Consider the following 72,089-nt stretch of genomic DNA (forward strand, 5'->3'; position numbering starts at 1 on the left):
TTTGGAGGAAACTCCTGCATGAAGGGACTCAATTCTTTAAGAACGCCAGTCAATAAGAGGAAGTATGGAAAAGGAATGGCTTCCTGTACCAATCTCAAGGTCACAATCCGCTTCCACCTCCTGGAAACACAAGGGTGAGGTCAGAGATGTGGCTCAAGGATCTGGTTCATCAGCCACACAAGAAGCCATCAAATCCATTACCAGTGACACAGAATTTCCTAGGTGGACAGTCATACTCATTAGTGAGTGTTTGCCAATGACATCTTTGCAAGGTTGTTCATCCAATCTCTTGTTTAGGTTAAAGACTTTGATAATTTCTTAGTAGTGAAGCTCACTCGAACACTAATCCCAGCATAGTTCAAACATAAGCCATACGACATACAGATCCCACAGCCCCCAGTACCATTTGCGATGCCCCATGAATGACATGCCTCTACTCCCATATCAGACTCAAAGCCACATGTTATTTTTTTTTGCCAAGTTGTATATGACTCTGGTAGTACTCCAGAGATTATTATCTTTGAAGTTCTGCTTACTATTTTACGGCCGAGCTTCTCATAGACCTTCACCAGAACCTTTTTTCTAGTTCATTCTCTGTTGTTGGAACTGACAGCAACTATAGAATCACTAGATTCTTCCCTCCTACTGCAGCTTCTTCTCAAGCCCAGAACAAATATCCTGACCCTGGTACTGGGCAGACAACACAACACCTGGAGTCATGCTCTTTGCTGCAAAGAACAGTGTCAACTATCCCCTATTACCAGTACATTCCTTGTTGCTCTCCCTGCTTGAATGGTTTCCTGAGGCACTGTGTTGGATGAGATGTTAAAACAAAACTCTGTTTACCTTCTTAAATGGATTTAGAAGGCTCCACATCCGTATTTGCAAAAGGACACAATACTTCTCATGTCTTAGCCAATATCTACCCCTCTAATCACACCCCTAAAACAGATTTTGTTAATCTCATTACTTCAGATTGACTTCATTGTATGAGTGTGTTGTACACAAATAGCCATCATGTTTCCATATATTACAATATTAAGTAGATTTCAACAAACATTCTATTGGCTGTGAAGCAATCTGCTATCCACTGAGGTTTTAACAATGCTGAGAATTGTAATTTATCTTTAGAATACCTTCCTCAAATGACATCACTTAATACTCATCGGAGTGAATGTATTGTTATTTCATCAGATGCCTGGAGCTTCCAACGCTCTTGCTGTATTCAGAATATTAGAAAGGTCTCTCCCCTGAATCACTGCTAGCCCACTCAAAAATGGGACAAAAAAATGAAGGATTTTTTCTCACACCCAGAACAATGAACCATTCAGTACCAATGTGAACATGTTAATACCTTTCCGAGTAGTAAGCCAAACTGAAACAACAAGAAAAACACTGGAAACACTCCAGTGATCAGAGAAAATTTAAGAGAAAAACAATTAACCTATCAGTTCAGTGAGAACTGAAAGTCAGGGATATATCTGATATTAAAACAACTTCAAAGGCAGGGATTGCTGAGAGGGAAAGACAGAGCAAGGGGAAAGGTTTATGACAGGGTTGAAAGCTAATGATGGTGGCAAGGCCAAATGCGATGATGATGGGACAATCAGCGAAAGATAAGATAGACCTCGGAGACCAGAAAATGATAAGAGCCTAGTCATAACCAGAAACATCTGACTAAAACCCTGGAAGCAGTCCTTATCTAATATTAATGAATCTAAAACATTGAGTTCATTAATTTCAGATCATGTGTGCAAAATGATCATTAACTGGAGAACGTGAAGGTAAGACACCTTTTTCAACACAACTAAATTGTTCACAAAGTTGTTTCAGAGGCAGTTAAGAGTCAAACACCTTTCTGAAGATGAGAATCACGTTGTCAGGACTGGATAAGGCCGGTCTATCTCCCTCTTTAAAGAACATTGGGAATCAGATGGATTTTTACAATAATGCAGCAGTTTAATCATAGCATTTATTCTTGACACATTGATGCATTTGTTTTAAATTCATCTGATCTCCTGATAGGATTTAGATTCATATTTTCAGACCATTGATTACATGGCCAGTATCATAATCACAATGCCAAACATAATCATGTTAAGTCCAGAAGGTGTAAAGTGCTTAACAGAAAGATAAGGTGTCGTCTTTACAATTCCATTGGATTTGAACATGTAGTGTAGGAGGCAAGGGACAGACAGTTACGATGGAATGGGGCAGGGAATTAAATGACCAGGTAATCAGATCATGTTTGCAGTCTGAACAGAGGTGTTCCACAAAACAATCATCTCACCTGCATTTGAATCCATAATACTTAGAGGAAATGCCATCGTGGACAGTTAGTACAATGTACTAAATTGAAACTGAGTCTTCCTTCAAACAAAAAGGTGGTAAGTATGGCTTCTCAATTATGTCTATACTCTTGTAGTAAGGGCAAAAAGCCTTGGATGGTTGATTGAGTCCTTTCTCCCCAACATCTTGTTCAAAAGTCAGTTGCTAATCTGGACCGCATCTCATCTGGTTGGACACAACCAAAAGTATGCTCTGTTTCTCATTGAACTGAACAAAGCAGCATTTATTTCACATTATCTGATTGGTTAAAGAAATAAATTCTGCAGAGAATAGCACAATTTATTTAATGTTTATCCCTAAAAGTACTTATTGTTTCATTTCAAAGTTTTGTGCAGCACTAACAAGATCAGCATTGATCACTTGGTTGGCTTGCTTGGCATTTTCAGAGGGCATTTAAGATTCAATCACATTGCCGTGGGTCTGGAGACATTTGTAGGCCAGATTTGGTAAGGTCAGCAGATTTCCAATCTCATACAGCATCAGTAAACTAGATTTGTATTTACTACCATCGACAATGGTTTTACAGTTGTCATTCAGTACCTGATTAGACTTTCTGCAACAATAGAGCAGCAGACTATTTTGTGGGTAAATATACCAACCCCTTTGATGGTACCAGGATTTGGTTATGTTCTATATTAATCCATCAGTGGGAAGATGCAAAGAGTAAGTCCTGTCATACAATCATAGAGTCATCAAGATTTACTGCACAGAAACCGACCCTTCGGTCTAACTCATCCATGCCAACCAACTTAATCTATCCCCATTTGCCACCACTTGGCCCATATCCCTCTAAACCCTTTCTATTCATTTACCCATCCAGGTGCCTTTTAAATGTTACAATTGGTTCAGCCTCCATCACTTCCTCTGGCAGCTTAATCCATACACGTACTACCCTCTGTGTGAAAAGGTTGCCCCTCAGATCCCTTTTATATCTTTCCCCTCTCACCCTAAACCTATGCCCTCTAGTTCTGGACTCTCCCACCCCAGGGCAAAGACTTTGTCTATTTATCTTATCCATGCCCCTCATGATTTTATAAACCTCTATAAGGTCACCCCTCAGCCTCTGATGCTCCAGGGAAAACAGCCCCAGCCTATTCAACCTCTCCCTGTAGCTCAAATCCTCCAACCCTGGCAACATCTTGGTAAATCTTTTTTGAGCCGTTTTAAGTTTCACAACATCCTTCCGATAGGAAGGAGACCAGAATTGCAAGCAGTATACCAAAAGTGGCCGAACCAATGTTCTGTACAGCTGCAACATGACTTTCAAACTCCAGTACTCAATACTCTGACCAATAAAAAAAAGCATACCAAACATTTGTTTCACTATCTTATTTATCTGTGACTCTACTTACAAGGAGCTATGAACCTGCACTCCAAAGTCTCTTTGTTCAGCAACACTCCCCAGGACCTTACCATTAAGAGTATAAGTCCTGCTCTGATTTGCTTTCCCAAAATGCAGCACATTGCACTTATCTAAATTAAACTCCATCTGGCACTCCTCAGCGCATTGGCTCATCTGATCAAGCTCCTGTTGTAATTTGAGGAAACCTTCTTCGCTGTCCACTACACTCCAATTTTGGTGTCATCTGCAAACTTACTAACTATACCTCCTATGTTCATGTCCAAATCATTTATATAAATGATGAAAAGTAGTGGACCCAGCACTGATCCTTGTGGCACTCCACTGGTCACAGTCCTCCAGTCTGAAAAACAACTCTCCACCACCACCCTCTGTCTTCTACCTTTGAGCCAGTTCTGTATCCAAATGGCTAGTTCTTCCTGTATTCCATGAGATTAAACCTTGCTAACCAGTCTCCAATGGGGAACCTTGTTGAACGCCTTATTGAAGTCTATATGCCCTCATCAATCCTCTTTTTTACTTCTTCAAAAAATTCAATCAAGTTTGTGAGACACAATTTCCCACGCACAAATCCATGTTGTCTATCCTTAATCAGTCCTTGCCTTTCCAAATACGTGTAAATTCCATCCTTCAGGATTCCCTCCAATCACTTGCCATCAGGCTCACTGGTTTATAGTTCCCTGGCTTGTCCTTACCAACTTTCTCACGTTAACCAACCTCCAGTTTTCTTGCACCTCACCTGTGACTACCAATGATACAAATATCTCAGCAATCACTTCCGTAGCTTCCCACAGAGTTTGAGGGTACACCTGATCAGGTCCTGGGGATTTATCCACCTTTATGCATTTGAAGACATCCAGCACTTCCTCCTCTGTATTATGGACATGTTTCAAGATGTCACCAACTATTTCCCCGCATTCTATATCTTCCATGTCCTTCTCCATAATAAACTCTGATGTAAAATATCCGTTTAGTATCTCCCCCATCTCCTGCGGCTCTACATAAAGGCCACCTTGCTGATCTTTGAGGGACCCTATTCACTCTCTTGTTACCCTTTTGTCCTTAACATATTTGTAAAAACCCCTTTGAATTCTCCTTAACCTTATTTGCCAAAACTATCTCATGTCCCTTTTTTGTCCTCCTGATTCCCTCTTAAGTATACTCCTACTGCCTTTATACTCTTCTAAGGATTCATTCGATCTCTCCTGTCTATACATGACATATGCTTCCTTCTTTTTTTTAACCAAACCCTCAATTTATTTAGTCATCCAGCATTCCCATTCCTACCAGCCTTTACTTTCACCATAACAGGAATATGCTGTCTCTGGACTCTCATTATGTCATTTCTGAAGGTTTCCCATTTTCCAGCTATCTCTTCACCTGCGAACATCTGCACCCAATCAGCTTTTGACAGTTCTTGCCTAATAATGTCAAAATTAGCCTTCCTCCAATTTAGAACTTCAACTGTCAGATATGTTCTATCTTTTTCCATCGCTATTTTGAACCTAATAGAATTATGGTCACTGGCCCCAAAGTGCTCCTCTACTAACACCTCAGTCATCTGCCCTGCCTTATTTCCCAAGAGTAGGTCAAGTAGGTACATTCACATACTGAATGAGATAATTCTCTTGTCCACTCTTGACAAATGCCTCTCCATCAAATCCCTTTACACTATGGCAGTCCCAGTCTATGTTTGGAAAGTTAAAATCCCCCATCATAACCACCCTATTATTCTTACAGATAACTGGGATCTTCTAACAAATTTGTTTCTCAATTTCCCGCTGGCTATTAGGGGGGTCTATAATACAATCCCAATAAGGTTTTCATCCCTTTCTTATTTCTCAGTTTCAACCAAATATCTTCCCTGGATATATTTCCGGGAATATCCTCCCTCGGTACAGCTGTAATGCTATCCCTTATCAAAAATGCCACTCCCCGTCCTCTCTTGCCTCCCTTTCTATCCTTCCTGTAGCATATGTATTCTGGAACATTCGGCTGCCAGTCCTGTCCATCCCTGAGCCACATTTGTATAATTGTATGATATCCTAGTCCCTTGTTCCTAACGATACCCTGAGTTCATCTGCCTTCCCTGTTAGGCCTCTTGCATTGAAATAAATACAGTTTAATTTATCAAACCTACCACGTTCTCTGCTTAGTTCCTGTCTGCCCTGACTGTTTGACTCACTTCTTTTCTCAACTGTACCAGTCTCAGACTGATCTCTTAACTCAGTATCTCACCCGCTCCAGGTCTCACCCACCTACTTCGCTAGTTTAAATTCTCCCAAGCAGCTCTAGCAAATCTCCCTGCCAGTATATTAGTCCCCTTCCAATTGAGATGCAATCCATCCTTCTTGTTCAAGTCACTTCTACCTCAGAAGAGATTCCAATGATCCAAAAATGTGAATCCTTCTCCCATACGCCAGCTCCTCAGCCATGCATTCATCTGCTCTATCCTCATATTCCTGCCCTCACTAGCTCGTAGCACTGGGAGTAATCCAGATATTACTACTCTGAAAGACCTCCTTTTTAAATTACTGCCTAACTTTCTATATTCTCCCTTCAGAATTTCATCCTTCTCCCTTCCTATGGTGTTGTTTCCAACGTATACAATGACTTTCTGCTGGGCTCTCTCCCCCTTGAGAACATTCTGCATCCTCTCTGAGATATTCTTGATCCTGGCACCAGGGAGGCAACACACCATTCTGATTTTTCGCTACTGGCCGCAGAAAAGTCTGCCTGTGTCTCGCACTAGAGGGTTCCTTAACACAATCAATCACGTGGAACCCGATCTCTGCCTCATTACATTAGAGCCAGTCTTGATACCAGAAACTTGCCTGTTCATGCTGCATTCCCTTGAGAATCCATCACCCCCTACATTTTCCTAATCAGCATACTTGCTTGAAATGGGGATAGCCACAGAAGACTCCTGTACTACCTGCCTATCTCCCTTACCTTTCCTGGAGTTAACCCATCTATGTGACTATATCTGCGGCTTTTCTCCCTTCCTATAACTGCCATCCATCATACCTCCTTGTTCTTGTAAATTCCTCATTTCCCCCAACTGTCGCTCCAACCTATCCATTCGATCTGGCAGGATCTGCAACCAACAATATTTATTGAAGATATAATCCTCAGTAACCCTTAAACTCTCCCGAAACTCCCACATCTGACAAGAAGAGTATATCACTTTACTAAAGACCATTTTGCTCCTTTCAATCTACAGACCCAGAAAATAGTACAGTCTTAATGCTCTACTGCTCCAGGCAAATTTAATTACAGCTTATATTTTTAAAATTTAATCAAGAGACAGATCCTAATAAAACATATAATCAAGGAAGAACCCACTCTACGCACTATTGTAGATTTACAGCAAGGCTATTCTTAAAAGTATTCACTTATCTGTTTCTGTGCTGTGACCTCTCCCAACCTCCAAGATCAGTTGTGAATTTCACTGTTTATGAATTTTTCCTCAACACACTCTGATGTCCAGCGATACATGAATTCAAACAGCAAAGACAGTAACTGCACAGATTCACTGTGGCAGTTAGCAGTGTGGGCTTCTTTCTCTCTCTTGCTTACAGACCATGTGCTTGCTGCCTTTGTCTGTCTTTCTCCTTTTTAAAAGTGCTGTTGTTTTGATTTTTCTCCAAAGTTCCAAAATATTTGCAACAGCATATAAAACAGTAATTGCTGCTCCTGGAATTCGAGGAAATCATCCCCAACACATTAAATACCTCAAAAAAGGAGCAGCCTGTTACATCCAGAAATTTTTCCTGTCCTCCATCTTGGATTCAGTTCCTCTCCTCTCAACATAAAAAAAAGAAAATGTTCGAATAATGTATATTCAGAGCTGAGGTAACTTGGAATGTGGCAAGTATGCACTCAAGCTGGGTAATTCAACCTAAAAATCATACAGGGCCACTGGTTTATCTTTAAGTAATTGTAATTATTTTACTGAAGTACTATGCATTAGCAAATTGATGTAATTGATTTAGCAGAAATGAGGTGAGCACAGATAACGATTTCTAAAAGAAACTGAGTCTAAACTTGACTCCAGAAAAGAGGCTCTCTATCAGTTGCCTATGAAGGCCAATTTTCTTTGAGGTTCTGTTCCTAGGGGGTAAACAGGGATAGCACTGAAGAGTACTGCATCTGTGCAGCCCTTGCATGCTTCTGTTTTCTGTTGTATCCCATTAAATGGCTTGGAGACAGCCTCAGCAGAGAGATGCCCACATAAATAAGGCAAACCTGAGAGGAAAGCCTGCATCTGCATTTTCAGACCTACCTCAGCTGAAGACAAAGGCGAGACTTTCTCTCCAGAGGTACATGGGTAAGGGAAATTGCATTTATAAAGTTTAAACCCATTTTATCTTCTTTGCAGATAGCTCATTCTGTTGATACTAACAGATTTTGGTGTTCCGATCTCATCACCAAAAATAGCCCTTTCCAACCTCACAGTGCTGCACAAACAAAATTCTGTTGCCTGGAAGGGAATTGACCCCGACCCACTTCTTGCATTTGAAAGTGAAAATGGGCAGGGGTTGGGTTAATTTTAATTGGGCAGGAGTTAAAAATGCAGCTTCCCCATAGCGTGTTACAGTTTTGGTATGAAGTTCTCAGAAGCTTTCGTAAGACCATAATACCCAGAAGCAGAAATTAGGCCATTCAGCCCATCAAGTCTGCTCTGTCATTCAATCATGGCTGATATGTTTCTCAATCCCATTCTCCCACTTTCTCCCCGTAACTCTTGATCCTCTTGACAATTAAGAACTTATCTAACACAGTCTTAAATATACTCAATGTCCTAGTCTCCACAGTTTTCTGTGACAATGAATTCCATAGATTCACCACTCTCTGGCTGGAGATGTTTCTCCTTATCTCTGTTCTAAAAGGTCTTCCCTTTACTCTAAAGCTGTGAGCTCGGGTCCTAGTCTCTCTTACCAATGGGAATATCTTGCCAACATCTACTCTCTCCAGGTCATTCAGTATTCTGTTAGTTTCAATTAGATGTCCCGTTATCCTTCTAAACTCCATTGAATACAGACCCAGAGTCCTCAAACGTTCCTCATATGTTAAGCTTTTCATTCCTGGGACCATTCTCGTGAACCTCCTCTGAACCTTCTCCACGGCCAGTACACCCTTCAGATTTTGGGCCCAAAACTGCGCACATTGTGGTCTGACCAGAGCCTTATAGAGCCTCAGAACTACATTCCTGCTTTAATATTCAAGTCCTCTCAAAGGCATTTGTGTCGGTTAGCTTTTTCCTTTCTCTTCATTAGCATACCATAAATACTCATTAGCAACACAAACCATGGGAATTACAATCACAAGGTGCAGTCTTGATCAGCATAAACAACACATATATTCCCTTCACTAATCCAAATATCTATATGAGACACTTATCTCATGGGGTATATTTCTATTTCCAAACTTCAGAGAGTACAAACTTCTTCAACTACTTACCTTCTTCATAACCAAGCCACTTATTTGTGCAAGCATTTGCAGTATAAGAGTGAAGTCTGACCAAGTCAACAGGCCTTTGAGAAGTCTCAGTTCTATACGGTCTTACTTGTTGTTAAGTGCTTACAATATAAGAGGTGAAGACTGATTGGGTCAACAAGCCTGCCCAAGTGAGGCAATCACACTGGCTGAGACCAGAAATCCTGACTACAGCAAGTGTGTGCGGCATAACACCAAAAGAGGCTGAAGTGAAGGTGTTCAGATAAAGGTCAGCTATGTACAAAGGAACAAGAGGGAAAGGATTGTAAGGGGGCTGGTTTCAAAGAGCACTGGAGGGATTCTGTGGAATGAAGAGAGGAAACTGGGGTGCAGATGGGAATATCATGATGATAGCAGCAAGGGGAACAAGGAAGGATGGAAGCTACATATTTAGAGTAAGGAACCCAGTGGAGGAACAACAGCCAAGTGAATTGAATACGGAATGGTGTTACACTTAGGTGAGTTGTAGGGATTTGTACGTGAGTGCTCACTTCTTCCAACAGGCTTCCATCCCCTGCCACACTGTCTGTAATGTTCCCACCAGACCTAGAACTCTGCCTCTGGTCTTTTACTGTACTCGATTATCGAGAGATGCTGACTTGTCTTTGGCCACCTTCATTTGTCTGGTCCCCTCACCCACTCTAACCTGTCTCCCTCTAAACTTGCTGTACTCTCTTTCCACAGGACCAATCCTGACTCCATTATTAAATCTGCCAGTTGGAAGGAGTAGTTGTTGTTTGGTTTGCTGACCTTTACCTGGCAGAGGCTGTGCCAACTTTGGTTAAACATCAGTCTGTGGTTCCCTGGACTGTCATAGAGCTCATCTCTTCTAGAGATTCCCCCTCCACAGCTTTGCACATAATTGCCCCCCAAGCCTGCACAGCTCACTTTAACCTCCTTTGCAAAATCCAAAAACAGGAACCACAGGAAGACCTGCGATTTCAGCCTGCTCCTGCCCCCTTGACAATATTTCCTTTTATTGTGACTCTATTTCTCCTCTACTGTTCGGTCTTACATGTTTTTTCTTCTTTTAATTCCATACACCAGTTCCACAATTTCTTGTTTTCTGGTCCTAGCCATCTCCTCTTCATGGATGTACAATCCCTTTTCACATTCATTCCCCACCAGGAATGGCCTAAAGGCTCTCCACTTCTTCCTTGAAAAGACGCCTATACGGTCTCCATCTACCATTCACCTTTACCTGGCTGTACTTGTTCTCAATTTGAACAACTTTCCCTTTAATGCATCTCATTTTCCCCAAGTCAAAGCAACTGCATGGTTCCCAACTATGCCTGTTACTTAGTGGGGAATGTGGAACACTCCTTGTTCCAGTCCAACTCAGGCAACCGTACAAACCTTTCTTTCTAATACATGAAAGATGTTATTGTTGTTGCTTGCTGCTCTTGGCCAGAATTGGAACAACTCATCAGTTTTGATTCCAATTTCCATCCTTCTCTCACCTTCACCTTGTCCAATTGTAGCTCTTAACCCTGCCCCCCCCCCCCCCCCCCCCCCCACCCCCGCCCCACCCCCCCTCCTGTGACTTCTCTATTTCAATTTTTGGGGATAGGCTTTCCACCAATATCCATTACAAGCCTACTAACTCCTTCAGACAATTTGACTACACTTCCTCACATCCTGCTTCTTGCAAGGATCCAGTTCCATTCTCCCAGTTTCTCCATCTATCACATCTGTTCTGGTGATGCATACACCATGACTTTCATTTTGTTCAACTGAGGATCCTCCCAATTGTGGTTGACAGAGCCTTGAGCCATTTCCAAACTGTCCCTCGCACTTGTTCCCTCATCCCTTTCCAGAGCAACAATAGGGTTTCATTTGTCTTCACATTACACCCCAATGTTCTCTGCATTCAAAGGATCATTCTCTGCCACTTCTGCCACCTCCAGAAGGATATCACCACAACACATCTTCACCTCCTCTCCAATATCAGTACTCCACAGGGGCTGTTTCCTCCATGACACCCTGGTCTACTTCTCTATCACTCCTAACACTTCCTCACCCTGCCCATTGCACCTTCCCATTTAATCACTGAAAATGTAACACTTGCCCATTCATCTGTCCAAGGCCCCAAACACACCTTCCAGGTGAAGCAGCAATTTTCTTTGTATTTCTTTCAAGTTAGTCTCCGGTGTTCGCTGCTCACATTGCAGTCTCCTTGACACTAGCACGGCCAAACACAGACTGGGTGACCACCTTGCAGAACATGTCCACCCTGGCCATAGGATGGATCCCAATCTTCTTGTTGCTTGCCACTTCAATAAGCCACCTTGCTGTCATGCTGATTATTCTGTCCTGTGCTTGCTGCACTCATCCAGTGCGACACAAAGTGTCAGCAATAAAAGCAGGAATATTAAAGGAAGGTAGTGAAAGGGCTGATAGTTAGGGAGATCGATAAAGGTTACAGGGAGAGCCAGAGGAAAGGAGAAGATCATCTACAGTAATGAGGAGAAATCTATAGTGTAGCGGAAGAGGGTAAAGGATCAACCAAACCAAAAAAGCATAAACAGTTCTCCCAAAGGCAAGCCTAGAAGAGAATGGACATTACAAATGGAAAGGGTCTGAGATCCACTTACACAATTCCCCACAAATATTCTTAACTGAGGCAAGCTAAATAAAAACTGAAATATACTGTTGTGTAAGTAATCAGTCAAAGCCCCCGTACTAAAGGTTGCACTGTATTGAATAACAATGAATAAGCTCTATCGAGGTGCATAGAATAATGAAGGTGTTTGGTAAGCTTTCGTTTATTGGTCAATGCATTGAGTACATGGATTGGAAAGTCATGTTGCGGCTATACAAGACATTGGTTAAGCCACTTTTGGAATATTGTGTGCAATTCTGGTCCCCAGCTATAGGAAGGATGTTGTGAAACTTGAAAGGGTTCAGAAAAGATTCAAAGGATATTGCCAGGGTTGGAGGGTTTGAGCTATAGGGAGAGTCTGAGCAGGCTGGGGCTATTTTCCCTGGAGTGTTGGAGGTCGAAGGGTGACCTTATAGAGGTTTATAAAATCATGAGGAGCATGGATAGGATAAATAAACAAGGTGTTTACCTTGGGGTGGGGGAGTCCAGAACTTGAGGGTATAGGTTTAAGTTGAGAGGGGAAATAATTTAAAAGTGACCTCTGGGACAACTATTTCACACAGAGGGTGATATGTGTATGGAATGAGCTGCCAGAGGAGATGGTAGAGGCTGATACAATTACAACATTTGAAAGGCATCTAGATGGGTATATGTATAGGACAGGTTTAGAGGGATAGGGGCCAAGTGCAGGCAAATGGGACTAGATTAAGTTCAGATATCTGTTCAGCTTGGACGAGTTGGACCGAAGGGTCTGTTTCTGTGCTGTACATCTCTATGACTCCTGACATCAGCATCCCAACCATGTCCTGGGATTCATTCAATGCTGAGGAGAAGGACACGTTGATTCAATTAGATTTATTTATTGTTAAGTGTATTAAAAATACAGTGAAAAGTGTTGTTGAGTGTCATCACTCTCCAGTGCTATCTTGAAACACAGAAAACAAGACAAGAAACAGAATATAAAATCAGAAAATAAAGCAAAAGAGTTCATCTTGACATTTCCTTCTTGTTACGGCTCACAACAATCAGCATCTCCAGCACCTGAGCCGGCATTCCGTGGGCTTTTCCACCCTGCCATGGGCCTGGACCTAACTGCTGCTGCCATGCATCCTGTGCCAAGCCCACCAAAATTGCCATCAACACCTCAGACTCCCCAGTGGCAGTGATTAGTCTACACTCAGTCACCATTCACCGACCTGTGTGTCTGCAAGTAAAATAGCAGGGCATGAACTGTTAACCAGGCTGGTGATTCAAGGCTGTTGGGCTGCATCGCGTGGAATAATAAAGGGGTCAAGACTCATATTGAGTTAATTGGAGCCTAGATGGAAAGGAATAGAGGCAATGCTAACTGTTTTGCTGGCTTGCCTCAGATGACTTTAGTGGGTATCCTCTGGTGATCTGTGACATGCTAAATGATAACTTAGTTCAGTTCCAGTTCTATGTAGAAGAGTCAGTTTAGATGTTCAAAAGGTGCATGAGTAGAGCTTATTATCATTTCAAATTCTCCACTAGTTCAACAACAATGCAAGTGAAATAATTGTGGAGTAAAAAAGTGATTCAGAATTATAACAGGTTTAACTTATTCCATTTTTCTTCCCCCAAAGTACCTTTCAGTCATACTACAACTGTGCTCTATTAGAGTTATATCACAGACAGGTGAAGCATAAACACCTACAAAATAGCTTGTAAAAAGTACTGCAGATGCTGGAAATCTGAGATAAAAGTAGGAAATGCTCAAGTCACAGTGTCAAGAGAAAAAGGGTGACTATTTCAGGATGACGATGTGGAGAAAAACAAAGTTAAGGATCAGAATCATCTGCTTTTTCCCTAATAGCCAGCTTGAATTCTTAAAAGGCATATCATTAAATTGGATAATGGATGCCTGCCTGCCTTTGTTAGAAATAAGGTCTGGTTGGGAAGGATGATGGTTGAATTTCCTGCTCCACAGCAATTCAGACTCTTAAGTGCCAATTAACGACATATCACCATCCTGCCACCCAGCGTTCCCTGAAAGCTGTGTGACCGCTCAGACATTGGGAAGTTTTGCACATGTCAACTGCTGTGCCCATTCAGAGCTTCCATTTGCAGAAGCTGCTTCCACACATGGATCACAGAGATCCATGCAGCACCAAGAGGAACTACAATGAACTGCAGGCTACCCACTTCCCACACCACTCCACACTTACCTCACAAACTTAACTTCTCACCCGTAGCTTGCAAAATGGCTACAGGATCTTTCAGTGACAAAGTAAATGGCACTTAGTGCTGAAAAGGGGTGTATAGTTTCCACACTGACCACCTCCGCTCCTGTTTTTCTGGATTCCAGGATTCATCTAACACTGCTTCAGAAGAGAAAGTTCTTAGGCAAGAAATTCCTGGGGAGGACTGATCTAAAGGGAAGTGGCATTTTTTTTTTCCCAATCAGGATCAGAAATAGGAGACTGCATTTTACTGAAAATTGGTTAACTGTCAATTTTGGGCAGTTTCATCACAGAATTCCCGCAGTGTGGAAACAGGCCATTAGGCCCAACAAGTCCACACTGACCCTCCAAAGAGTATCCCACCCTGACCCATTCCCCTACCCTATTACTTTACATTACTCCAGATCAATGCACCTAACCTCCACATCCCTGTACACCATGGACAATTTAGCATGGCCAATTCACCTGACCTGCACCTTCTTGGACTGTGGAAACTGGAGCAGACACAGAGAGAATGTGTAAACTCCGCACAGGTAGTGGCCCAAGGCTGGAATCAAATTCAGGTCTTTGGTGCTGTGAGGCAGCAGTGCTAACCACTAAGCCACTGTGTTGCCATGGTTTCATGGAGGTTTTCTCTCCGTGAGTTCCAGTGAGTTATCTCACACAAGTATCTGCTGCTTCCCTCATTACATATGCAGTACACCTCTATGTCACTGCAGTCCTGCTATCCTCACCACCCAGAGCCATATTTAAAGTTCCAGCAGTGCACCAGTCTGCAAAGCCAGGGATGCCATTCGCAGTTTGTTGCTGCCATTTCCAAAGGACATGACCGAAAGGGGAAGCTGGCATCCTACTTTGCCAGTAAGAGACCTGGAAGTCCTGATAGACAAGATGGTGCAGAGGACAGGGCATCTTCTTCCCCATGGATCAACAGAAGGAACAATAGCACCAGAACTTGTTAGCCTGGTCTGAAGTTACTGCCTGGGTCAGTGTGGTGTCAACACTCTGGCAGAGCGCCCAGAAATGCAGGAGGAAAGTGGAAAGGTGCCACCATCATCTCTCTGCTCCCTCACTCTCACTCTAACTCTGCGATTGCACCCACCTCCTACCATGGTTTATCACCATGATAAGCAGCAACTTCTCTCAAGGATTCTCACCAAATCCACTCCACTTCTAAACCAGCACTCTGTACTTCCTACTGACTCAGAATACCTCACCTGCACTATAGGCAGTTCCAACAACTTTTATTTCTTTCAATCCCACCCTTTGTCTCACTACAGGCAACTACTCTCCCATTGCCATCACTTTGAATGTATTCTCAATATGCCCCAAACTTCAACTCCTAATTTGTAACTCATTTTCTCTCTTGTCCCCTGCAGGAAACAGCAGTCAAACAGTCTCTGCCCTGTACAGGCAAGGAGAAAATGAAGACTCCAGATATTGGAGATCAGAGTTGAAGAGTGTGGTGCTGTAAAAGGATAGCAGGTCAGACAGCATCCAAGGAGCAGGAGAGTTGACATTTTGGGCATAAGCCCTTCAACAGGAATGAAGCTTGTGGGTTGGGGGTAGCTGAGAGATAAATGGGAGGGGGTGGGGGTGGGGGTTGCAAAAAGTAGCTGGGACTGTGATAGGTAGATGAAGGTGGGGGAGAAGGGGGAGAGACAAGCCCTGCTTGAACATTACCCCTCCTCCACACAGCCCCAGCTTAACCTGCCTGCTCTCATGTTCTATTCCTCAGCTAATTATGGAAAGAATACCATCTGGCTTCTTAACCAGTTGCTCAGCTTGTCCTGCTACCTTCAGGGATGTGTGGGCATTTACTCCATAGTGCTTCATTTCCTCTACATCCTTTACTAGCTTTCCATTAATTGTGTATTCCCTTGCTTTTTTTGATAGCCCTAAATGCATCACCTCACACTTCTCTTGCTTGAATTCCATTTCCCACTTTACTGCCCATCTGACCAGTCCATTGATATATTCCTGCAGCCAACAATTCACTATCAACAAATTGTGCTGCCATCTGCAAACTCCTTCAGTATGCTCTACATTTCGATCCAAATCATTGATATGTCCCATAAAAGTGTGGTGGGGGAGTGTAGGTCGAGTAATGAGCCCTGTCGAGCAATTCTGGAAATAACCTTCCCATTCACCAAAAAACCCATCAACTTTATTTCCTGTCACCACACCAACTTTGTATCTGGTTTTCTGGAGACCATGGGCTTTTATTTTTAAACAGTCTGCCATGTGAGACCTTGTCAAAATTCTTTCTAAAATCACGACAGACAACATTGCCTGTGCAATCTTCATCAATCCTCCTTGTTACGTGTTCCAAACACTCAATCATGTTACTCAGACACAATCCTAACATAAATCGAGGCTGACCATCATTGAGAAATCTGTGTCTTTTTAATTGACAGTTAATCCTATCTCTCAGAATTGATTCCAATAATTTGCCCACTGTTGAGGGTCGATTGATTAGCCTATAACTACTCAGTCTGTCCCACACTCCTTTTGAAAAACAAACAAAAGCTATTGCAATTGAATAAAGGTCAACAGATATCAAAGAACTGCAATCAATCCACATGGTAATGGATGAAAAGACTAATACAGAGCAGATAAAGGAGGTCATAGAGTCATAGAGATGTACAGCACGGAAACAGATCCTTCAGTCCAACTTGTCCATGCCGACCAGATACTGGAGACTTAAGTGGGAAAAAGAAACATTTTCCTTCTAATTTAAAATATCCATCTAATAGCATGGCAAATTTTTTCAACTACTTAGCAGGACAGTATTATATTCCACAGCAGGAGTGGAGAGCACTTTTCCCACTGGGAATCATGACATACAGACAGCAAAACATAGAAACATATGAAGTAGGAACAGGATTAGGCCAATTGGCCCTTCATGCCTGCCCTGCCATTTCATATGATCATGATGTGATCATCAACTCACATAGCCCTGTTCCTGTTTATCCCTATCTGCTTTCATCCCTTAAATCACTTGCTACTTGCAAGTGCTGTCCAAATACTCATCTGATAGTCTGGAAGGCAGATGGTGTTTTGCCAGAGAAGGTTTTGTGGAGAATTGCTCACTGTAGTAATATAGCTCTGAACACTGATGCAATTCTCAGGTTACTCAATTGGAAGGATTTCAGATACATTGGCAGCTTTAATGTGGCAAAAATATTAAATTCCAATTCTTTCATTTTTAGGTCTCAAAAGCACACAAATTTTCTGAAGTAAATTTCCACAGTCTCTGGCGTACTCTGTTGTTGTAGGTTTTGTCTCCCTAACGTGCTGCCCGTCTCCAGCTACATTTGCCACATCATTAATGTGACCTCCTTTGGCTTGCATTTCACCACCACACAAGAAAAAAAAGTTGTTTGTCAATTTTCTCATTAAAACAAACAGCTTTCCATTGGCCCATTTCGTCTATTGTTGGCAGAGCGATTTTTGTGGTCATTCAGTGGTAGATTTTCTGATTCTGCTCTCTGCAGATGTTTCTCTGCTGCTGGCTTCTGCACCATCAGGCTGCTCACTTCCAAAGACCTTGCCACTGTTTCTCTCCTCCCAGATCTTCAAGTTGCTCTCAAAGAATCACAGAATTGTAATAGTGCAGAAGAACACCATTCAGTCCACTGTGCCTACACCAGCCCTTCAAACAGGCATCATAACCTAGTGTCAATCTCCTGCTTTCTCCCCAAACACTTCCACATGATTTCTATCTGAATAATTATCCAATGCCCTCTTGAATTTCACAACTGATCTGCCTCCACCACACTTGCAGGCAGTGAATTGCATACCACTCACTGAGTGAAAAGGTTTTTTCTCATATTGCTCTTGCTTCTTTTGCACATCACTTTAAATGTAAAACCTCTCATTCTTGTTACTTTCACAAGTTGGAACAGCTTCTCTCTATCTGCTCTATCCAGCCCACTCATGATTTCAAAATTCTCTATCAGATCTCCTTCTGAGCCTTCATCTCTTAAGAAGAATAGTCCCAATTTCCTCAATCTATCTTCATAAGTGAAGTTTCTTGTTCCTGGAACCATTCTTTAAATCACTTCTACTCTCTTTACAATGCCTTCACACCTTTCCTATAATGTGATGCCAACAATAGTACAAAATACTCCAGCTGAGGTCCAACAAGTATCTGGTACAGGTTCAGGCCACCTTCTTGCTCTTGGACACTATGTCCTCATTAGCAACTGTTCTCTCCAATTGTTCTGCTACCTTCACTGATCTGTGCACATACACATCCAGGTCCCTCTGCTCCTGCTCCCCTCTAAGAATTGTGCCTCCTAGTGTCTTTCAATGTTCTTCCGACCAAAGTGCATCACTTTATATATCTTCTCTGATATGCTTTCATGCTGCAATTTTGCCTATGGTTCCCGAACTCCCAAAATCCTCCCCACGATGCATACTGCTGCCTTCCCCACTTTAAATTATTTGGATGTGAACATAGGAGGCATAGTTAGCAAGTTTGCAGATGACACAAAAATTGGAGGTGCAGTGGACAGCGAAGAAGGATACCTCAGAGTACAATGGGATCTTCATCAGATGGGCCAATGGGCTGAGGAGTGGCAGATGGAGTTTAATTTAGATAAATGTGAGGTGCTGCATTTTGGAAAGGCAATCAAGACAGGACTTATACACTTAATGGTAAGGTCCTAGGGAGTGTTGCTGAACAAAGAGATCTTGGACTGCAGGTTCATAGCTCCTTGAAAGTGGAGTCACAGGTAGATAGGATAGTGAAGAAGGCGATTGGTATGCTTTCTTTTATTGGTCAGAGTATTGAGTATGCGAGTTGGGAGGTCATGTTGCAGCTGTACAGGACACTGGTTAGGGCACTGTTGGAATATTTTGTGCAGTTCTGGTCTCTCTAGTATAGGAAAGATGTTGTGAAACATGAAAGGATTCAGAAAAGATTTACAAGAATGTTGCCAGGGCTGAAGGAGTTGAGTTATATGGTCGGAGGCTTATAGAGTTTTATAAAACCATGAGGGGCATGGATAGGGTACTTAGACAGGGTCATTTCCCCTGGAAGGCATAGGTTTAAGGTGAGAAGGGAAAGATCTAAAAGAGGCCCAAGGGGCATCTTTGTCATGCAGAGGGAGGCACATGTATGGAATGAGCTGCCAGAGAGAGTATAGGAGACTGGTACAATTACATTAATATTTGAAAGGCATCTGGATTGGTATTTGAATAGGAAGGGTTTAGAGGGATATGTGCCAAATGCTGGCAAATAGAATTAGATTAATTTAGGATATCTGGTCAGCATGGACGAGTGGGACCAAAGAGTCTGTTTCCATTCTGTACAGCTGACTGACTCTATGACTCAAAATGTGATGTTGTGGCATTTGTTTGGCCCAGGATTTTGCTGAGGGCCAGCAGGCTGGGTACAAATCGTGCAATGGGCCGGACTTTTCCCATAGCTGGAAGTTCGTATCCATGTTCTACACAATGTGTTTTTATATTAATAGTCTTTTGGTGTTACAAAACTTGAGTATTGTCATATAGATAAGTTCTTGTGCATCAAGAGGATCAAGGGCTACAGGGAGAAAGTGGGAGAATGGGGTTGAGTAACTTATCAGCCATGATTGAATGTTGGAGCAGACTTAAAAGGCTGAGTGGCGTAATTTCTGCTCCTATATTTTTTGGTCATGAAGAGACACGTTTTGTCAAGGCATTGCATCTTGTGCTCATCAGGGTGATACAAAAACAATGAAATATCAAAGTTGAGTGCAAGATTTTCAGCCTGTGTTTTTTCAGCAATAGGTAACATTTCAAACATTGTCCATTTGTATAAACAACCTTATTTCTTGTTATAAATTTAACAACATTTAACAATGGAAAGGCTCATGTATAAACATTGTCCATTTGTATAAACAACCTTATGTCTTGTTATAAATTTAACAACATTTAACAATGGAAAGGCTCATGTAGACAATTTGTCAAGTTGTTTCTCCAAGTAAGTAAATAGCTTCACAGTATGTTGATAATCTACTCACTGAAAGTGTGTTTTGAAACTTTTGTACCTGTTAATTATTTCTCAGCAATTCAATTTAACTTAATTTAACTTTTAAATCAAAATAATAATTATAATACCAAATTTTAAAAAAAGGAATAACCTGGTTGCATCTGTTGAATTTCTTTACATGTATTAATGCCATTAAAGTTTTAATGTCAACATTAGCTTTGTAGTCTCTCTCAGAAACCCAGGCCTCAGTGAACTGCAGAGAATTGAACCTCCCCATAACAAACTTTGAGAATTCAAGTTGCAGAGAAAATTATTAAACTTAAATTTAAAATATAAACTAAAACATTCAGTTTAAGCAGAATGAAGATTAAAAGCTTCTAACAAGTAAAGGCTTATTTTAAAGAATTTGAACAGATGAAGAAAAAGCAATGTTTGTATGTAACATAAATCAAGTGGGGATCAGCTGCTATTTCTCCATCCACTCAAAAAGGCTGGCAGAAGCTCTTTTAGAAGCCCTAGCCATAAATTAAATGAAACTGGCAATCTGTACCAGCTAATTACATTCCCAATAGAAAAAGTGAGGACTGCGGATGCTGGAAACCAGAGTTTAGATTACAGTAGTGCTGGAAAAGCGCAGCAGGTCAGGCAGCATCTGTGGAGCAGGAAAACCGATGTTTCGGGCAAAAGCCCTTCATCAGGAATGGAGGCAGGAAGCCTCCAGGATATCTCTACACCCTGAAGGCTCCCTGCTTCCATTCCTGATGAAGAGCTTTTGCCCGAAACGTCGATTTTCCTGCTCCTCGGGTGCTGCCTGGCCTGCTGTGCTTTTCCAGCATCACTCTAATCTAAACTCTACATTCCCAATAGTCAGGATCCAAACTCAGAGGGTTGGAAACCTAACAGGCTGGCCATTATTAAGTGTAGTCCATAACACTAAAAGAGGAATTGAATTTCATTTCCTCCAGACAGAAGTGAGCAATATTCTCGAGCAGCAGGTGAACTGGCAGCTATCAGGATGTGACGATGCTACTCCTTTAACACATTATGTTGTCCTTGGTTTTTTTTCAGAAGGTCATAAAGTCATAGGTACTGAGATGTTTGATGAAGGGCTTTTGCCCGAAACGTCGATTTCGAAGCTCCTTGGATGCTGCCTGAACTGATGTACTCTTCCAGCACCACTAATCCAGAATCTGGTTTCCAGCATCTGCAGTCATTGTTTTTACCTCACTGCGATGTCTGGGTTTATCTACTTGAAGAAGCTTTTAAGTTTAAAAAAAACACTTCTACAATGAAAGGGGAGCGGCCAGTTCTCCGAGTTCAGCGTTTCTCTGGTTTGTTTTGGTTTTAGCAGTCTGGCTGTTCAATGCTGCTGGGGAATCCAAACAAACAGCTACAGTGGAGGGAGGTCCCATGCTAAATCTCTCTGCCAGCTCTCTCACCTGAAAAAATCTGTGTCCGATTTGACCTTTTTATCAAGGGGGTGTTTAAGGGAATCATTGCAGACATTTGAAACAGCATAATTAAATTAGGATAATCTGTTGGGTTTTCGGATAGGTTAAGTTATTCTGTATTCTGTTTTTGTTTGTGTTTCGCTCTGTAAATAAATTCTGTCTTGACCAGCTGCATCAGTCCGAGAATATGGGATGATGATGCTCCTTTAACAAGGTTATGTTGTCCTTGGCTTTTTTTTTAACAAGAGGTTGTAAAAGACACAGACTCTGAAAAGTGTAAGCTTGAAGGGTTTCAGGGCCAATTTGATTATGCTAATAGATACTGCATCGGGCAAAAGACTTTTAAATTTAAAAAAATCACTTGTACAATGAAAGGAGAGTGGCCAGTTCTCCCAGCTCAGCTTTTCTCTGGTTTGATTTTTTTTTTGTTAGTTTGGCTATTCACTGGAAGCAGTCAGGCAGTTTTGAAGCTGCTGAATCCAAAGAAGCAGGTCCATGCTGATCCTCCTGCTCTCGGGCATCTCTCTCTTGTAAGACCCTGGGTTTGATTTTACCTTTTGTGCCAAGGGATTGTTGCAAGTATTTGGAACAGCATTATTAAGTTAATGTAGTCTGTTGGGTTTTCGGATACCTTACGTTATTCAGTATTCTATTCTCTTTTGTTAGTGTTTTAATCTTGTGAATAAATTGTGTTTTGTTTTAAACTAAGTGGTTTCACCAGCTGCATCACTCCTGGAATATCTGCATTACACCTGCTTAAAACAACTAGCAAAGTTAGAGTCCGGTCAACTTTTTTGAAATGTTTTAAGGGGGTCTGGCCTGTTCTGTAACAGACTGGGGGCTCTTGCAGGATTTGTTCTTTAGTTCCAATTTAGGATCAGGGTTGCTGGACTCAAAGTGAAGGGTGTTAGTGTCTTGTGCTCTGAGTTTTGATCTCAGTTGGTTTAAACAATGCTTGGGATAGCAATGGCTCTTTCAGTCACTAAGAGTTTTCTGGGGGTGGAAGAAGTGATTTTTTGGGGGGGCTTTACAAAAGGTAAACAAGAAAAAGCTGCTGGAATTGGTAGTCAGGCTGGAATTGGAGCTGCCTCCTTCTGTGAGGAAAGCAGAGATAATTACAGCAATAGCTCAGCATTTAAATTTGCTCAAAATACCATCAGAATCTTTGGAGATGGCTAAAATTCAATTGTAAATAAAGCAGCTTAAGTTAGAGGCAAAAGAAAAGGAAAGGGCAAAACAAATGAAACTGTTTGAATTACAATTAAAAGCAGAGAAATTAGGGAAAAAATGAATCACTTAATCAGAATAGAAAGAGAAAGAAGTAGCGAGAAAACAGAGAGGATAAAGAGAAAAGAAGTGGGAGGAATGGAAGAAAGAGATGGCATTTGAACTGCAGAAATTGGCACTTAGACAAGAAAGTCAGCTTAAAAGGATGGACATGAAGGCTGAAGGTAAGATTAGTGAGAAAGAGATTGAGGATGAGCAAACTCATGGTGGCCAAAGGCCTGGTGGGGATCTGTTTAAATATATTCATACTGTCTAAATTTGATGAAAAGAATGTAGAAGCCTTTTCATCTCATTGGGAAAGGTGGATAAACAAATGCAGTGGCCGGTGACCATGTGGGTTTTGTTCATCCAAACAAAACTTGTATGTAGAGCTAGTGAGGCATTCGCTTCACTATCAGAGAAGATATCTGGGGGATATGAGGAGGTGAAGAAAGCCATCTTAAGTGCATATGAGCTTGTGCCAGAACCCTACAGACAATGCTTCAGGAATTAAGGAGGGACCCTTGTCATACATACAAGCTGGAAAGGATAATTTTGAAAGGTGGATAAGGGCATTAAAAATAGAACACAACTATGATGCTCTTTCAGAGATGATTATTTTGAAGGAGTACAAAAATTCACTTCCTGAAGTAGTGAGAACTCATGGAGAAGTGCAGAAAGTTAAAATGGCAAGGTTAGCAGCTGAAATGGCTGATGATTATGAGTTGGTTCATAATTCAATATTTAGCTTCCAACATCAGTTTCAATTCATGAGGGATAAAATTGGGGAAAAGAGAAATCCTTGTGTGATAAGGGAAAGGTAGATCTCAGTGAAGATCATAAGGATAACTCAGGGTAAAAAGGAAATTATATTAGATTACTTACAGTGTGGAAACAGGCCCTTCGGCCCAACAAGTCCTGCCGAAGCGCAACCCACCCATATCCCTACATTTACCCCTTACCTAACACTACAGGCAATTTAGCATGGCCAATTCACCTGACCTGCACACCTTTGGACTGTGGGAGGAAACCAGAGCACCCGGAGGAAACCCACGCAGACACAGGGAGAACATGCAAACTCCACACAGTCAGTCCCCATGAGGCGTGAATTGAACCCAGGTCCCTGACGCTGTGAGGCAGCAGTGCTAACCACTGTGCCACCCACGGTGAAGAGAAAAGAGAAGTGAAAAAGCTCTGGTATTTTCACTGCAATAAAGTAGGCCATGTGAAATCACAGTGTTGGTGCATTAGAAAAAGCGCTGAGATGTCAGACATAAGAAAACAGATAAGCCAGTGAGTTTTGTTGGGTGATAAAAATGGAGGCTAAAAAGCTGCACCAGATTGTACAACCTGGTCAAAGGCTGGTTAAGGAGAAAGTGCCAGATCTTCTTAAACTATATACTTGCGAAGTTAAAGTTTACTCGCATAGGCCAGGAGCAGCAGGTAAAGAGTTTCAATATTAAGAGCTACAGGATCTTCTCAATCTGTGATGTTGAAAGAGGAGGAGATATGCACCTCAGAAGGATTGTTGCCAGAAAAAGTGCTAGTAACAGGAATTCACTGTGAGAAAAGAAGCACTCAATCATATAGAATAAAGTTAGAGTGTCCAGTGAAGTGAAGATAATTCATGTTTGGAGCACAGGACAAACTCTCAGCTCCAGGAATGTAATTTTTCCTTGCTAACGATATAGCTGGTTCACAGGTAGGAGTGCTGCCTACTGTGGTTGATCAGACAGTGGAAACTCAGGCAACTGAACTATTAAAAGATGCATATCTTGGCCTTTTACTGACTGTGTGCTAATGAGATCACTAAGTCACCAGTTGGAACAGGAGAGATCAAAGAGTACAGGTAAGAAAGTTGAAGTGCAATTAGCAGAGATGGTTGAGACAAACCTGGAGCAAAAGATGACAAAGTACAAATATTTAGTTCAGAGAAATTAACTGAGTTATAGCAGAAAGATGAGATTTTCATCTAATTGTATCAAAAAGCATTCACGGAAGAAGAATCTAGGCGTATCCCAGTGTGCTATTTCCAAAATGATGTCTTAATGAGAAAATGGAGACCACCACATATTCGGGCAGATGAGAAATGGGCAGAAGTTCATCAAGTCTTATTGACAATGGGTTATAGAAAGGAGGTGTTACGGGGAGCACATGAACTACCAGTAGAAGGTCATTTAGGGGTAAGGAAGGATCAAGCTAAAATACAAAAACACTTTTACTGGCCTGTACTGCATAATGATGTAGTTGAATTTTGCCAGACCTCATATATGTCAGACAATTGGAAAACCATAGGCAGTAATAAAACCTGTACCTTTAATACCTATTCCTCCATTTGAGGTACCTTTTACAAAAGTCTTAATTGATTACGTAGGACCCCAACCTAAAACAAAAAGTGAGAATCACTATTTGTTAACAATATTGGATGCGTCCACTAGATTTCCAGAGGCCATTCCATTATGCAATATCACAGCTAAAAGCATTGTACAGGAATTACTCAAATGTTTCACTAGTTATAGATTACTTACAGAGATGCAATCAGATCACAGGTCAAACTTCACATTGAAATTATTCAAGGAAGTTATGGACAGCTTAGGAATAAAACAATTCAAATCTACTGCATAGCATCTAGAAACATAGGGAGGGCTAGAAAGGTGGCATTAAAGACCATGTTGTGGGCTTATAGCCATGATTATCCAGATGATTGGGATAAAGGAATTCCATTTGTACATTTTGCCATCGGAAATGCACCAATGAATCAACCAAATTCAGTCCATTTGAATTAGTTTTTGGGTATGAAGTGAGAGGACCGCTAACACTGTTTCAGGAGAAATTGGTAAGTCAGAATTCAGAGACCACATATTTGGACTATGTGTCTAATTTTAAGGAATGGTTAAATAGAGCGTGGGAGTTGGCTTTTAAAAGATAGCCTTTAAAAGTATCACAGCATACAATGAAACAGGAAGCAGACAATAAATCAAAAATTTGCAAGGTGTTAATGTTACTTTCTGTGATAGGTGAACCTTTAAAAGCAAGGTTTAGTGGACCTTATCAAGTCGAAAGGAGGTGAGTGAGATGAACTATTTGATAAGTATTCCAGACAGAAAGAAATTTCACAGAGTGTGTCATGTGAATATGCTCAAAAGGTATTTTGATAGGGAAGGAAATCAAGAGGAGAAGGTGTTACTGGTTACAACACAGAGTGAAGAACCAAGTTCAGAGGATTCTGAATTGGACATTCCTCAAATTAAATTGGACAATGAGGAAGTTGTCAAAAATTGGGAAAAGTAATTGAGTTATCTTCCAGAGGAAAATTGAAATTACCTGAAAGAGGTATTGCTATCACATGGGGAGATATGTGGAAATAAGCTGGGGAAGTACTAACCTAATTGTGCGTGATGTAGAGATAGGAGATGCTGTTTCAATTAAGCAACATCCATATAGGCATAACCATCTAAAATTGGCACAGCTTCAAAAGGAGATTGAACACATGCTCCAAGATGACATAATCAAAGTGAGTTACAGTGACTGGAGCTCACCCATAGTAATGGTATCCAACAGTTATGTGTGGACTATCGCAAAGTCAATGCAGTTACAAAGACCGAATCAAATCTGATTCCACATTTGGAAGACTGTTTCGGAAAGGTGGGTCAAGCATTTTATATTTCGAAGTTGGACTCGCTCAGAGGATACTGGCTGGTACCTTTAGATGAAACAGTGAAGATGATTTCCACTTTTGCATCGCCAAATAGACTATATCAATTTAAACTCATGCCGTTTGGTATGAAAAATGCTCAGCTACATTTCAAAGGCTAACCAATTAACCCAATTGTACTGTCTATTTGGATGACCTGGCGGTTTTTAGTCACACGTACAAGGAACATATCAGACTTGTTCAATTGACTTCAGGAGGCAGGCTTGTGATAAACCTGGCTAAAAGTGAGTATCCAAAGCCCAAGGCACCTTTGTGGGCCATGTTATTGGACATGGACAAATGTAAAACAAAGGTAATTGGGGAGTTTCCCATATCATTGACAAAAAGAGCAGTACTATGATTCCTGGAGCTAAGTGGAGTTTATTGGAAATTCATACCAAATTTTAGCAGTGTGGCTGCTCCAGTCGCTGAATTACTAAAGAAAGGCAAGAAGCCTCAATGGACAGTGGACTGTCAGAACACATTTGATAGCTTGAAAGCTATGTTAACCACTGCCCCACTACCGAATGTAACACAAACAAAAGAGAACAGAATACAGAATACCTTAACCTATCCGAATACCCCACTGCCCCGGTAATAGCCTCACTAATTATGCAAAGCCATTCAAGATGACCATCGATACAAATGATGTGGGTGTCGGCCCTGTGCTCTTTCAGGAAGATGATGAGAAGATAGAAAGGCCAATGGGCATTTCTCCAGGATATTGAACATTCATCAGCAGAAATATTCAGCGTTTGAGAAAGAAACTTTGAACTTGATGTTGGCATTGCAACATTTCAATGTTTATGTAACCAGTAATGTATCTGAGACAGTCACGTACACTGATCATTACCCATTGAAGTTTGTGGAGAAATTTAAGGACAAAAATTCCAGACTGCTTAGATGGAGCTTGTTGTTACAACCATTCAATTCGAAAATTTTGCATGTGGCAGGATGAGAAAACATGACTGCTGACACATTGTCTCTTGGATGAGAAATGGAGGCATTTAGTGGCAGGAGTAAACAGATTGAAACAGAATGTCATTGCACATGTTTGCATGTTTATAGTCAATGTAATGTATATGGGTGTTGTAGTGTACTAACAGTGTAAGATTAAAGGGTTTTAAAATGAAGCCATCTTTAGATATTGATGCTTCATTTTTCTTTAAGGGGTGGTGTGACAATGCTGCTTCTTTAACAAGGTTATTTTGTTCTTGTTTTTTTTCAGAGGGGTCATAAAGTCCTAGATTCTAGCCTGGGTTTATCTACTTGAAGAAGCTTTTAAGTTTAAAAAAAGAGCCCTTGTACAATGAAAGGCGAATGGCCAGTTCTCCCAGTTCGGCTTATCTCTGGTTCATTTTAGTTTTAACAGTCTGCCTGTACAGAGCTGCTGGGGAATCCAAACAAACAGCTATAATGGAAGGATAAATCTCTCTGCCATCGCGCTCTCCGAGAAGAACCTGTGTCTGATTTTACCTTTTTGCCAATGGAGTCTTTATGGCGACTGTTACAAGCATTTGAAACAGCATCATTAAGTTGGGATAGTTAATGACAACTCTTTACACTGGAAGATCAGCAATGTATGGGAAGACCAAAAGGCATTTTTCACTGCCCAGCTGCAGTTGATGTTTATTTTAGTGTGTTTTCTTGGAAACAGCTTGTAATGGCTCTGATTCCTGTGTCATCATACTGCTCAAGAGAAACATCAACACACCACTGCATCTTTCTCCAGATCTTCTGTGCAATAACACATTACACAAGTAAGTGGACAATGGCCTAATGCCCAGCACAATCAAGTGAGGAACTGCATGACCAAGCACATACCCAGCAGCCACTGTGCATTCAGCTCCAAGGCACCATCCTTCCCATGGAGGCAGCAAAGTTCTCAGATGCTGGAGCCACCTCAGTAATGGGAACATGGGCAGACTGCTCCATACTTTGTTCCAGTTGACTGAGGGCCTCCTGCACACCTACTTGATGTCCCCCATCTCTCTGCAGATTGAACAAGTAATTTTAAGACAAGTACAAAGATATATCTTCCATGTCGAGCTCAGCCAGGGTCTGGTCAGTGGCAGTCTTCCACTGGCTGCAGTCACATGCTGTACTCACCAGGGTGTGTCCCACACCTAGGAGAAAGTGAGGACTGTAGACGCTGGAGATCAAAATCGAGTGTGTGGTGCTGGAGAAGCACAGCTGGTCAGGCAGCATCCAAGGAGCAGAAGCATCAACGTTTTGAGCAAAAGCTCTTCATCAGGAATGAGAGAGCTTTGCTTAAGGGGCTTGACAGAGAAATGGGAGGAGGTTGGGGCTTCGGGGTGTGAGGGGGGAGGAAGGCAGCTGGGAGTGTGATTGATAGATGATGGTGGGGTGGGGGTGATGGTGACAGGTCAGAGCAAAGTGTGGAGTTGATAGTGGGAAGGAAGATGGACAGGTAGGACCATTCAAGAAGGTGGTGCCGAGTTAGAGGGTTGGATCTGGGATAAGGTGGCGGCTGGGGAAATGAGGAAATTGGTGAAATCAACATTGATAACCCTCCACCTTCACCTACATATTACATTCCCAGCTACCTCACCCCAGTCCCATCCTTCTCCCATCTATCTCTCAGCCACCTTCACCACCCCACTCCTCCATTCCTGATAAAGAGCTTATATTTGAAATGTCAACTCTCCTGGTCCTCGAATGCTGCCTGACCAGCTGTGCTTTTCCAGCACCCACACTCTTTGACTATGTCCCACATCTACACAGGCTAAGGTACCCACAGTCCCCTGCACTGATGAAGGACACAGGTGAACCCCTTGCCTATGATCTGTGGAGGGTTCAGAAACTTTCCCCTCAGAGACATTGTTGGCACTGAGGGGTTCAGGCTGCTGCCTCTTACACTGGGCATGGTCCTGATCACTCTAAGAGAAATAATTAACTTGTGATGATGGACAAACGCTTAGAATAAGCAATGTGTGTGCCTTCATTCATATCTGAGAAGAGCAAACCACAATTTGATGATTGGGTTCCTGGCTCACTCCTGTCTCCCCAGTGCCACAGTGTCCAGTCTTCCTCAGCCAGCTATTTAGTCCTTTCCTCTAAGGGGATGAAGGAAGTCATGTCAGGCTCCCTCTGCCAGCCTTGGCCCTCTTCATGCAGCTTTAGCCAGGCTTTTCCTGTGGTGAGATAAGGAGAAGGATTGAGTACAAAGGCAATGGGTGTAGAAGGATTTTGTAAGCACCCATAATTACACAAGGTGGTGACTACCTATGTAGTTTGAGATCATGAGAATGTAACAACCTCTTGAGTCCACATCATGCGAGTGATGCTGAGGCTTGCAGGTTATGACTGCGAGGTGCCCGTGCAGTTGCATGGTTAGACTGAGAGATGCTTCTGTGAGTATGAGCTAGGAAAGAGGGAGTATAGGGATCATTCTTTTTTTTCTTGCACTCCTGCCAGTCACATTCATGAAGGCCATTGTTATGTGGCCCCAGACCAGCTTGGTTGGATGGCATGGCTTCCCATTGCTCTCTCTGGAAGGAGGAGCTCCCTTCTGTCAGTGACTCCTTCCAACTTCAGTCGTAAAGAATTATCTCTGAATAAAAGACCAGATTCTGCTTCTTCCGATGCATTTCTTCATTGTCGGTGTGACCATTAAAAAACACGTAGATGCTCTTGCCTTGCAGCCAGTGAAGTAGGGTCCGACTGATCTTTAAATATGTCACCTGAACATTTGGCCACAGCGGTTCTGCCAGGATGAGAACTTCCTGCTCGCTTGCCCTATGTGATTTGCAAAGTCACCCACAGAATATCTTGTTTACACAGAAAAAGAGGGGAGAAACATGGGCCCACACAATGTAACCCTCCTGGGGCCACGGCAAATAAGATGCCTTCTAACTACAAAAAAAAATGACCCAGATGCTCAGTCGTTTAGTATATTGGAGACGGAGGGTGATGTATTTTCGTTTACTAAGTCATTCAAGTTTTATGGGGATGGTGCGAGAAAGTGGAATTGAGATAAAAGGTTAACCCACTGCCAAGGGCCAAATGGTCTTCACCTGCTCCCATGTTTTAGTTTTTAACGTTGCTATTGTCACAATTGTGAGAGAGCCAAAAGCCTGTGGGTGAAGGTTTCTCCTTCCGGGACAGTTTCAATAGCTTCGCCGATTTTGTTTCGGACCGTATGAGAGATTTGTTTTCGCCTCACTACACAAGTGTGCATCAGGCTTGCAAAGAAAGAGACACCTAATAATTGGGACAATTCTGGAACTGCTGTTGCCTCACAGCTCCCTCCATCCAATAAATTATATTATACAAGTGGGAATCACTGTTGTGATGCAGGGAACGCGGCAACTTGTGCACAGCAAGATCCCACAAACAGCAATGACCTTCTATTTACAGAATTGTCCAGGCACTCCAGGAATTCTCCCCTGATCTTCTTCAAAACAGTATGGGATATATGATGGTCATCTGAGGGGGTAGGCGGGGATTTGGTTGAACTCGTCCTCTGAAGCAAGTTGCCTCTTGATAATTCGGTAAGTAAATGTCAGACCACATTTAATGCCACCATTGGTGAGTCAGAATGCAACTTTGCCATCACTCCCTTCTTAGCAATATTGCCATTTGATCTGCTTTGAAGTTAATAACCCTCCTTAAACCAGGAGGGTTTTTTTGTTAATTTTTAATTTTCCCAAGTGCAACAAACACTCCCTTTTTTTGTCGATTGAATTGCGTTGACGCACCTCAAATAGTTAGAAGAGTTAATTTTGCCATTTCAGGAGCGTAGCTACAATTCACTGTTCGCTGAAGGTCCCTAAAAGCCTTTTGGCTCTGAAAGAACATCAAAGCTAAAAGGACCGACTTGGATGCCCGTCAGTGATTCAATATTCCGGAGCTCTTTCAGAGAATCGTTTCCACTTCAAAATGAAGGGTTTTCTTGTTCAACATACAATCAGGGTTTGAATAAATGAACCAAAATTAGAACATTGGCGACAGTCCAGAGCTGGAATTGTTAAGGGCATTGAAATCATTGATACGTTTTTATTTCCAATGATTCAACTAAGTCCGCCTTCTTAAATTGTGCGTCAAGCTATTTCCTCTCAGAAGTTTGTTTTAAACGAATTTCAGGTCAAAAATTAACAAGCTGAAATCATTCATCGAGAGATTTCATTCTGAGCCCGGTGACGTTAACCTCTCTCCTCATCTGCAGACGCTGACGGAGCCCCCGCCTCTATAAACCAGTGCAATCAGTGGGTGGCCATCAGGACAAGCCAGAGAACGGCACTCTGCTCCTGAACTACCAGCTCCCTGACCCGAGGCAAACGTAGCACGTTGCGTCCCCAACTTTAACGGCGAGATACTTTGATTCGAAGGTAAGTCGATTGATAGAAATCCCCTGGTAGAGAAAAAAAAAAGCGCTTCATTTTGCATCGTCTTGTGGATAGTCTGCATTGGTGTGTTCACTATGAATAAATTCATTTGCCCCACTCGCTCTAGCCCTGGAGGTCGGAGTAAACGCTAGGCTGAGTCAAGAAACTGACAGTGTTCGGCTGGAGCGGGCAACTTCACCTTAGTGACTCCCGGCCAGAGGAACTGCATGTCCTGCTCTGGGCTGCTTTCCCGCACCTCAGCTTCACGAGGAGTTGAAATGTTTTAATGCTGTGCCGTTTTCTGGTGATTGAACACAGCAAACAGTAACCAGAATAAAATAAAGGACAGCGGGGACTGGGATCCTGAAACAGCCTCTACGGAGAGATTGGCTCCAGCTTCAGTTCCGAAACGCTAACTTTCCCCTTTGCTCCACAGATGCTACCTGACCTGCTCAATGTGTGTCTGTGTATTTTTTTTTTAACTAAGGAGAGTAACCTGCAAAAAGGCAGAATGGCCAGCATCCAGTGGTATATTTAATGTAAATGAAACGAGTTTGCTCTTAAATACTCCCTTAGCCAATAACAAACCACAATGCCCTGCTCAACTTCAAGATCGAAAACCCATTAATGGAAAGGTTGGTTAATGATGGCAAAGTTGCTTCTTCAGCTCGATGCAGGTTGGGGTTTGTGAGGATTTGCCTGAACATGGTTGTTGCTGGTCTTCACAGGAACTCTCTGATTCTCACTGTCCTCTGGCTGCCTTATTTACTTCACACTCTCCATTACTGTAAGGGCGTGCTGGCTCAGGCGGGTTCGACCGCGCATTTCCCGTTATTATTCCCAACACAGCTTACGGTGTTGTACACCTCGCCACGTTCATTGTGACTGTTGTCAATGAGACCCGAATCTGAAAGCCAGTCACATTTAAATACGCTCACTGTCCAGTGAGGTGACCGTTTAACGTAATATTCTGGCTTTGCATTGATCCTTCACTCATTTATCCCGAATAACAGAAATTGCATTGTCTTTCTCCTTCAGATTTGGATGGGTTAGCAGCTTTGCTGCCACCTCCGTTTCCGACAGAAAATGGCCATTCACGTCGATGGGATAGTGGCTATTGTCCTGTTTTATCTCCTGATTTTATGTGTTGGAATATGGGCTGCTTGGAAAAGTAAAAACTCGAACACAGAGCAAGATCGGAGTGAAGCGATAATGATTGGAGGAAGGGACATCGGGTTGCTAGTGGGTAGCTTTACCATGACAGGTGAGTACCGAGTGACACCGCCCGCTCTCCAAGCGCCGAAATGTGGAGGAGTACCTCCCGCGGAAAGGATAACAGATCCACAATATCTCGGGGTTTAGCCTGTAAGGGGGATCTAGCCTGTTAGAGGGATAGAAACTGAGGGGGACGAAGGGTTTAGCCTGTGGGGTGGGTGGGGCAGGGTTAGTCTGTCGGTGGGTTTAGGAGAAAGTGAGGACTGCAGATGCTGGAGATTAGAGTGGAGAGGGTGGCGCCGGAAAAGCACAGCAGGTCAGGCAGCTTCCCAGGAGCGGGGGAATCGACGTTTTGGGCAAAAGCCCTTCATGAGGAAAGTGGCTAGAAGCCTCGGGGGTGGAGAGATAAATGGGATGGGGTGAGGCTGAGGGGTGTGGGGAGAAAGGTAGCTGAGAGTGGGATAGGTGGATGGAGGTGATAGGTCGGTGGGGAGGGTGGAGCGGATAAGTGGGAAGGAAGATGGACAGGTGGGGCAGGTCATGGAGGTGGTGCTGAGCTGGAAGGTGGGAACTGGGGTAAGGTGGGGGAGAGGGGACATGACGAAACTGGTGAAGTCCGCGTAGACGGGTTTAGCTTATAGGGAGGACTTAGCCTTTAGGCAGGGTTTACCGTGTGTGTTGGTGGAGGGGGTGGGAGGGACGGGTTAGTGTGTAGGGGGTTTAGCCTGTGTGTGGGTTTAATCTGTAAAAAGGTTTAGCCTGTAGGGAGGATTTGGCCTGTGTGTAGGGATGAGGGAGGGGGTTAGCCTGTAGGAGGGTTTAGCCTGTGTATGGGGGGCAGAGTGGTTCAGCCTGTAGGAGGGTTTAGCCTGTGTTGGGGGGATGTTAGCCTGTAGGAGAGTTTACCCTGTGTCTGGGGCTGGGGTAGGAGTTAGCCTGTAGGAGGGTTTAGCCTGTGTATGGGGGCAGGGTGGTTCAGCCTGTATGAGAGTTTAGCCTGTGTTGGGGGGATGTTAGCCTGTATGAGAGTTTAGCCTGTGTGTGGTGGGGTGGCAGTGGGTGGTTCGTCTGTGAGGGGTTTAGTCTGTAGGGGGTTTAGCTTGTGAGAAGTTTTAGCTTGTGAGAGGGTTTAGACTGTAAGGTGGTTTAACCTACATGGTTAATCTGTAAGGTGGGGGGGGGGGGGGGGCAGCCTGTGAAGAAGTTTAGCCTGTAGGGAGGTTTAGCCTTTTTGGGAGAAGAGGGAGTTAGCCTGTAGAAGAGGTTGAGCTGAAAATGTGTTGCTGGAAAAGCGCAGCAGGTCAGGCAGCATCCAAGGAACAGGAGAATCAACGTTTCGGGCATAAGACCTTCTTCAGAAGGGCTTATGCCCGAAATGTCGATTCTCCTGTTCCTTGGATGCTGCCTGACCTGCTGCGCTTTTCCACAAACACATTTTCAGCTCTGATCTCCAGCATCTGCAGTCCTCACTTTCTCCTTGTCGAAGAGGTTGAGCCTTAATGGGGTAGGGAATAGTCTATAGGGTGTGGTTTTAGCCTGTCAGGAGGTTTAGTCTGTAGGGGATTTTGACCTGTAAGGGGGGTGTTTAGCTTGTAGGGGGTTAGCCTGGAAGTCATAGAGTCATAGAGATGTACAGCGCAGAAACAGACCCTTTGGTTCAACCTGTCTGTGCCGACCTGATGTTGCAATTGTACCAGCCACCACCACTTCCTCTGGCAACTCATTCCATACACGTACAACCCTCTGCGTGAAAAAGTTGCCCCTTCGGTCTCTTTTATATCTTTCCCCCTCACCCTAAACCTATGCCCTCTAGTTCCGGACTCCCTGACCCCATAGAAAAGACTTTGTTTACCCTATCTATGCCCCTCATAATTTTGTAAACCTCTATAACGTCACCCTCAGCCTCTGAAGCTCCAGGGAAAACAGCCCCAGGGGGATGGCTTGTAGGAGGGGAGGTTAGCCTGTAGGAGGGGAGGTAGCCTGTAGGAGGGGAAGTTAGCCTGTAAGAGGGGAGTTAGCCTATAGCAGGGGAGATAGGCCTGTAGGAGAGGGGTTAGCGTCTCGGAGGGGAGGTTAGCCTGTAGAAGGGGAGTTAGCCTGTAAGAGGGGAGTAGGCCTGTAGGACGGGAGGTTAACCAGTATGAGGTGAATTAGCCTGTAAGAGGGGAGGTTAGCCTATAGGAAGGGAGTTAGCCTGTATGAGGGGAGTAAGCCTGTAGGAGGGGAGGTTAACCTGTATGAGGGGAGTTAGCCTGTAGGAGGGGAGGTTAGCCTATAGGAGGGGCGGTTAGCCTGTATGAGGGGAGGTTAGCCTGTGTGAGGGGAGTTAGCCTGTCATGAAGTAAATACGAAGATGAAATCATGTGTTCAAAACAGCTTGTGTTTCTCGGTGCAGAGCTCCACAATTTTGAAATACTTCAACACATCGTTAGCGGTGCGTTAAAGAGATTACCCCCTAGTGATTTTCTGTCTGCAAAATTTCTCACCAGCGACAGTAAACTGATCGAAGGGAGGTGCGTGTGGTTCTCTGCCGGCTAGTATTTGAAGTTGAATGGCGAGTGATAAAAAGCAAGGCAGACTCTGAGGTGCTCCTCACTGCACTGCCCTTTCTGAACATCCCGCTCCCCTCAGAACCGCTGCTTGGTTTGGGTATGTGTGTGTGTGCGCGCCGTTTCTGAATGTGTCTAGAAATGCCAGTCTTTGTTAATCCCGATCATGGATAAGGACCAGGCATTCTCAGTGCCTGGTATTATCCCGCAGTTCTCTCTGTCTGTCTGTGCAACAGTCAGCATTCTATTTGCTATTGTCTTGGAATGAGATTGTCTTTCATCCAACAAATCCTTCTTTTCCCAATACAGCGACCTGGGTTGGCGGAGGTTACATCAATGGCACGGCAGAGGCGGTTTATGTCCCTGGATATGGCTTGGTCTGGGCACAGGCTCCGTTTGGATACGCGCTCAGCCTGGTTTTAGGTATGGACCACAGTACAAATAAACTAGGCTGGAATCTTCAACAATTGCCACATACAAGTAGCCATGTCGGTGCTATTGAAGCAGATTTTCTTTGTAAAGCAGCAACAAACGCATCAGGTATAACACAGGTCTATCTTATAGCTCAATGTCCAATCTGTCCGAAGCGAAGGACACAGTAACCGTTCATAGCGAACTCCGCACATATTCACTAGATTGCAACCCATTTTGGAGTGACACGTTTTATATATCACTTCCTAAACCTTTGCGGCCGATTTTGTTGCCACTTGCTGAAGAATCAGTGGATTATTGAAATGGACTAAATCTGTCGATGCACTCATGCTGGGGTTTCGTTTATGAGCATCAGCGGAACCAATAGTTTTCTTTTGATATTCCCATATGAGAGAAAACACCTCACTGTTGCCAATCCATGATGTGCAAAGACGGGTTCGATCTTCCCCTGTTCCAGAATCTAATCAGAGGAAGAAATTACATTTCTCTCCCACATTTTACTCAATTGGACGCTGTTATCACTTTGAAGTAACTTTCCAAGAATCTTATTTCCAGCAAGTCATATCCAAGAGAAAGACGCCGTTAAAATAATTCAATCAAATACCGCAAACACGACTAAATGAAGAACAAATCTGCGGGTGCTGGCGATATGAAATAAAAGTAGAAATTGTTGGAGAAACTCAACATCTGTGAAGAGAGCAACAGAGCTAGCTTTCCAGATTTTGTTTTTAATCAGGTTACATTCATGTGGAAATTGTTTTCTACCGCGCTGCACCAGAATAACACTGAAAATTGCGGATTAATAAATATGGACACAATGCATTTTCAGTACCATGTGAATTTCCAGAATAGACCGTTTTTCAAGGCAATGCAAGTCGTGCTAAAGTAATGTCGAATGTGAGGGATTGGAACCGACTGAGATCGGCTCCTTGCATAGTTAGCGATTCAGTTTGTGTTCGGCTTTTAAGAGTTTATCCTGTCTTACAGGTGGTTTATTTTTCGCTAAACCCATGCGTTCAAGGGGCTACGTGACCATGTTGGATCCGTTTCAGCAGATCTACGGCAAAAGGATGGGCGGATTACTCTTCATCCCCGCTCTCATGGGAGAGATATTTTGGTCAGCAGCCGTACTCTCCGCTCTAGGTAAAGCACAGCTCCCAGCGCCGAGGACATGTCTCGAAGACTGCAATATAGCTGGCGCCGTTTGTAATCCAAGTCCGCCTCTTATTTACGTCTGGAGTAAATGTTTTATTTGCAATGAAAGCAGTTGCCATTTCACTGTGAACAATGCAAAGTTTTATTTTAATGCGCTAAAGTCAAAATCAAGGATTATTTTGACGTTTGCTGTACGGAAGGACATTAAATTAATAAATAAACAATTGTTTGTTTTTTCAGGTGCAACGTTGAGTGTGATAGTGGACATCAATATAAACCTGTCGGTTATCATTTCTGCTGTGATTGCAGTCTTTTACACTCTGGTCGGTGGATTATATTCAGTCGCATACACAGACGTGGTCCAGTTGTTCTGCATCTTCTTAGGATTGGTAAACTCCCTCGTTAAGCGCCAACTCAACACGCGCGGGCGTTCGACTAAAGTAAAGCAAGCTTTCAACATTTTCATCCTTTTTCTCCCCAGTGGATCAGTATCCCCTTCGCCATGTTAAATCCCGCCGTGACAGACATCACCATCACCGCCAGCCACGAAGTTTACCAGGAGCCTTGGCTGGGACACATAGAAACACCAGATATCCTGACCTGGATAGACAACTTCCTCTTGCTGGTAGGGATAATACCTTCATTACCTTATGAGGAGGGATTGAGTAGATTTGGCCTACACTCATTGGAATTTCGAAGAATGGTGGTTGTGGGGTGGGGGGTGATATTATAGAAACATAGAAAGTTATGAAAGGAATAGACAAGATAGAAGCAGGGAGGTTGTTTCCGCAGGCTGGCAAAATTAGAACTAGAAGGCCATAACCTCAAAATAAGGGGGAACATATTTACAATTGAGTGAGGAGGAACTTTTTCACCCAAAGGGTTGTGAATTTGTGGAATTCCCTGCCCAGTGAAGCGATTGAGACTACCTCCTTGAATGTTTTTAAGGCGAAGTTAGTTAGATTTTGAAAAGTAAAGGAAGTAAGGGTTATGGTGAATGGGTGGGTAAGTGGAGCTGAAGTCCATGAAACGATCAGCCATAATCTTATTGAATGATGGAGCAGGCCCGACAGGCCAGATGACCCACTCCTGCTCCTAGTTCTTATTTTCTTACGTCACAGTCATCTAATGCCACAGCTTGTAAATTAATTGTTAATCACACTAACAATGCACTAGATCAGTTCTATCAAAAGTATAACATTCTTCTCAGGGATGTAATTACAATACAATCACTGCCTGTGTTTATTTACAGATGTTGGGTGGGATCCCATGGCAAGTATATTTCCAAAGGGTCCTTTCTGCTTCTTCTGCTACTTATGCCCAGGTCCTCTCCTTTCTGGCTGCTTTCGGCTGCCTGGTCATGGCCATCCCATCTGCTCTAATCGGTGCAATTGGCGCATCTACTGGTAAAGCATCCAGGTCTTCACTGTATCTTTTAAGTTTTATCTGAACTATTCTGAAATTCTGCAGACTTGGGTATTACAAGAGTCATGTAAAGCTTTTCCTTAAAAAAACCTGTTAAAGTTGCTATTTTAATCATTTGAATGAAGGTGTGAAATGTTTTTTTTCCCCGTTTAAATTTGTTACTAAAGTTGAAGAGGATGATTACAAATCCAGGAGTGAATTGCTGAGGAACATTTTTCAATTTTGCATTATTTCTATAACAAATCTGGGATGAATTGCACATTTCATTATGATTTGTAACCATTATGGCACTGGATGGTGGAAAACAAACCATTATTACAGTTTTAAAGCTTAAGTGTTCCGCTTAAATGTATTTCCCATGCAAATAGACCACTTGATGAGATTCTGCAAAATATAATGAATGACAGCCTATGTGTCTTGTTGAATGGAACATTTGTTCATGCACAGCGTCACTTTGATTAAATCTTAATTGTGATGGATGAATCTTCTAAAGAATGAGTAGCCAGGGAATGTTTTGACTAGCTGTAGAGATGGTTTGCAACATTTAATTAAAATGATCTAATGAAGGAGTCAAATGTTTAAAATGTTGCTATAAACATAGCTATGTAGTTTTCATTTTCTTATACATTATATAAAGCCTATATGAATAAACTTTTCAAAAATATATATTCCAAATTCCTGTGGGAATAGCTTTCTGTAACAATCCATTGAAATACAACATTGACAAGTGTGGACTATGATGCTACTACTGATCAAAAACAATATTTTTTTCTGTGTAGGCAAAATCTCTAATGCAATTTTTACAATTCAATTGCTTTTGATTATAAAAAAAATTGGAAATAAACTGGGGTTACTGCAAAATAGTAACCGACTAATCATATTATCATAATAGTTGCTTGTATTTGTATCAAGTATTTGTACTTAGTCAGATGCAAAAAAACAGATAATTCTGTAATGGGTCCAATTTATGTCAGACAGTCATTTTGTCTATTTAGACTGGAATCAGACTTCCTATGGTTTGCCAGATCCCAAGAACAACAATGAGACTGATATGATTTTGCCAATAGTGCTGCAGCATTTGTGTCCAGCCTACATTTCCTTTTTTGGTCTTGGAGCTGTTTCTGCTGCAGTGATGTCATCAGCTGACTCTTCCATTTTGTCGGCAAGTTCCATGTTTGCTCGGAATATTTACCATCTTGCATTCAGGCAAGAGGTAAGTTTGGAACTAAACAAGACAATTATTCATATTGGCATGTTCTAACAAGTGTAAAAGCCCTGGTTGTTTTGTGTACATTTGGTTTATGTCATTGTTGTAATTCTTGCAGCAAATGGGCAGACAAGAATATTTTTCAAATATTAATTTTCTAGAATTGGATTTCTTTTTTGGTCAACCACCTTTTTGATATTGAATATTAAGTGATGTGGGACATTACGAAAATAATAAGGCTCCCTCTGGAGTGCTGTGTCCAGTTTTGGGCATCAGGCTTTGGGAAGGATGGTGCTGTCTTCAAAATGGAGACAAGGAGATTTGCTGGTGTGGCACCAGGAATGCCAATCTTTACTATACAAACCAACTATGAAAAACTGAAGTTGCTTGTTTAAAACAGCAAGGTTTGAGGAGAGATTTTATGGGAGGTGTTCAAACTTCTGAAAGATTTCTATAGAGTAGACAACAAGAAATTGTTCCCAATGGCAGAAGAGTAAGTAACCAGAGGACACAGATTTATGGTAATTGACAAAATGACCTGGTGAGTTGAGGACATTGTTTTCATCATGAGTTGTTATGATCTTAAATTGCTTTAAAGCATGGCAGAAATAGATTCAATAATAACTTTTTGAAGAGAACAAACTAAACACTTGGAAGTGGAAAATGCAGGGCTATTGGAAAGCTATGTTCATAGAGTCATAGAGTCACAGAGAAATACAGCACAGAAACAGACCCTTTGGTTCAACTCGTCCATACTGACCAAATATCCTAAATTAATCTACTCCCATTTGCCAGCACTTGGCCCATATCCCTCTAAACAATTCCTAGTCATGTACCCATTCAGATGCCTTTTAAATGTTGTAACTGTACCAGCCTCCACCACTTCCTTTGGCAACTCATTCCATACACAAACCACCCTTTGCATGAAAAAGTTGCCCCTTAGCTCCCTTTTAAATCTTTTCCCTTTCACCCTAAACCCTCTAGTTCTGGACTCCTCCAACTCAGGGAAAACATGTTGTCTATTTAGCATATCCATGCCCCTCATGATTTTATAAACCTCTGTAAGGTCACCCCTCAGCCTCTGACACTACAGGGAAACTCCAACCTATACATCTATTGGAGAGCCATTACATACAAAATGGAGTCCGACTGAAATACATCATTCTATGATTCCATAATGCTTTGCAATTAAGTTAGGTAATGTCATTGTGGTTGGCAGCATATTGAAGCACAGAAAAGTAGGCACAATCTCAGTAATTGTTGTGTGATAAAAGAGATTACAGCTACCTACAAATCGTATATAACATTTCTTTTGTATCTTAAAAAACTCATATTACATGTCTACATTACATTGATTAATATTCTTTTCTCAATATAATTGTTCATTGCAGGCCACAGACAAAGAAATATTGTGGGTAATGCGAATCACTATATTTCTCTTTGGAGGAGCTGCAACATCCATGGCAATGCTGGCACAATCCATCTATGGTCTGTGGTATCTGAGCTCAGATCTTGTCTACGTTATTATCTTTCCCCAGTTAATATCAGTACTGTTCATCAAGGGAACAAACACATATGGCTCCATCGCTGGATATATCATTGGTTTTTTGTTCCGAATTAGTGGTGGAGAACCCTATTTGCATCTGCACCCATTTGTTTGTTATCCTGGATGCTATTTAGAACATAGCTTTGGAGGTGAACCGATCTACGTTCAACGATTCCCCTTTAAAACCATGTCAATGTTATTCTCCTTCTTGGGTAACCTTGGTGTTTCATATTTGGCCAAACACCTGTTTGAAAGTGGAATACTGCCACCAAAATTAGACTTTCTTGACAGTGTTGTGTCACGACACAGTAAGGAAAACATGGACAAAACAACCTTGGTGAACCATGACAATATTACTTTGTCAGAGCTGGTGCATGTTAATCCAAAACACAGTGCTTCTGATAATGCTGCTTTCAGCAATAAAGAAGCATTTGATGACACTGAGCCAAATCCTGAATTTTCCAAATCAGACAATGATTGACCCTCAGACTCCATTATCCATTGAGTTCAGTGCAATCATAATCAACCAAGGACCATACATTAACAATATAAAATAGCATTTTAGTAGTTACTATATTTTTAGAAAATAAAATTGTTTATATCAGTGCTTTACTGATGATTGTTCACTTAAATACTGTTTTATAGTATTGTTTTAATTTATACACATGAAATCAGATTAAGCTATAATTTTGAATCTGAATTGATAACAGACTACCTTATATTGCACATTGCAGAAACAAGATATCATCATTTATATGGCTGTGAAGCATTATACAGAGAGGATGGTATCATGAACTATCATAAATTCATGGTTTGTTGTTCTCCCTATTCATGGATCAAACAGTGTAACAAACTGGACTCAGCTAGACAGCTAACTTATCTCTTGTTGATAAGTTCTTAATTGTAGTTTACTATTCCATTTACATACACATATATCTCAATAATCTCCAAGCCTATACAAATATATATGTGTATAGAATGCTATTTTTAACTCATAAAATAGCAAAGTATTCAATGATCCAGTTAATGCCCATTTATTACTTACTTGTTTCATCTATAATCAATTAATTTGGGAAAATTGGTGAAAATGAATTCTTGCAACTTTATTGCACATCATCTATAGCCTATATGAAACATGGGAAGGGGGTTCATCAACTACTACCACATAACCCACCTTTAGAAATAAGTATAGCCATTAATGCCATAAACCTTTGGCATTTTATTGTAGAATATTATTTGTACCTTAAAATATGCAATATCGATCTCTCCATAATTCAGATAATCATCAGTCTCTGATAATAACACAATGATTTTGTCATTTGCGAAAAGAGCCAATTGGTCAAAGCAGCATATTAGTTACAGATGGTATAGATGTCAAATGAAGCTGCAGTAGGCTCCTTCATAAACGTATTTTTTTTTCTTGAAAGCCAAGGGAATCAAAATAGCAATGCATTAATGATATTTTAACATTTAATTTTATACTATACATTGTATAATGTAGTTTAAGTAAAATATTACAGGTTGAGTTCTATAAAACACAATGCAAGATTTGAACTTAAAAGTTTTTTCATCTGTTGATTTTAGGCTAAAATTATTGTTCATTGTAAGTGATATCTTAACATTTAGCCAGCTGGCAAATAAAATCAAATATGTTAAAGTTACTTTTACCTGTTAGAACACACATGTATCATAGTTTTGTGGGATTGTTGTATATCCTTCCTTTAAAACTGTCAGACTAAAATTACTCAGCCGTTCTACCTGTTTCCTGCTACAGTTCCATAACTGGCCTTACAAAAAAGCTGAAGAACAAATAGTGAGGGTAGGCAGGGTCATATTGAACTCAAAGTAATAGTTCAGTTTCTTCACAGATATTGTAGAACCTACCGAATTTCTCTAGCATTTCCTGTCTTTATTATTTCAGAATTCCAGCATTCACTCTATTTAATTTTTATTATTATAGCTCCACGTTAACTTGTTGTTTTCTCATTAATCCTGCAAGTTTTGCCAAAGTTAACATTAGACCAAAGTAATTGTGTCTGAAATGATTTTGGCCACAATGTTCTGAAAGCGAATATCATATGAAGTACTGTTCTGTTTCAACATGTTTAATCTTGGAGAAGCATTGAAGTATCCTTATTTCAATCTTTTCCAGTTAAATCCTGTTCTTGTTAATATTTTAGATATTCTGGATGAATCTGTTCATTTAATCAAATTAATTCATCAAATGAATCAATCAATGTAGCTGATAAAAAAACTGATCTCAATTTGAATGATCTACATCTCTTCTTGGAGTTTGCTTTTAATCCACCAAATAGTGCATATTTCCTCATTCATTGATGTTTTATTTTACACTCCTTCTGCAATCTTAAGTAAGAAAATGTATTCAATCTTAAAATAACTATAAGTCTGTACAGTCCTCCATTATAATACCAAACTGCTTCTTAAATGATCAAATGGATTTTATTTCAACTAATTATCAGCTTGTGCAACAAACACTACTTTTCTAAATAATTTTTTAACATTAGTGCTAAATTTACTTTTCACTGATTTCAGCCTGCTCTCAATTGTCCTTCAGTCATAGTTTAAAATTGAAGTTCTGTTCTAAATTTACTTCTGTTTAACTTGTTCTTATCTGATATACCTCAATTAAATCTACTCTGAATCACTTTGTTTGTATTATGATAGGCCCAAGTTTCCTCAACCTTTCCTCATAATTCAGCCTAATTTAAAGAATCAGTCTGCTGGATCATTTATACATTCCCTCCTGAGCTTGGACATTTTTTTCTTGCGTCTTGACAACCAAAGTTAGGTGCAATGTTCAACACATAATGTGAAACACTAATGTTTTAACATTCAAATTCCATCTATCTTCTACATTGTATTCTGCTGGATGTAGCAATATATCTCATAATTCCATTTGTTTTATTGATTGTCGGCTATCGGTTGACTCATTAGAAGATCTTAGTTTTCTTTCAACTTTACCAACACTGTACTTTGAGTAGGCATGAAACCCAATTGTTTTCTTCTTATGTTCAATACCTTGACTTCTTCCTCTTGAATTTGATCTGCCATTATTCTGTTCATTTAGTTAGTATTAATGCCCTTGAACAGTTTGCAAGTTTGACCAGTTTGAATGCAATTAATATAAATGCTTTTAAAAACAGTCCTAATAGTGGTCTTTATGATATTTGCTTTTGCCTTCCCTTTATCTAATTCATTTTAGTTTCTTCATTTCTTTACTTCAACCAGGAAAAATTAAGACGGAGCACAATCATAGAAATGTTTAATTGGTTCAGGTATTGCTAAGAAATTAGCGAGACATATGGTCATTCATAGTCACTTGAAAATGTTCATTGAAACCATCAGGGGTAACATCATGAGTTTACACCATGATGCGAACAAGGCTATAGTGGTGGAATTAATGCAAAAGTCAGCAAGACGAAAATGTTCATTTGGAAATCCTAAAGTTTTCTAAGAATGACTGGGATTGCCAAAGCCATTCACTGTGCAGGATAAATGAACCTCCACTGGAGAACAGCTAAAAATGAGAAAATTAGAAATAATGACAGAAATCAAACTTTTTTAAACAGAAATGACCATAAACGCCAATGAAAATAAATGGCTTATGACAGGAACTGTGTTCTTAGTAATAGAAGTATTGAAACAATTAATAACAATAAAATAACAATTAATAATTATCTGATCTAAGAAAAGCATGCATGTTTAATATATAGCCTCAGTTTGTTTAATTAATAGGGGACCCATACTTATGGTGAGCTACTGTATTACATAGTTGTTAATTGCAACATCAAAGTTACCATGAAAATCCACTATGTAACACCCTGGATATCCTGGTGCCTTAGTGCCTGTGACATGGTAATGATAATCAATCAAAATGAGACAATTTGGGGGTGGGGGCAAATAACCTTTTTTTGTATAAAGAATTGCTAAGTAGTACTTCGGTAATTCATTTGCAGCATCAAAATTTAGGTATTTAGGGATTATTGATAAGGTATATTATTACAACATTTTTAATTACAACATGATAATTTTTTTGTGAGCAGAGCTTTTGAAGTTTTTAGTTTGGAGTTTCAATAGCCTTTGTTTATGCTGGCACATAAAGTTAGAGAAAGGAAGGAAAGTATGTAACAAACAGAAAATCATAGACAAACACAGAAGGTCACATAGCATCTGTGGACAGAGCAACAGAGTTAATGTTTTGGATCCAGTGTAACTCTTTAAAGTTCTGAATAGGAGTCATATTGGGCTCGAAATGTCAAATCCTTTTCTGCTGTGCTTTTCCAGCATTCTCTGTGTCTGTGTCAGATTTCCATCTTCCACGGTCTTTTGTTTTTATAGGAATGTATGTAAACTGTTCCAAACATTATAGCTTTTGTCTATGATTAATCATTTTGAAGTGTAGTACTCTTAAGTGTCTAGCATTCATTTAATTATCAAAGAAGAAAATGCATTGGCAATATAAAATTGTCAATTTTGAGATACCTTAGATATGTAAAATTGTTGCAGACAAATGGCTTGCATTGATAATTCCGTCAGTGGGTGAGCAACCTCTTGACTTTTCTCTGGATCATTCTTTTTACAAATTGCTTAACATCATCAAATATTATTTGCCTTTATTCATTTTAGATATATTCAATCAGATGTGGACTGTGTCCGTAGACAATTTAATATATGGTACACCTCAGATGGTTAGTCACAATGTTGTAAATGTACAGTGTAAATACATATAATGTATATTTTTGTCTGCCAGAGTTGTCACCTGAGGAATCTATCAAGCACGATTGTATAAAACACTATTTGTGTATTCATTATTTGTGAAATATATAGCTCTCAAATATGACATTCAGGAAGCTAACCGCGAGATATGCTACTTGTCTTCCTTTCCACCAGAACAATGATTGTTTGTAAAATATCCATTATAAACAAATTATGATGTTCAATATGCAATATTCATCAAATAAATTGTGATCCAAGAAATGGTTACATGTTTAATATTACCTTCAGTTGCTTAACTAAGGGACTCATACTTACAGTGAGCTTAATTACTGTGTTACTTAGTTTCTAATTTCAACATCAAATCTACCATGAAAATCCCCTATGCTACATTCTTCCTGAAACACCTTGGATATATGGTGCCTGAGACATGGTTAAAATATCTCTAGCGTTCTACCATAAACAAAAAAAAAAGAAATTATTTAGTGGAGGCAGAAGCAAGGTGGAGGGATTTGGCAAAAGAATTTAAGAACAGAAGGTTCAATACTGTTGAATACTCTGCTTTATAATAAGAGTCAAGGGTCTTGTTACAAATGAGGCTAGAGTTGCAAAAGCAGGGGGTCTTAGCTAGCAAGTAGAACAGAGGAATTTGAGGAGGGAGAGAGGAGAAAGAATACGGAGTGCTCCATGAATTAGAATAAAGATTATGAATTCAATTTGTAAGTGTGGTAGGAAATTGAATGTAGGAAAAATAGAAAAAATAGGCAATCAGTATTTAGTGAAGATAGTGGGTTATAAAGGCTTCTGTGGAAGGACACTCCTAGGCAATTTTCCATATTGTTGGATCCATGCCCGTGTTGTTGCCATCCTTAGAGCTAGGCTAGGGGAAAGCTACTTATGGAGCAGAAGTCTTCAGCGTTACAGCTGGGTTGTTGGCAGAGCCCATAACCTTCGTAGGATCTCTACACCCAGCAAAAACTCAGTGCCAAAAGATTTCAATTCAATCTGTTTGATACAAAATACAGATGTGCTATTTTTGCAGCAATAAAATATAAAATGGCAAGTACATTTAGAATTTGTGACAGCCAAAGGAAAGAGAAAATCTTCATTTCCTCTTGTAAGAGTTTGACTGTAATAGACTCAGAGGTTGAATTTTCTATCCTTTCCATCTCCTCAAAAATGTGGACAGAGGCCTGAATCTAGAAATTTCACCATTGAATACAGTGGAAGGTGCATGTGGGGCAATGTAGATGGGTTTTAAATTGTACATCCCTGGTTCCTGGAGGCAGCTGCCCACATAAATCAGCAGTCGCTTCCATTTATGTGAATTTGGTGAGCTAGTAGTCTGGAACATGAAATGTGCAAATTGGAGCTGGTAAGAATAAATCTGAAACTTTTGGATTCATTTGGATAGACACACTACCCTTTTGGATATGTAAATTACCCATTTGGATATGGACCTGGAGAACCTTGGGAGAAAGATGGAATAGGAGTAGGCCATTCAGCCCCTCAAATCTGCCCCATCATTCAATAAGATCATGGTGCATCTGGTCCCAGACCTCAACTCCTCTTTCATGCCAGCTGTCACGGACATCAATTCCTCGATATCTCATATCTATACTCCAAATATTTTTGTTTCCAGCCCCCACAACTCTCTGGGAAATTCCAGACATTCACTACTCCCGAGAGAAGAAATTCCTTCACACCCTCAGTTTTAAATGAGTGTGTCCTTATTCTGAAACTATGTCCTTTAGTTTGAGACTCTCGGGTTAGTGGAAACATCAACAGCAACTCTGTCAAGTTCCCTCAGAACTCTCTTTATTTAATAAGATGACTCCTCATTCTTCTAATGATGAATAAATGTCTAATCTGTATTATACAATACAATACAGCACAGCAATGGACCCTTCGGCCCACCATGCCTGCACTGATTCCTAGTCCTTATTTAGACTCACTACTTATTGCCCACATGCAGGTTCTATCTCTCTGTTCACCTCCTGTTCACATATCTATTAAGATATGCCTTCAACATTACTAATGTGCCTGATTCTACCACCTCTACTGGCAGCACATTCCAGGCACCCACCACCCTTTGTGTGAAAGATTTTCCATGAACCTCTCCCCTAAACCTTCCCCATCTCACTTTGAATGTGTGCCCTTTTGTAGTTGATCTTTCCATGCTGGGACAAAGCCTCGGACTGTCTACCCAACCAATGCCTCTCATAACTTTCTAGACCTCTACCATATCACCTCTCAGCCTCTATCTTTACAGTGAAAAACAGTCTGAGTTTATCCAACCTCTCCTCATAACTAAAACTCTCCAGACCAGGCAACAACCTGGTAAATCTCCTCTGGACCCTCTCCAAAGTATCCATATCCTTCTGGTAGTGTGGCAACCAGAACTGCACACAATATTCCAAATGTGATCAAATTAAAGTGTTAGACAACAGTAACACAACTTGCCAACTTTTATATTCAAGGCCCAGCCAATGAAGGCTAGTGTGCTGTATGCCTTTTTGACCACCTTACCTGTGTTGCCAGGGATCTGTGGACCTATACACTCATCCCTCTATATGTCAGTGCGCCTAAGGGTTCTGCTATTTATTGTATAATTCACACCTGAATTTGATGTTCCAAAATGCATCACCTCACATTTTTATGGATTGAACTTCATCTGCTGTTTCTTTGTCGAAATCTGTGATCTATATCCTGCTGTATCCTTTAACAATTCTCCTCACTATCTGGAACTCCAACAATTTTGGCATCATGTGCAAACTTACTAATCAGACCACCTACATTTTCCTTTGGATCATTTATAGATATTACAAGCAACAAAGGTCCCAGCATTGATCCCTGTGGAATACCACAAGTTATGATCTCCATTCCAAAAAGCACCTTTCCACTCTGTCTTCTATGACCAAGCTAGTTTTGTATCCATCCAGCCAACGCACCCTGGATCCCATGAGACTCTTCCTTCTGTACCAGCCTACCATTTGTCCCTTATCAAATGCCTTACTAAAGTCCATGTAGACAATATCCACTGCCCTTCCCTCATCAATCATTCTTATCACTTCCTCAAAAAACTCAACCAACTTGGTGAGACATGTCCATTTATTTCCAAATGTGTATACATCCTTTCTCTCTGTATCTTCTGCAAGTGCTTCCCCACCACTAACATCAAGCTCACCTGTAATTACCTGGATTATCTCTATTTCCCTTCTTAAACAAAGGAATAACACTTGGCATTCTCCAGTCCTCTGGCACCTCACCTAAGACCAAAGAGGATGCAAAAATATCTGTTAAGGCTCCAACTATTTCCTTCCTTGCCTCCCACAGTATCCTGGGATAGATCCTATCTAACCCTGGAGACTTGTCTATCTTAATGTATCTGTTTAGCCATTCTCAGTAAGTCAACTCTTCATCTCAACAATCAGCCAAGTAAATCTCTTTTGAATTGTTTCTAAAGTTAAGATGTCATTTCTTAAATAGAGGGACCAAAACTAGTCACAGTAATCTAGGTACAGGTTCACTTACACCCTGTACAGTTGTAACAAGACTTTCCTAAGCATGGCTTAGCAATTAAGGTCAAAATTTCATCTTCATTCTTAAGTATTTGTTGCAAAATGGACACGAATGTATGTAAAAGGTACATAAACGAGCCTTGATGATTGGCAGAAGGTCATAGCTCAGCATAAGGACTTTGAGAAGCAAGGGGTTTCGATGGAATGGCATAGTGTGGCCTGAGACATTAAAGTTTTCTGGGTGTGGGTGAAGTGTTATAGTTAGGCATGGAGGGTATGAGGGTTCACGGGATGGGAGAGGGCATTGGTTTACACGGATCGACAGGAGAATAAACACTGGAGGGATCTTTCATTCTTTATTTTTAAATATTCAAAATGATGTCAGAAGCATGAGGCAGGTGTTTCACCCAGCCCACTTCAGAACTTGGGAGCCTTTACAATTCTTTGGGGCTTCCCAGCCTGTTTTCCAGTTCAGCCCATTCTCCCAGACCAAAAACGTGACATCTAGGTAATCATTTTTACAGGCTGGGCTCACTCCTTACTCTGCACACTCAGCAAAGAGCAATAATTCAGGCCTAGGTCTTTTGGTGACAGTAAAACATTTTGATCAATTGAACTGCCAAGCATTTTTAAAGCTTTTGTTAAATCAATTTAACAGGACCCTTCTTGTTTTTACCCTGGAGCTATACTAAATACAGTTTCTTGTTTTATCAAGATTTCAAAATCTACAACAATAGTGAAATGAATTCAGCTTTTATGTCATAATAAAACAGGTTATAGTTGATCACAAGGGCCCATGGAAAAATTGCTATACATTGATAAATAATTTTTAAAAATGACTAATATTCTTTGTAAATAAATTTGGTTTTTCACTGCCAATGTAAACATTTTTTTAAAGCAATTTGAAAGTGAAGCATTTTATTTCAGTATCAACACTTCTTGACAGAATGGAATATCATCACGTTTAAACATTGAGGGTTCTGTGTTCCATTCTCTTCATATTAAATTTTAGACCAGCCTGTATTTGTGAATTCAAAGTGAAATTGATATCGCCTTTTGGAAAAGAATTGCTTCGTTTTTATTTTGTGGGGATACCCAGAACTGTCCGAGGCACAGCAATTGGATGTGACTAACTGCTTCTCCATAGTGCTGCTTACTGCTAATTGCCTATAAATTATGTGCATCATCAATCACTTCATAGTTTCCCTTCATGTGTCTGAACTGGCTATATTGATGGTATGCTAATATATAGCAGGATGTCTCCTAGACAACACAGGAATGCAGCTGCAGAGAGTATATCTCTGTCATATATTCAAATGAAGGAAACTTTTCTTTCGGTTTTCTCCTTCATCTCATTAGCTCACCAGTAAAAACCGCCAAAGTAAGCAGCAAAGGCCTAAAGACTTATAACACCAACTTCCATTTATATAGTACCTTTAAGGCAGAAAAATAAGATTAATAACAACTAACATTTATGGGCTGTGTTTGTGGCTAATGCCACTGCTAGTACTGGAAGAAATTTATGCCAGTGAGATTTGTTCAGAAGATCAATCCAGTTATTGATCACACTGGCTCCCTGACTTCAGTCCTCACCTTGATTTTTGACCTATATTCATTGTGCACCTAAAAAGGTTTCAACTTTCAGCCCCTGTTCAGATGCCTTACAGGTGCAATGGGGTGATAATTAACGCTATTTACAGTTGGACCGTTCCAAAAACTGGAAGAAGACAGTGCACATCCATTGCCTATTCCTCAGTTCAAGTCACACAAGAGAATCACTGAAGTGAAACAGGAATATTTCCAATTAGATGCACATTCAATTAGAATGGGGCTGCAGTCATGACAGAACAGCACAAACGTAAATACAAAACCTGTAAAGGACTGCGTCTAAACCAGTCTAAACTGTTGCACTCCAGTTTGACTTGGAACAAAGGACTCCACCATAAATTTGAATCCACAGCCAGACTGAGGCAGGCTGGAAGTTAATTATGGGAGTTAATTGCATGTACACAGATGGCTGTGGACTCCATCTTGAATGCAGGGGAACAGATATTCCAGTACTTATATCGCATACTTAATGTGGTAAACCATCCAGACACTTTGAAGGAGCATTATCAAACAAAATCTGACACTGTACTACAAAAGGGCATATTGGAAAGATGACCATGGGTTTAGTCAAAGAGATAGATTTGAAGGAGTGTCTTAAAGAAGAAAAAACATGCAAAACCAAGGAGATATTTGGGAGAGAATCCCCAGAACTTTGGATCTTGAAACTGAAGCATGGTCACCATTGGCGGAGTGACTCAAGATGCTCAAAAAGTAAGAAATGGAACTGTCAAGATACCTCAGTGTAATGCAGGAGAGTTGGTGTTTTTAAAGAAACAGAAGAAAACAAGGCTAAGAATTTTTAAGTTAAGAATGGCTCAATTGGCACCAAAGGATTTGAATGATCTTAATGGAGATAGATGAATGGATGTGGGATGAGCAGGGGAACAGGAAGCAGAGTATCAATTGCGTTCATGCTTATGGAGGATGGAAGGGAGAAGGATTGAATAGAACAATCAAGTTTTGAGGTAACAAAAGCATGAGTGAGAGTTTCTACACCAGGAGGGCTGAAACCGAGTGATGTGGATATATGGTTGGATACTCATCTCACGACCTTAGTGAGTTGCTGACAGGGAATAGAATGGAATTTAATGGACATGACTCAGGTGTCGCCTGCTGGCTGGAGAACAGACAGGGAGATTTGTAATTTCTCCTTTTAGAGAACACTTATTGAATTATGCGCAACTCAAGTACCTAACTGGACAGTGTCGAGTCAAGGACCCTTAGGATGGAAGTCCCATCCACCCACTGAAAGCTCCTGAACAATCTGAGGCCAGCAGCTATACTGTAAGGCAGCACAATTGGGGAAGTGCTGGCACATATTCTAGACCTAGTATCATCACTGGATCACAGGCTGCAAGTAGAAGGTGGTTATGGGTTAGGAGTCACAATTCTGGATTAGTGGTGCTGGAAGAGCACAGCAGTTCAGGCAGCATCCGAGGAGCAGTTAGGAGTCACAAGCCAGTGGACTGCGGGTGGTGAGGGATGGATCTCAATGGGTCTACCTTTTAGTTTTTTAAGAAGGATCTACTTTTCCATTTGTTTTTTCATCTTTTTCCTCTTTTTTTTGTCTTTTTCAGAGTCACAGAACTATAGAATTATTACAGAGCAGAAGGAGGCCATTCAGCCCACACTGACACCTTTCCTTTTCCTCTAATGCAAGTTTCTTTTAAAAAATGAAATTGACAACATCTTAGCCAATTCTGGTGGTGCTACATCAGTTTTGTTAATTTGTTTAGGGGATGTGGGTTTTGTTGGCCAGTGCCTGGTTGAATAGGTGCTGTTGATCTCTCTCCTGGATGCCTCTCTTGTGTGCACTTCTCTGCTGTACACCTTCCTCCTATCCACATTCCCCCTGTGCTCCTTCCTTCCTATGGATGTCTCTCCTGGACCATTCTCCTTCACTTCTCTCTCATGTGCACCCTTCTGCTTTATAGCTTGGTCCTTTGTACATGTCGATCTCTTTACAACATTTTCTTTCCGATGTGACTGCTGATGGGTCTTCTCAAATCATACGCTGTCGAGTCCATGCAAGGTACCCTCAATATCCACCTGTCAATTTGAAACTCTCCAAAGTGAACAAGACGCAAGAATTCTCAATGAAATGTTTGATAAAAAGACCCGAGACACCAACTGTTAATGAGTGAACTTTTACTTCAACTACACACTTAAATGGCAGCTCAATTTTGCCTCCCCTTTCCAATCCTGGCAAACTTATTCTGGCTACATGAAAAATTCAGGTTGAGGAAAATTCAGCTATAAACATTTCAATAATGTCTTCTAACAGTGTTTGCTGCAACAATAATTATTTGTCTAAATGGAACAATTTTAGTGCTTCAGTGACTGGGTTTCACATCAGCATTCAAATACACACTGTTAAACTTGGATATTGGAACCTAATGGTGGACGTAATCCAAAAATCAGAAATTCTCTACCTGCCTCCAACCAACCTGATATTGGGGGTTACAAGTCTTTCTGTATTTGAACATAAAATGTTTTCTGTTTCCAATCTTGTTAACCATTTGCAAAGACTACAAAATATATTCCAAATCTTCATCAATTTAACAATGTTAATATAATTCATTCTTTTTATCCAAACATGAGCTATCTTTTCATTCACTTAATTTATCATGCCCATTTTCTTTTGGTTTATTGAATTTTCAATTTAAATAATGAGCCAATTTGGGAGGAAGCCATTAATCAGTCCTTTAAATCATTTCCTTCTTTTCCTGCGTTTTTCTCCTGGTCCCTGATGCACTCTATCTTCTGTCCCCCTCGTGATAACCAGATAATTTTTTAATATTTGGTACCTTTGGCACCATTTCATATTTTTACTTAATTAAATACATGATAAAGATAATAAATGCACATTACTGCAAGGTGCTTCTCTTACAGTGTCCACTAAATGTATCCTTCCTGAAAACTATCCCTTTTCGGCTGCAAGGAAAGCATATTGTGTGAAGGATGCAAAGAGTTTGCAAAGTTAGTAAGTGGACAAAAATTGGCAAATGGAATATAACATCGGATTATGTGAGACTATGTATTTTGGCAGCAAGGTTTGAAAAATACAGAAGATTACGTATGTGAAGCAACTGTGGAACTCTATAATACAAAGGGATTTGGGTGCCCTTGTGCATGACTCATAGAAAGTAAATAGAAAGTAATTAGAAGAACACATGGAAATTCTGTCTTTATTTCAAAAGGGATGAAGTTTAAAAGTAGGGAAGCTTTACAAATGCATGAGGGTATCGGCGAGATCACACCTGAAGTTCCAGTTCGAGTTACCTTAGTTAAAGGAGTGATAAACATACAGTAGAAAAAGTTCAGAGAAATATGTCTAGGCTGATCCTTGGGCTGAAGGAGAAAAGATTGAGCAGGTTGGGCCTATACTCACTGCAGTTCAGAAGAAGGAGATATTATTTTTAAGACACATAGGATTCTCTGTGGGGTTGAGAGTGAGAGTTTCTCACTTTGACACAGTCATCTGATACAATGTGTAGAAAATTACATTGTTTCAGGAAAGAGGGCAGAAAAGCCAAGTTCGATTAACAACTGCCCTGACTTGCAAAGGTCAACAGTGAAGAAGGTTATCTAAGATTACACAGAGGGTGGCTTGCATGTGGAATGAATTTCTGAGGGAGTGATGGATGTGGTGCAATGACAACATTTAAAAGACGTTTGGATAAGTACATGAATAAGAGCGATATGGGCCAGGAGCAGGCAGATGGGGCTAGTTTAGTTTGGGATTATGATTGGCATGGACTGTTGAACTGAAGGGTCTGATTCCATGCTGTATGTCTCTAGGACTGCATGATTAAAATGGGATCTTGATCTATTGGGAAAAATGGGGTGAGGAATGGAAGATAGAGTTTAGTTTCGATAAATGTGAGGTGTTACGTTTTGGTAGGACAAACAAGGGCAGGACTTATGGAATTAATGTAGGACCCTGGGGAGTATTGTCAAAAAGAGAGACCTAGGGGTTCAGGTACATAGTTCGTTGAAAGTTACATCACAGTTAGATAAGATGGTGAAGAAGGTATTTAACATGCTTTTGGAATAGTGTACAGTTCTGGTTGCCCTGCTCCAGGAAGAATTTTATTAAATTGGAGAGGATTCAGAAAATATTTGCAAGTATGTTACTGGGACTGGAGGGTTTGAGTTATAGGGAGAGCCTGGATATGCTGGGACCTTTGTCACAGGACTTCAGAAGATTAAGGGGTGACCTTATAAACCAAACCAGAGAGAAGCTGAACTGGGAGAACTGGTCACTCCTCTTTCATTGTACAGGCGTCTTTTTAAAAACTTGAAAGCTTCTTCAAGTAGATAAACCCAGACATATCAGAACCTGCGCCTTTACGACTCTGAAAAAGAAAGCAAGGACAATATAACCTAGTTAAAGAAACAGCATTGCCACAAGAGTACTTGTAGTTGCTGGTGTTCCTATCTATCTCCTCCACTTGGCCTTCTGGATGGAAGTGGTCATGAGTTTGGGAGATTCTTCTAAGGAGCCTTGGTACATTTCTGCAGTCTATCTTAAGGATGTTGCTGAGTATTAGTAGTGGAAGGAGTGATTGTTTGTGGACATGATGTCAATCAAGCAGGCTGCTTTGTCCTGGATGGTGTCAAGCTTTCTGAGTATTGTTGCAGCTACACCCATCCAGGCAAGTGGAGAGTATCCATCTCACTCTTGACCTATGCCTTGTAGATGATGGACAAGCTTTGGGGAGTTTGGAGTTGAGTGACACACAGTAGTATTCCCAGCCTCTGATCTGTGCTAATAGCCATTGTATTTTCATGGCTAGTCCAGTTCAATTTTTGGTCAATGGTCACACACAGGATGTTGACAGTGGGGAATTCAGTGATGGTAGTACCCAGGTTAAATTGTCTCCTATTGGAAATGATGATTGCCTGGTATTTGTGTAGCACTATTTTTACTTGCCACTTTTCAACCCAAGACTGAATATTGTTCAGATCTTGCTACAATTAGACGTGAACTGCTTCAATATTTGGTGAGTTATGTGTCGTGCTGTTAATTGTGCAATTATCAATAAGCATCCCCACTTCTGACCTTCTGATAAAGGGAGGGTCATTGATGAAGCAAGTGAAGGTGCTAGCAGCAGCAAGAGTAGGCCATTTGGCATGTCGTACCAGCTCCACCATTAAAGATATCTTTGCCATTCATCTACCTTTATTTTGCCTACTATCCCCTATCCATGACATTATCAGTATCCAGGAATTGGGTGGTACAGTGGCTCAGTGGTTGAAATGGTGGCTCAGTGGTTAGCACTGCTGCCTCACAGCACCAGGGACCTGAGTTCAATTCTAGCCTCAGGTGACTGTGTGGGTATCATCTGGGTTCTCTGGTTTCCTCCCACACTCTAAAGATATGCAAGATAGGTGGATTCGCCATGCTAAATTACCCTTAGTGTCCAGGAATGTGTATGTTAGTTGGACTAGCCATGGGAAATGCAGGGTTATAAGGTATGTTGGCTGAGTCAGGGTGGGATGTTGTCCAGAGAGTAGTTAGGTCTAATGGCCTGTTTCCACACTGCAGAGATTCTATCATTTTCTGCTTTGAAAATGCTCAATGATTGAGCTTCCATAGAGAATTGCAAAGATTCACCTCTCTATGGGTGAAGAAATTCTTTCTTATCTCATTCATACACAGTTTACCCCTTATTACGAATATGAACATGAACATTTTTATTTTAACAAACTATCTGAATGTATATTCCAACTGCTTTTAAGGAAGCACAAACAAATACAGGTTTGGCATCAGGTAACGATTTGGCAAATGGAATATAATGCAGAAATATTGTCCATTTTGAAAGGAAAAATCAAAATGAAGCATGTTATCTAAGTGGTGAGAGATTGTAGAGTTCTAAGAAGCAGAGGAATCTGGGTTTTATAGTACATATCACAAAAGGTTAGATTAGATTAGATTCCCCACAGTATGGAAATAAACCCTTTGGCCTAACAAGTCCACATTAACCCTCCAAAGAGTAACCCACCCAGACCCATTCCCCATATTTACCCCTGACTAATTCACCTAACACAATGGGCAATTTAGCATGGCCAATTCACCTAACTTGCACATCTTTGGATTGTGGGAGAAAACTGGAGCACCCAGAGGAAACCCATGCAGACACGGGGAGAATGTGCAAACTCCACACAGACAGTTACCTGAGGCAGGAATGGAACTCCAGTCCCTGGCACTGTGAGGCAGCAGTGCTAACCACTGAGTAACCATGCCACCCATAAAGCTGGTACAGTAAATAATTCAGACAATTAACAGAATATTATAATTTTTAAGGGGAATTGAAAACAAAAGTAGGGAATTCAATCTTTAGGTATATTGGAATTGGTGAGACTGTCTCTGGAGTACTGGCAACAGTGTTGGTCACCTTGTTTAAGGAAGGATGAAAGTTTGTTGAAAGCAGTTCAGAAAAGGTTTACTGAACTAATGCCTGGAATGCATGGGTTTTCTTGTGAGGAAAGGTTAAACAAAGTAAAGTTGTATTTGTTGAAGCTTAGAAGAGACAACTTGACAGAAATGTATAAGATACCAAGGGATCTTAACAGGGGTAATGTGGAAAAGACATTTCTTGGTGTTCAAAAATCTAGAAATAAAGGCCACTGTTTAAAAAGAAGGGTCACCCATTTAAGACAGAGGTGAAAGTGGTGATTCATTGGATCTCTCTTACTTAAGAAGCAGTGAAAGCAAAGTGTTCACATTTTTTTTAAATTGAGAGGTAGATAATAAACAAGGGGGTGAGAGGTCATTTGGGGTAGGTAGAATTAAGGAGGAATCAGGTCAGCCATGACCCTCATGATAGTGGAGCAGACCCAAGGAGTTGAGTGGTCTATTTCTGCTCCTAATGTATATATTTTCCCTGTATTTTAAATATAGGATACCTGTATTTATCACCATCTAAAAAAGACCAAACTCTAGAGGAAGCCATTCAGAAGTTGAGAGAAGCAGTGGTCCTACAAAGAAAATCAATCCCAAAAGGAGAAGATAAAACTTTCACAGGAGATCTATACAGTAGACCCTATTCATATGACCCTACAAACCCACAAAGTCACATTTGATAAGCAAATGCAGTGGGTAGGAAAGACACCAGAGGCCTTGTCAATGTTGTGGTGCAAAGAAACATCATAGGTGTGAACGTCATAGAGCTTTAAAAACCAAATGCTTTTATTGTAATAAAGTCACCTTCAGAGAATGTGCTGTGGCAGGGCACAATCACAGAAAAGCAATAAACACAAAAGAACTGGACACAAAGAGATAAATGAGGCAGAACTGTCTCCAGCAGAAGATAATCCTAAAGGTAAGTCAAACATTTTAGCATGCAGACAATTATGCCAATTGCTACCAACACTGGAGAGAGGTCAGACTGCAACAAAGTTTAGAAGTTTAAAACTTTGTTTAAACTGGCAGTTTGTCATCCAGCACACTTAATAAACTGGCAAAAAAGTATATACCTCAAAGATCACAATCTACCACAATCTCCAAGTATTTATGCTGTAAAGAGTGATGTGTACACTCCTGCATTACATTTCTATTTCTTCTTGTGTATTTTTACATTGATTTTAGAAAATGTGTTGATGCTTTTATGGAGATTTTTGGAGGAATATCTTGAAGCTTTGCTTGATCAGGGTTTACTATGGTTATGCATATCTCTTAGTTTTTAAGAGTATTTGATCATTCAACGCACCATTAGTGCCATAGATGCCAGTTAATAAAAACATTTGCTGGATGGGTATATGAATAAGAAGGATTTAGAGGGATATGGGTTAAGTGCTAGCAAATGGAACTAGATTAATTTAGGATATCTGGTCGACGTGGAAGCATTGGACCGAAGAGTCTGTTTCCGTGTTGTGCATCTTTATGAACCTATGACTCTATAACAAATAAAGAGGCAGCAATCGAATTGTTTGTATCACACAAGCCAATGGAAGCATCTGCAACTGAAGAGACTCAGACTGCACAGTGCTGTGGGCAACTGTTTATGGTAAATTCAAGTCTGACATTACATACTGAGGTAACAAGAAAGGGGTAAATTCAATCAATGTGTTGAACATGCTCATCTTCCAAAGAAGAATCTCCAAAACCAACAAAGGCTATCAGATCTATCAAGAAAATACAACGGAGGAAGTGTAGGAGCTGGTTTCATCACAGAGAAGGAAAGAGAAAGCCCAAGCTATTCAAGAAGATGGATTAATAAATCTACCTGCCTCAGCACAGATTTACAGGGGAAAGAAAGCCAATTAATGGCAGCCCAACACCGTTCTTTACTCTTTCTGCCTTATTTTGGATTGTTTTTATCCTGGAATGAGAGAGGCAGGTATTCAGAAAGACAGTGTGTGGTTCAACGGTTGGTGCAGGTGGGCAGATATCCTGAGTGAGTGAGTGAGTGAGTAGACAGTGCAGAGGGCATGGTGGGTTAGTGGTGTCAGGAGTTGGAGTGAATGACAGCGAGTGATGTTGCAGGCAATAATGAGAGTGTCAAAGCATAAGCTTTGATGGGAGGAGGGTAGTCATGGAGATGGAGTGAGTGTGAGGTATCAGAGAGAAGATGTTTGGCATTTACACTGGCAAAGTGGAGAATGTCATTGGCATTCTCCCAATATTGCCATGCATTCCTCCAGATTGCTGACACTACTTGAACTCAGGTGGCAACCTCGGAAAGGGCTAGCATGATCCCAGGATAGCCTTCCTTTCAGCAGGATCTTCAGGTTCCTGCCCACAAGACAGGGCACCAATTTTCCATAGTCTACCATGTCTGGGGGAACTGTCAAGAACGATGCAGTGCAGCTCTGAACTGACACTGCTTACCCAAGTACATAGGAGCCTTTTAAAGATGGCACCAGTGCCAGGGATGCCAGTCTGTTCTAGGATATTCCAGCAGTTCTGAGTGCAGCAAGTGAATAGGGCTAGAACTGGGTAAGAAAGGTTGGGGTATGAAGCAACTTTGATTAAATATGGGCCTCACAGTGAGGATCTTTCCAACAACCTTATGCAACTTGCATTTGGCCAAAAGAGGTAAGCTTCAGTCTGTTGTTTCCAATGGTTTTAATACAGATAAATAACAAAAAGAATGAGCTCTATATTAGTGTGATGATGTGAAACAGAGGAGGGTCCTTCATCCTTTTAACCTGTTCCATCATTAAAATAGTTTGAATCTGATTTACTTGCTGTTAATCTATATCTTTGATGCCATTTCATAAAAAATGTATTTGTCTACAACCTGAAAGCTTCAATTGACTTGACATTCTCACCTATTTGAAGAATGTTCTAGATTTCCACTATCCTTCTTGTAAAAAGATGCTTCCTGAACTTATTCCTAATTGGCCTGGTTCTACTTTTAATGTTGACCTCTCATTCTGGATTTCCCCTACCACAGAACATGAATTCACCATGGCCCACTGGAAGGATACTCAATGTATTTTCTGGTGTACACCAATCAGGTATCTTTGATAGCCTGAAACCTCATTTTGCTTCTTAGTCCCCTGGAGTGGAGCTAATTCGCACTACAATGAGCTGACCTTTGCAGCAACCCCTTCCTCTGTCCAAGCTGCTGTCCACTTGTGGCCAGAGCTGTGCTATATGATGACTGCAATTGGGTGAGAAGTAGCATATGATGTGATCTCTTGTAGTATTAAAGGTGCATCCAGAATAATAGCTTTCACACAATGATTTCATACGTCAGCAGGTCGGCTGATGGGCAAGAAACAAACTGAGATTGCATGTCGGTAACCAAGGAAGATGGCAGGTCTTAAATGAATGCTGCTCTTAGTTAACGCTGAACAACTAAAGAATTTTTAATTTTAAGCTTTTTCTTGATAGTAATACAGTATGATAAAATTCTGTCCTTGTTTAATGTGTTTATAATAGAACTAGACCATGCTTCACACTTTTGATTGGTTGAAATCAATTGGTTAAACCAATGCAAATTGATATTTTGAGAAGTAGAATAGGAAGAGGAAAAGATGGGGAATCTTACAAGTGAAATTCTTGCAAAATGTTGTTTAAGATATTTAATTGACATAAATAATAGCCTAAGTGTCCATTTTGTAGTTTCAGTTTGATGTTGCAGCAATAAATCTAATTTTGGCACTGGAGTGACTTTATTACCATAACATTTGCACTTTCTCAGTGCCACTGTGTTTGAGAAGATAATTAAGTAGCCCCGGGAGGCTGTCATAATGCTTTAATCAGCCAACAATCTGAATTATAAATATAAAAATACAACTTTTTCTATCATTCCTACAATAAGGCAGGTCATTCTGGTTAGGAAAATGGTTATTGCTGTCTCAGTTTGGATTTTGTCTCAGAAGTTGAGAATGTAGAACTGCAAACTCCACAAGTATTTTTTCACAGCCCTCAGTTTATGCGGAATTCTACAAATTCATAAGATGATTTCTGATAAACGTACTTCAAACAAATTGCTCAACATCAATTTGTGTATGTGTCAAATGTTTTCTATCTGATACAGCATGAGATATTTATCCATCTTTTTACTGGAACACAGCATGTGATAGATACAGTGACTGCAATGCCAAAGCCAATTATTACACTAACACTCTGCAACATTGGATGCAGTTTTATTACAGTTCTGATTAATTATACCTCTTTATATCCATTACAAGATTAAAATACATTTCCAGTTAATCAATTGATGAAAGCCACAATTAAAACAAAGCTGAAAAGTCAGATAGGTTTCTTGCTTATCAATAGTATCTTGCTAAATGCCAAGTCTCACAAGGTCATCTGAACATATCTGGAAATGTGTTGCTGGAAAAGCGCAGCAGGTCAGGCAGCATCCAGGGAACAGGAGAATCGACGTTTCGGGCATAAGCCCTTCTTCAGGAAAGAGTCCTGAAGAAGGGCTTATGCCCGAAACGTCAATTCTCCTGTTCCCTGGATGCTGCCTGACCTGCTGCGCTTTTCCAGCAACACATTTCCAGCTCTGATCTCCAGCATCTGCAGACCTCACTTTCTCCATCTGAACATATCAGCTAGTGTTTAAGTAGCAACATTAGTACTGTAATTATTTGATTATAATTTGTACACTTTGGATAAATCTTCACTTTGAATGAAAGAGCTAATTGGAATAGAAATATGCTGTGTGCTATATGCTTCCTGGTCTGCCATAATAATCTCATATTCACCATGAGGTACTCAAAAGAGGAAGCCATTTTATAGGCAATTGAATAAAGACAATACATGCAGGAGTATTCTCCTGTGAATTTGTGTCGTGGTATAAGAGTGAAGCTGAGATTAGTTATGAATAGGTGTAGAATGCACAGCAATAAAAGAGGAACACAGAGAGTAAGACCAATTTAGTATCTTCAGTGAAATACAAGATGGAAGAGTTGGAAAGAAAGGGAGTTATTAAGAAAGATATCATTCCTACTGGGTGGCTTAGCAGCAGTGATTAGCAGTGAAAAAACCTAAAGAGTTGAGAATATGTATTGACATAAATGTTTTGGAAGGTGACATCTAAGAATTCGTGATGAATTTCTGCAGTGGATCTTCAGCTGGTACACAGCTTTGCTACTAAACATCAGTGTTAGAGGGAGTGGATGTTTGTGGAGTCTATCAAATGAGCTGCTTTCTCCTGGATGATGCCAAGCTTCTTGAGTGTTCTTGGAGCTACACTCATCTAAGCAAGTGGGGAGTATTCTTTCACACCCCTGACTTCTGTCTTGTAGATACTGGACAGGCTTTGAGGAGTCAGGAGATGAATTACTCGACACAGGATTTCAAGCCGAAAACCTGCTCTTGCAGCAATTATACTTATGTTGTTGTGGTTCTGTTCGCCGAGCTGGAAGTTTTTGTTGCAAACGTTTCGTCCCCTGGCTCGGCGACATCATCAGTGCTTGGGAGCCTCCTGCGAAGCGCTTCTTTGATGTTTCCTCCGGTGTTTATAGTGGTCTGTCCCTGCCGCTTCCGGTTGTCAGTTTCAGCTGTCCGCAGTAGTGGTTGGTATATTGGGTCCAGGTCGATGTGTTTGTTGATGGAGTTTGTGGATGAATGCCATGCCTCTAGGAATTCCCTGGCTGTTCTCTGTCTGGCTTGCCCTATGATAGTAGTGTTGTCCCAGTCGAATTCATGTCGCGCAACTTCATCAACAGATGCCTAAGAGAAAGACCACGGAACGAGGACATACCACAACCAAAAGGACTAGCCACACTACCATACATCAGGAGCATCTCAGAACTGACAGCCAGACTACTGCGACCCCTAGGACTCATAACGGCACACAAACCAACAGCCACGCTCAGACAACAACTCACCAGAACGAAGGACCCGATACCCAACATGAGCAAAACTAAAGTGGTGTACAAAATACCATGCAAGGACTGCACAAAACACTATATAGGACAAACAGGAAGACAGCTAACAATCCGCATACATGAACATCAACTAGCCACGAAACGACATGACCAGCTATCCTTAGTAGCCACACACGCAGACAGCGGACAGCTGAAACTGACAACCGGAAGCGGCAGGGACAGACCACTATAAACACCGGAGGAAACATCAAAGAAGCACTTCGCAGGAGGCTCCCAAGCACTGATGATGTCGCCTAGCCAGGGGACGAAACGTTTGCAACAAAAACTTCCAGCTCGGTGAACAGAACCACAACAACGAGCACCCGAGCTACAAATCTTCGGACAAACATTGAATTATGCTTATGTGACTGATTCAGTTCTGATTCTGGTCAATGGTAACCCTCAGTATGACGAGAGTGGGGTATTCAACTGTAATAATGTCATTGTATGTCAAAGGGTGACAGTTAGATTCTATCTTAGAGTTAGAGGCGTAGAGAAGTACAGCACAGAAACAAACCCTCCAGTCCAACTTGTCTATGCCAACCAGATATCCTAAATTAACCTAGTCCCATTTGTCAGCACTTGGCTCATATCCCTCTAAACCCCTCCTAGTCATATACCCATTCAAATGCCTCTTTAATGTTGCAATTGTACCAGACTCCACCACTTCCTCTGGCAGCTCATTCCACACACGGGTCAAGTTAAATTGCTTAGTAAAACAAAATAAAACCCAAAAGAACTGCATATGTTGTAAATCAGAAACAATAACAAAGACAGAAATTGCTGGAAAAACTCAACAGATCTGGCAGCATTTGTGGAAAGAAATCAGAATTAACCTTTCAGGTCCAGTCTCCCTTCTTCAGAACTGATAGTAACTAGGGATAGAAGGTAAGTTACTTGTGAGAGTCCCAAGCCGTGAAGCTATTGAATTCCCATGCTACAAGCACACTCAGATACTGACTGTGAAATTTCAGTGGCCTCTTAATTGCAGCAGCATTGGTTAGAGCTGCACATCAGGGCCAGATGGAATTATCAACACACGTCATTACTCACAAACTATCCAGGAAAGGGAAATTTCATTCCCACTGTCCAGAACTTTCTGAAAACATCCCTTGGAATTAGAGATTTTGGAAGGTAGGGTGTTATGTAGGTTTCGAAGCACTGAGAATATGATTACAGCACCTTGATAGTTCACTCCATTACTTAGCAATATACACAAATATATCTTTATTGAGCTGCACTATTAGTCCTGCAGCATCAGCTATCCCTTTATGGGATTGTGGACAGAGCTAATTATTTGTAAATACTCCAGATCCTTGCCTTACGCAGTCAAGAAGTTATACAACTTTGCATATTAAAGGACAAAGGCAACATGGACAATTTCCCAGTGATCTGCATTAACATCCATGTTTGAAGTTAATAAGCTACAGATACGAGTTGCTATTTCCAGCAATTGAAAAGGAAACAATTTATTTGACATTTAAGTAGATTAAAAATTGTTCATTAAAATAACAAAAGAATAGAGTCAAGATGGTTCCTGAGTATCATTATTTAGATTAGATTACATTACATTACAGTGTGGAAACAGGCCCTTCAGCCCAACAAGTCCACACTGACCCGCCGAAGCGCAACCCACCCATTCCCCTACATTTACCCCTTACCTAACACTACGGGCAATTTAGTATGGCCAATTCACCTGACCTGCACATCTTTGGACTGTGGGAGGAAACCGGAGCACCCGGAGGAAACCCACGCAGACACGGGGAGAACGTGCAAACTCCGCCTGAGGCAGGAATTGAACCCGGGTCTCTGGCGCTGTGAGGCAGCAGTGCTAACCACTGTGCCACCATGCCGCCCACCGGCATGGTGTTGTGATGGAATAAAACTGAACATTGATAAGAAGAGTCAGATCAACATTACTGCAATTTGAGTTTGGAAAGATTTTGAAATGATAAAATGTCAGACATCATACAATGTGTTATTCCTGGGAAATAAAGGCACAGCTGAAATAAAAAACATGCAATTAATAACCATGACCATATGAGTGTATTTAATTTATTTTTAAACAATATTACAAGATCATTTTATTGAACAGCAAAGTTCCTCTAGGACTCATGAATGAGACAGAATGGTAACTGATGGAATGCTCCACTTACAGTAGAAAATTGAAAGAGGAAAATCACACCAACAAATGAGAATTGAAAAAGTCACAGGGTACGGTTTAATGGCATATAACACTCTGCCATTTACACAACTGCAAAAGTCAGAAAAATGCATCTAAGACTCATATATTGATCAGTAGCTATGGGAGATGTTTATGTCTTTGTCTATTTTTTTAAGAAAACAAGTCTGGCCACTACTCAAGAAATCGGAACCATGCAGAAAGAACAAGACCTCCATACAAATCCCACCCAACTGACCTATCAATAAGTTTCAAAAGGTGTGGCATTGGAAAAGCACAGCTGGTCAGGCAGCATCGAAGGAGGTAAAGAGTTGACGTTTTGAGCGTAAGCCCTTCATCAGGAATATTGGGACGATCCCGAGGGGGCTGAGAGATAAAATGGAAGGGTGTGGGGCTGGGGGGAAGGTAGCTGGGAATGTGATAGGTAAATGAAGGTGGGGTTAAAGGTGATAGATCAGAACGGAGGGTGGAGCATATAGGTGGGAAGGAAGATGGACAGGTAGGATGGTTCAAGAGGGTGGTACCAAGTTGGAGGGTTGGATTTGGGATAAGGTGGGGGGAGGGGAGATAAGGAAACTGGTGAAATTGACGTTGATCCCATGTTGTTGGAGTGTCCCAAGGCGGAAGATGAGGTGCCTTCCTCCAGGCATCGGGTGGCTAGAATATGGCGGTGGAGGAGGCGCAGGACTTGCATGTCCTTGGTGGAGTGGGGGATTGATGAAGTGTTCAGCCACAGGGCAGTGGGTTGTTTGGTTTCAGAGATGTTCTCTGAAATGTTCCACAAGTTGGCATCCTGTCTCCTCAATTTAGAGAAGACCACATTGAGAGCAATGGACATAATGGATGATGTGTGCAGGAAAATCTGTCAGATGTGGAAGGATCATTTGGGGCTTTGGTTGGAAGTGAGGGGAGGAGGTGTGTGCGCAGGGTTTATACTGCTTGCGGCGGCAAGGGAAGGTGGCGGGAGTGGAAGGTGGGTTAATGGGGGTCATGGACCTAACAAGGGAGTTGCAGAGGGAATGGTCTCTGCAGAATGCATATAGAGTAGGGAGACAAATATATCTCTCATGGTGGGGTCTGTTTGTAGGTGGCAGAAATGGCAGAGGATGCTGCATTGTATCCGAAGGTTGGTGGGGTGGAAGGTAAGGATCAGGGGATTCTGTCCTTTTGCAATTGAAGGGGTAGGATTCAAGGGTGGAGGTGCGAGAAGTGAAGGAGTTGTGCTGGAAGGCATCATTGACCACATGGGAGGGGAAATTGTGGTACTTGAAGAAGGACGCCATCTGAGATGTTCTTTGGTGGAAATAGTCCTCCTGGCAGCAGATGTGGCAGAAGCAGATGAATTGGAATTAAGAGATAGCGTTTTTACAAGAGGCAGGGTAGGGGGAGGTGTAGTCCAGGTAGCTATGTGAGTCAGTGGGTTTTTAGTAGATGTCCGTGTTGACTCGGTCACTGGAGATGGAAATGGAGAGGTCCAGGAAGGGGAGGGAGGTGTCTAAGGTAGTCCATGTGAACTTGAAGTCAGGGTGGAAGATTTTCGTGAAGTGCTTGTGGGAGCACTGTGTGGTGCCAATACAGTCATCAATGTAGCAGAGGAAAGGTGAAGAATGGTGCTGATGTTGCTGTGGAAGATGGACTGTTTCATGTACCTGATGCAGAGGCAGGTATAGCTGCAGCCCATGTGGGTGCCTGTGGCTACCCCTTTGGTCTGGAGAAAGTGGGAGAATTCGAGGGCGAAATTGTTGAGGGTGAGGACCAGTTCAGCCAATCAAATGAGTGCATTGGTGGAAGGGTACTGGTTAAATTGGCAGGACAGGAAGAAATGGAGGGCTTGGAGGCCTTCATCATGGCAGATGGATGTGTAAAAGGACTAGATATCTATGTTGAAGATGAGGCATTGGGGACCGGGGAACCGAAAGTCACAGAGGAGGTGGAGGGTGTGGGTGGTGTCTCAAATGTATGTGGAGAGATCCTGGACCAAGGGGGAACAGGACGATGTCAAGACATGTAGAGATAAGTTCAATGGGGCAGGAGCAGGCTGAGACAATGGGTTGACCAGGGTAATCAGGTTTGTGAATTTTGGGTAAGAAATTTTGCCTGACCAGCTGAGCTTTTCCAGCACGACACATTTTGACTCTGATCTCCAGCATCTGCAGTACTCACTTTCTCTTACCTGACCTATTAAGAAGATTACCTGGCTTTGCAAAATGTGCTTGTATTAACTGAGGTATGGCATTGAGAAGCTGAACTATGCATAAACAGATGCAATTTGTAATATGCCACATAATTAACGTGCTGTAATGCATGATGAATTTGCACAAATAAATGGCTCACAGACATACTCAACCACTTGACAACTGTCAGAATAAAATGGTTAATTTGGTCAGAGAGATTAGAAAAAACTTTAAATCACCAAGTCATTCACCCCATGTCCACAGAGAAATCAACTTTGAAATAATCAGCATAGAATTAAACACATTAATACCTGTTAGACATAGTGAAATTAACAAACAGTATGAAATTTGAATGAGACAATTGAGGATAAATAATACAAGTGAGAGCTCTCTACAAAACAGATAAGGATGGGGGGCGAGGGGGGGGGGAGGCAACAGTACAATCTTCCAAGTTCGTTATTTATTGGTGATATGGTGGATAATTTTTTCTGCCATGATTCATGATTTTCTGTGCATCATTTTCTGTGTTTGAAATGTTTGTTCTTAATCAGCAAGTTAACAAATTATAATTAACAGCCTTCCTGTAGAAGAAGAAAAGATCAGTTAAATGTTAGTGCAGGTGATGTCATAACAGAATTGGGAAATAATGGATTGAAATTGAATGAGCAGTTAGAAATTGTTCCCCTCTCAAATTAATGGACAACAAAAAAATCCTGGATGACAGAATTACTTATTAATTAATGCAAACCAAACATTAAAAAAAAGACAAACTGAAACAACTGAACATCATTATTTTACTGGATTTCATACTGAAGTTCAATTTTCTGACTGCTTTTACTATGCCCTGAGTAAGAGTGGCCAGGAGGTGGCTTGATTGGAATTGGCTTTGATGACCAGGTTATAAATAGGTAAATGTCAGCAGAAACTTAAAAGAGCATTCAACACAAAGGCCATGCTATAAGATCTCAAAGATAAACATCTTAGTAGAATTCCAAAGACCTAGGTTTCGGGCAGGGAAAACAATGCACCCTTGACTTCCTTGCCTTGGTAATGCATTAGCATTGAAATATAAATAAGCTGATAGGAATCTTACTGTGGAAAGCCAGAGATTAGGATTTGTAATGGTTTGGGTGAAGAGATGGAGAAATGGCATGTCATTTTTGTATATCATTTAGATTCCCTTGTATCTTTGTGGTTCAATTTCTACTGGTTAGTGTGCCATGTGATGCATTGTCACATGTGTTGCTAAAATCCATGTAGGCATACATTCACTGCAATGCCCTCAGCAAGCTTCCTGTATTTTCTCAAAACATTGAAATGTATTAGTAAGACATGACTTCCCTTAAAAAGAACGCTATGCTGACTGCCCCGATGAATCCGTGTCTTTCCAAGTAACAGTTAATCCTCCCTCTCAATATTGTTTCTCACTATGTTCTCATTTGATTCCCATAATTTTCTCACAACTGTGGTCAGACTGACCAGCCTATAACTGGTTGACTTATCACTTGCACACTTTTTGAGTGTTTTAAAATGTTTGCTGAGCTCCAACCTTCTGCTCCAATCACCTATATCTGGTGAGGAATAAAATGTGCTACTCAACATTTGTTATCCCCTCCCTGGCTTGATTCAACAGCCTAGAAAACAACTTGTCTGGCTTTGGTGATTTATCCATCTTAACAGAGGTCACTCCTGCCAGTACTACCAATGGTCACCTTTGCTAAGATCTAGTGGGTTTTTAATATCAGATTAATGGGATTAAATACAATTTTATGACTTACTATGTTGGGGTTTGAACTCATATCTGCAGAGCATTAACTTTGGGATTGTTATCTGAGTGATATTAATAGTGCGCCACCAGTCCCTCTAGTTACACATTGCTCATTAAATACTCATGGTAAGTGTTTGTGCTAGTAGGGGCACCGCTAGGATCTCTGTCAGCATACATTAGCCAGTAAGTTCATTGTTTGCTGTCTGTTAGGAAGAAGACAGAATTGTGATAGGAGTGCATAAACGGGCCATGGAAATTTCTGCCTCCACTTACTTATGTTTCTTTATGAGTTGAAAAGTCTCAATTGATTGTGCTACATTACACAAAGAATGAATTCTACTCCCAGGAGTTTCAGATAAATTCAACAATTTATCAGAAAATTTACATTCCCTTGAGTCCAAGCAAATCCCTTCAGCTGTGATCAGCTATGAAAAATTAATAGGCGTATAGATAATGCGGTTTATTAAAGTGAATTCAAGAGAGAAACATCAAGCATAGAGCATGGCATACTCAGTAACTCCCTAAGGTTACATTCAGCAATACAACTCTCAAAAGTGCTTTTAAGGAATTTGCAACATAATATATGAATTTGTGCTGGTCAGATACTGACCCAAAGGCAAACATTTCAATGGCAAAAAAACAGAAAGCATAAGAGTGTCAGTGATGCAAGAATACATGGCTTTTGTTGATTTCTAAATAACATCTGGCGGCTTTCAAAGCAGGAAGAATACAAGTTATGCAATAATTTGCTGCGCTGAATAAAATGGCCAAATGTCTTTTACCAAATTAGAATTTACTCTTGGTGTCATCAAATTATGTAAGAGCCGGGATGTTTTAAATTACTCAAATGGAACTAGGACCTTGATTTCAATGTCTAAAAACAAGGGCAAATTTGTAAATGTCATACCTCTAAACCCGTTGAGCCACTTCTGAAAGAACCAACAATACATCTGATCAAGCTGAGGTCCAAAATGCCTTGCACAATGTGCATTGCACAATCCATTGCATTTTTCACTATCTTAGATTGGTGTAAGAATTCAATGTACCACAAAAAGCCCATTGGAAGGGTTTTTATTTTCTGCAATAAAAGTAGTGGCATGTATTAACATTATCAGAACTGTCAACTGTCCAATTTAATCCAGGAATTGCTAAATCTTGTTTTACTTCTGTAAAATCCAAACCAGATTTTTCTTTCCCCCTTGAAAGAAGTCCCATGTCAGTAGTGAAAGATCTTACATTGTATAAAAGATATATCTTGATTGTATGTCCAAGCTGATTGTGTTTATGAAATTATTTTCAAGTCTCCTATCTTATACAAAGATGTAAACTATCACAAGAACATCATACCAACATTTCTAAGTACTCCCAGGTCTTGAACTCAATAAGGCAGAATCTTCAAAGAATGATAGAAACTTCAGCAAATGTGGAGAATATTCAGCTCCTGGTCCTGTGCTGGAGTTCTCTCCTGTAAACCAATTCACTCCACATCCTTCAAAATTCTTCCTTTGCTAAAACATGGCTCGCTCCATTTTAAGTGATGCTGCAGACTCTACCTCATTTAGAGTCAAAGCATTTGCCATTGACCTGGAAATCTCAATGCTGCAGTCAGAAGCTGAAGTCATCCTTGTTTGGCCACATTGGTAACTGAACTATAATATTGCCAGTGGCAGCCAATTATCAAACAAAACGGTGACTACTGCTGAAGCTGCAGCTCCAGAGAGTGGGCAGTCTGCTCAAGAGTGGATTGCCGTAGAAGAGGAGGAACTGAGGTTGGGACAAGTCAGGAGCAGGCAGGCCTAGTGTTTGGGATGGGGATGATGTTGAGCATGGTGGTGATATTGCTATGAGGGCAGCCATTGGCCCTTTATGTGCCATGGAGTACTTATAGGGGAGCATCTCCTATCATCCCTTTAACATGGAATCCACTGAAAGGTGGCAAGGCTCCAAGAGGTAATCCCATAAACAAAAGCCCTCCAAATGTGGGGAAAAAGTCTGAGGATGCAAGGTCTGGCTCTTGATGGGCTGTTGGGACATACTGAGTTGAATCTTCATGGAAAGGACTGTGCACCTGAGCTGAAATGGTTCCAGACCTCTGATTCCAGAAAGCTCGTTCCTGAGCCCACAGTCACCATTTTTGCTACAACCTGCAGTTGAAAGCAATTTTTATCATCCTGGTTTTCTCACCCCGTGCAACTGCTACTCAATTTTAATTAAGGGATAAGTTTATCAAGCTAAGCAGAAAGAAAGATTGAAGTGAAAGCCACTGAAGAGATCACCTGAAATGAAGGGTGAGAAAGGAGGAATGCACAAAAAGATAGGAATCCCAGCAATGAGCAATCACAGTATTTGTCCAATAATATTGTTCCACACAGACTGATTCACAAAGTGGATTTTTTATTTTACAAATTGCAAGTCATTTATGCATTGTGTGAAGCTTGCAGACTGGCTATTAATGCCAGCAGTGATATTACAATAATGGAAAAA

General features: G+C 41.1%; 1 protein-coding gene across 1 annotated transcript; it reads left to right on the plus strand.

The window, feature by feature from the left end:
- The first annotated feature begins 31,599 nt into the window (after positions 1–31,599).
- On the plus strand, positions 31,600–46,285 carry LOC122550675 (high-affinity choline transporter 1). The gene is made up of 9 exons (XM_043691761.2): positions 31,600–31,753; positions 32,789–33,014; positions 35,824–35,937; positions 36,934–37,089; positions 37,342–37,490; positions 37,583–37,726; positions 38,354–38,507; positions 39,522–39,739; positions 41,125–46,285. Exons 2-9 carry the CDS (start codon positions 32,837–32,839, stop codon positions 41,758–41,760), a joined length of 1,749 nt encoding a protein of 582 aa, XP_043547696.2. The 5' UTR covers positions 31,600–31,753; positions 32,789–32,836; the 3' UTR covers positions 41,761–46,285.
- The last annotated feature ends 25,804 nt before the right edge of the window (positions 46,286–72,089 follow it).

The sequence above is a fragment of the Chiloscyllium plagiosum genome, unplaced genomic scaffold (genome assembly GCF_037043375.1).
Source record: "Chiloscyllium plagiosum isolate Xiang-an unplaced genomic scaffold, Cpla_swu_hap1 HiC_scaffold_6, whole genome shotgun sequence".
In the NCBI taxonomy this organism is placed as follows: domain Eukaryota; kingdom Metazoa; phylum Chordata; class Chondrichthyes; order Orectolobiformes; family Hemiscylliidae; genus Chiloscyllium; species Chiloscyllium plagiosum.

What these genes read in the sequence shown, in the direction of transcription:
- LOC122550675 (XM_043691761.2), top strand. Translation starts at nt 32,837, where the DNA reads ATGGCCATTCACGTCGATGGGATAGTGGCTATTGTCCTGTTTTATCTC. An exon ending in TAGACAACTTCCTCTTGCTG is followed by an intron (nt 37,727 to 38,353) that starts GTAGGGATAATA and finishes GTTTATTTACAG; the next exon opens with ATGTTGGGTGGGATCCCATG. An exon ending in ATCTTGCATTCAGGCAAGAG is followed by an intron (nt 39,740 to 41,124) that starts GTAAGTTTGGAA and finishes TGTTCATTGCAG; the next exon opens with GCCACAGACAAAGAAATATT.